General features: G+C 41.0%; 2 protein-coding genes across 2 annotated transcripts; both read right to left on the bottom strand.

Moving 5' to 3' along the window:
* Window positions 1-5,337: 5,337 nt before the first annotated feature.
* HRG (histidine rich glycoprotein) lies at window positions 5,338-18,769 on the bottom strand. The gene is made up of 7 exons (XM_008157580.3): window positions 18,578-18,769; window positions 16,334-16,450; window positions 15,421-15,511; window positions 13,397-13,563; window positions 11,578-11,658; window positions 7,897-7,998; window positions 5,338-6,159 (listed from the first exon to the last, which is right to left on the bottom strand). The coding sequence occupies exons 1-7, from the start codon at window positions 18,767-18,769 to the stop codon at window positions 5,338-5,340; spliced, it is 1,572 nt and encodes a 523-aa protein (XP_008155802.2).
* Window positions 18,770-36,442: 17,673 nt separating this feature from the next.
* Window positions 36,443-64,747, bottom strand: FETUB (fetuin B). Its single transcript, XM_054711464.1, has 8 exons — window positions 64,556-64,747; window positions 55,764-55,989; window positions 54,799-54,909; window positions 52,695-52,782; window positions 49,308-49,471; window positions 48,473-48,574; window positions 37,768-37,851; window positions 36,443-36,884 (listed from the first exon to the last, which is right to left on the bottom strand). The coding sequence occupies exons 2-8, from the start codon at window positions 55,986-55,988 to the stop codon at window positions 36,552-36,554; spliced, it is 1,107 nt and encodes a 368-aa protein (XP_054567439.1). The 5' UTR covers window position 55,989; window positions 64,556-64,747; the 3' UTR covers window positions 36,443-36,551.
* Window positions 64,748-72,089: the final 7,342 nt, after the last annotated feature.

Below are 72,089 nucleotides of genomic sequence, written 5' to 3'. Positions count from 1 at the left end.
CAGGCAAATGGAAATGAAAAAAAAGCTGGTGTAGCAATACTTATATCTGACAAATTAGATCTCAAAGTGAAGGACATAACAAGAGAAAAGGAAGGCCACTTCATAACACTAAAGAAAGCAATCCATCAAGAAGAAATATCTCTGGTGAACATATACACACCCAATACAGGAGCACCCAAATACATAAAAAAAACTCCTGGAGAATATCAAGGGAGAGATTGACAGCAATACACTCATATTAGGAGACTTTAATATCCCACTATCATCATTGGACAAATCCCCTAAACAAAAAATTAGCAAAGAAACATTAATCCTAAATGACTCACTAGACCAGATGGAATTAATTGACATCTTCAGAACATTTCACCCAAAGCCACAGAATATACATTCTTCTCAGTGCACATGGGTCATTTTCAAAGATAGACCAGATGCTGGGACATAGGCAAAGTCTTTTCAAATTCAAGAAGATAGAAATCATACCGAGTATCTTCTCAGATCACAGTAGCATAAAACTAGAAACCAACTACAACAAAAACAATCCAAAAAAATCTAAGACATGGAGACTAAATAGCATGCTATTCAACAATGACTGGGTTACCAGAGAGATCAAGGAAGAAATAAAAAACATCATGGCAACAAATGACAATGAAAACACAACAATCCAAAATCTATGGGACACAGCGAAAGCAGTCTTGAGAGGGAAGTTCATAGCTCTACAAGCCTACTGCAAAAAAACAAGAAACAATAGTAATAAATTACCTAACCCTACAACACAAAGAGTTAGAAAGAGAGCAACAAGAAAGGCCCAGTGTAAGCAGAAGGAAGGAAATAATAAATATCAGAGCAGAAATGAATGACATAGAAACCAAAGAAACAATACAAAAGATCAACAATACCAAGAGCTGGTTCTTTGAAAAGATAAACAAGATTGATGAACCTCTAGCCTGGCTCACCAAGAAGCAAAGAGAGAGGACCCAAATAAACAAAATCAGAAATGAAAGAGGTGAAATAACAACAGACCCCACAGAAATACAAAGGATTGTTACAAAATACTATGAACAATTTTATTCCAACAAACTGGACAATCTGGAGGAAATGGACATATTCCTAGAAAAATATAACCTTCCAAAACTCAATCAGAAAGAATCTAAACATCTCAATAGGCCAGTAACTATGGAAGAAATTGAAGCAGTCATCAAAAAGCTTCCAGCAAACAAAAGCCCAGGGCCAGACGGCTTCACAGGAGAGTTTTAGCAAACATTCAAGGAAGAACTAAAACCTATCCTCCTCAGACTATTCCAAAAAATTCAAGACGAAGGAACACTTCCAAACTTTTTCTATGAAGCCAGCATCACCCTAATACTAAAACCAGATAAAGACAACACAATGAAAGAGAATTACAGACCAATATCCCTCATGAACATAGATGCCAAAATCCTCAACAAAATTCTAGCAATCGGATCCAGCAGTACATCAGAAAGATCATACACCATGATCAAGTAGGATTTATCCCGGGGATGCAAGGATGGTACAATATTCGCAAATCAATAAATGTGATACATCACATAAACAAATTGAGAGATAAAAATCACATAATCCTATCAATTGATGCAGAAAAAGCATTTGACAAAATCCAACACCCTTTCTTGATAAAAATTCTCAGCAAGGTGGGAATAGAAGGATCATACCTCAACATAATAAAAGCCATATATGACAAACCTATCGCCAACATCACACTCAATGGGCAAAAACTAAAACCATTTCCCCTAAGAACATGAACAAGACAGGGATGCTCACTCTCACCACTCCCGTTTGACATAGTACTGGAAGTATTAGCCATTGCGATCAGACAAGAAGAAGAAATAAAAGGCATCCAAATTGGAAAAGAAGAAGTAAAGCTCTCCTGATTTGCAGGTGACATGATTTTGTACATAAAAAAATGCTAAAGACTCCATCAAAAAACTAACAAACTTAATAAATGAATTCAGCAATGTAAAAGGAATTAAAATTAATGCCAAGAAATCTATGGCATTTCTATACACCTATAGTGAACTTACAGAAAGAGAAACTAAAAAAGCAATCCCATTTACCATCGCACCAAAAAAAATTAAGATACCTAGGAATAAACTTAACCAAGGAGGTAAAAGATCAATACGTAGAAAACTACAGGACACTGAAAAAAGAGATAGAGGAAGACGTAAACAGATGGAAGAATATACCATGTTCATGGATTGGTAGAATCAACATCTCTAAAATGTCCACACTATCCAAAGTAATCTATAGATTCAATGCACTCCCCATCAAAATACCAATGGCATATTTCACAGACCTAGAAAGAAATCTTCAAAAATTCATCTGGAATAAAAAAAAGACCCTGAATAGCCACAGCAATCCTGAGAAAGAAGAATAAAGTAGGAGGGATCTCAATACCAGATTTTAAGCTGTATTACAAAGCCACTGTTCTCAAAACAGCATGGTACTGGCACAAGAACAGACATATAGACCAATGGAATAGAATAGAGAATCCAGATATCGACCCAAACCACTATGCTCAATTAATATTTGACATGAACATACAATGGAGTCAAGAAGGCATGAACATACAATGGAGTCAAGACACTCTCTTCAATAAATGGTGTTGGGAAAATTGGACAGGTATATGCAAAAAAATGAAACTAAATCACCAACTTACACCATACACAAAAATAAACTCAAAATGGACTTAAACATAAGAAGGGAAACCATAAAAATACTAGAGGAATCAACAGGCAGCAAAATCTCAGACATCTGCAGAAAGAACTTCTTCACTGATACTGCTCCTAGGGCAATGGAAGCTAAAGAGAAAATAAACAAATGGGACTACATCAAAATAAAAAGCTTTTTCACAGCAAAAGAAACCATCAACAAAACAACAAGAAACCCCACTGTATGGGAGAACATATTTGCAAATGTTATCACTGATAAAGGTTTAATCACCAACATATACAGGCAACTTATACAACTTAATAAAAGGAAGATAAATGATCCAATAAAAAAATGGGCAATGGACCTAAATAGAGTCTTTTTGAAAGAAGACAGAAGGAAGGCCAAGAGACACATGAAAACATGCTCAAAGTCACTAATTATTCGAGAGATGCAAATCAATACGACAATGTGGTACCGTCTCACACCTGTCAGAATGGCAATCATCAACAAATCAACAACTATAAGTGCTGGCGAGGATGCGGCGAAAAAGGAACCCTCGTGCACTGCTGGTGGGAATACAGACTGGTGCAGCCACTGTGGAGAACAGTATGGAGTTTCCTCAAAAAACTGAAAATGGAACTCCCATTTGACCCAGTAATCCCACTCCTAGGAATATATCCGAAGAAACTGGAAACACCAATCAGAAAGGATATATGCACTTCTATGTTCATAGCAGCACAATTTACAATAGCTAAGATTTGGAAACAATAGGTGCCCGACAGCAGATGCCCGACAGCAGATGAATGGATTAGAAAACTGTGGTACATCTACACAATGGAATACTATGCTGCCATAAAAAAGAAGGAATTCTTACCATTTGCAGCAACCTAGATGGAACTGGAGAACATTATGCTAAGTGAAATAAGCCAGTCAATGAAAGAAAAATACCACATGATCTCACTCATTTATGGATAATAAAGAACATTATAAACTGAAGAACAAAAAGATAGATACAGAGACAGTAAAGCATCAAACAGACTGTCAAATTACAGTGGGAAGGTTAGGGAGAGGTGGGGGAGATAAGAGATCAACTGAAGGACTTGTATGCATGCATATAAGCATAACCAATGGACGCAAAACACTGGGGGGTTCAGGGCATGTATAGGAGTGGCGTGGGGGGACAATGGTAAGATATGTACACATATAATACCTTAATAAAAAAAATGAAGAAGAAAAAAAAAGGAAACTTTCTGAGACTAGAAAAGCCCCTAACATGGGAGAAGGTATGAGAAGAACAGAGGAGTCTGGAGGTCTGGAAGCAGAGGACACCTATGCCGTGCTTTCTGGACTTACAGCCTGACAGACAGCAAGATCCCAGAGAGAGATGAATATGGTATTCTTGGCCATCATGTTAATCAGTAGTTTTGGAGAGATTCCTGCACCCCCAGTTTGATACAGAAAAAGCAGATACACTATACCCAAAGAGTGATGTGAACAGAGTAGTAAGCATCCCTTAGCAGGAAGACCTGATGAACCAGTGAGGAAGAATCAGGCCTTCTTCTCATGCCCACCATCCAAAAACCTGGGACTACGTGAGACTCTTAAACTATGGCATAACTTTGTGTGGGGAGCAGCATGGAGGGTAAACTCTAAGAAGGACCGAGGTTAAGTTTTCTATTAACCCAGCAGAATGGAAATTTGAAATATAAATTAACTAGAGGCCTGGTGCACAAAATTCATGCATAGAGATTGGGGGCCCCTCAGCCTGGCCTGCACCCTCTCCAATCCGGGACCCCTTGGGTGATGTCTGACTGCTGGTTTAAGCCCGATCCCTGCCGGGGCTCTGCGATTAATTGAAGAGCAGAGGGAGGCCCTTCCCACCTGGCCTGAGCTCCACCATTGATACCCGCCCACAGAGAGGCCCTGCACACCCTGCACACCCTGCCAGGGCCCTGTCATCAATACTGCAGAGAGGGAGGCCCTGCCCACCTGGCCGGGGCTCTGCGAAGGGCCCTCCCAGCCACGATGGCTTGCCTCAGCCCTCGCACCCATGGCTTTGTCTGGAAAGACATCCAGTCTAATTAGCATATTACCCTTTTATTAGTATAGGTGTTTTGAAAATAAAGTGATATTTCTGGTGCACTTGAATTTATGGTCATGATTCATGCCTATGAACTTCTTTGAAAATTATATCCTGAGCTTTTTTTTATATATAATTAAATTTAGAACTTATTTCTCCAAAATAAAGGGGATTTAGAGAACTAGAAATAAGAAGTAGGAGTGAATTTGGATCACTTTTACTATAAGAACAATCCTTTATATGAAAATAAATACTTCCTTGGTGTGCCCATCTACAGCATCAGTACTAAAAGAGGAATGATGTTAGAATTAAAGGAGTTGAGCCCAGGAAGTAAAGAAATTCTGAGGATCAGACATTTGTCTTGAGTGGTATAGTAGCCAGTGAGAGAATTACCTTTGGCTTGGGACACTGAGATTTTTATTTTCTCCTCTCCATTTTTCTTGTTCTTCTCACATCATTTCCTCCCCTACCCACATTTTGTCCTATTCTGAATATGAAAGTTAAGATTACAATAACTTGTAATGTTGCATTTATTATTGGTTACATTTTATTTATGGTTCTAATTCAGAACATTACTCTTTTTTCAAGGAACTCAGATTTCTTTTTGGCAATGTTCCTTCAAAAAACTTTGAAACTTGTGAAAATTCACTCTTAAACATCCCTGGACATAATTCAGAGGCTGATTGAGGGAAGGGCTGAATTTCTGGCTTTAGATGATGGTTGTGGTTTGGCAATGAGAAGCTGGGAAAATTGGCTTCAGGAAGAGGAAGAACTTCACCTTTCTTTAATGGAGGGAGTCGGTAAACAGATCCAATTCCTCTCCATCTTAAGGCAAAGTGTCCTTTCCCTGGACCTTTTTCTTCTGAGTGCCTAGGTGGTGGGCCATGGCCCCGGTGATGGCGATCTTGGGGGCCTTGCCTATGGGGTGGTGGGTCACAGGGTCCATGGTCATGTAAACCATGGCCATCAGGATGCTGTCCATGGGGGTGGTGTCCGTGGGGATGGTGTCCATGGGGATGGTTTCCATGGGGATGATGTCTGTGGGGATGGTGTCCATGAGGATGATGCTCACGAGGATGGTGTCCATGGGAATGGTGCTCACTGGAACTATGATTATGAGGGGGTGCATGTGTGCCATTGGTGCCAAAATGGAGGTGATGACATCTTGAAGGGGGCAATCGTGAAGGAGCTCCTGCTTGAAGTGGTGGTCTGTCTGAGTGATTTTTGTCGTCCAGAGGAGGTGGGCATCCAGATTCATGTGACTTGTGGGGATGTAGGTTATCTCTGGATCTACTGTGTGTAAATGGAGTCTTGCCAGCAGAGGAATGCCCATGGCCTCCAGAGTGGAGGGGATGGTCCAGATGGGGTTTTACATCACTGATGTTTCTATGTTCCTGGTGAGGGACATAGAAAAATGAATATCATCATGTAAAGAAGAAATCATATGTTTAACTTGATTTCATTCAACTAAATCCATATTTTTGGATTGCAGGAATAAATCTTAAAAGTAAGTATCAAAAAAGGGTTCTCAAATTTTTATCTCGGCAAGTTCGTATTTAAAATACAAACAAAAACCATCACCTACCACCATCATTTCACAATAGCAATAATATTTTATAACAACAGTCAGAAAGGTAATCTCAGAGTAAAGGATGGTTCTTTTATATACACAGTAAGTCCTCAGGTTATGTCGGAGATCCATTCTTAAGGCAATGTAACTTTTCGCCGTAAATTGGAACCCACCTACCTAAGCACCTACATCACTCACATGGAGCACATACACAGCAGTAGTGAAGTGAAACTAAAAAAAAATTTTAAAGAAAGATAACAATTCCTGACCTTTACTTGTGGTAAATATAGTAAATAATACAAAACATAAAGCACGTATGTACAAACATTGAAATGATGGAACTTTTTTTTTAAATAATTAAATGGGAGATGGTGACGCAACCACTAAATGACGTATGTCGAGTCGACATAACCAGAGGACTGCCTGTAATATGTTCTACCACAAAAAAAAAAAAAAATGTTTTATTATTATTATTATTATTATTTTTCTCATTTTCCATATAAAGTGATAAAATTATATTACAGAATAGTACTCATCTGTAGATCAACATTTGGAAAACTAGTGCCTTATAATTTCGGCTCTCAACAGAGTTCTGAGACTCTATGGTATAAGCATCTCTTACTTCTAAAAGATGAGCACTTCACCTCTTCATTATCCTTATTCAGGTTTTGTTTGTTTGTTTGTTTGTTTAAATATATTTTATTGATTTTTTACAGAGAGGAAGGGAGAGGGATAGAGAGTTAGAAACATCAATGAGAGAGAAACATCAATCAGCTGCCTCCTGCACACCTCCTATTGCGGATGTGCCCGCAACCAAGGTCCATGCCCTTGACCAGAATCAAACCTGGGGCCTTTCAGTCCACAGGCCGACACTCTATCCACTGAGCCAAACTGGTTAGGGCTCCTTATTCAGGTTTTAATATTTTAAAAAAATGTACAGCCATCCCCATGGTGATAAACCTGCCCCCCTTTTTGGTTTGTCACATGGATGTTTGAATTATTTTTTTCTAATATAAAAAATACTGTGAAGAATACTTGTGTGTAGAACAAAAGTTTCTACACACTGATATTCTCATAAAATATTGTTTTGTATTTTATATATGTTTATATAATAAACTTGACACTAATTTATTCCCCTTATATTCTGTGCCTAATAATAAAACTAGATTATTAAGTCAGCAATGGAGTCCTAGCTACAAGAACCATTTTCAAATTCATTAAAGGTTGGTTAAATTGGTCATGATTTTAACTTTTATGCCAAATCTTACACTTTCCCAATTCTTGAAAAAAGTGTCACACTTTTGGTGTCTTACCAACAATTGTACAACTTCCCCAGGGACTATTTTCTGTTTTTCTCCCCACTCCTCACCCCACCCCCACATTTCATCTCTCTCTCTCTCTCTCTCTCTCTCTCTCTCTCTCTCTCTCTCTCTCTCTCTTGCTCTTGCTCTCTCTCTCTCTCACACACCCACACACAGCCATAAGAACAACATACACTATGTGTGTGAAAACATTACTTGGTCTGGCACTGCTCATGACAAAGGTTGCTTAGACAACTCACCTTAAGGTTGAAGACTTCACAGTTTATATCAACCTCTATTGGCATTTCCATGTCAGAGGCCCCTACATCATAGGACAAAACTGATCTGCAGAATCCAAAGACCTATAAATAAGAGAGAAACCTGTTAGTGTATGTGTATTTGTGTGTATGTGTGCAGATGGTGTGAAGATGCCCAGCTACAGTTGTGAACTTCCAGATATTCTGGAAAGGAAGGAGAGTTCTAGAAAAATCAAGTTAATATCATTAAATATCTCCACCAGTTATTTAACAATATTTCCTAGTCAACACTTTGGGAAAAGTACAGGTTCCAAAGATTTTCATTACTGCTGTGGTTCTCTTCCATGACTGGTCACTAGCACTGGCCTTCCCCATGGGTGGTAGTTGGGAATATTATGCCACTGATGCCTTGATGCTAGACCAACTCTTCTGCACTGAAGTCCTGAGTTGCCTGTGCCTAGAGAAAAAGAAGAGTGGTGTAGATGGGAGATTTGTACAACTTTATCCAAGACCCTTGGAGGAAAGTCTTGGAAAGAAGGGAGCCATTATAAAAATGGGTTTGCACAGACACTGTCAAAGAGACTGTCTTCTGGCCCTACCCTAAGTTCAGGGACTACACCTGGCTGGCACCCCCCTGCCCCAGAGATCCCTAAACCCAGCTGTCAAAGTTACAAGTAGAAAACTCATTTTTTGAGGAGACTGTTAAGCGTAAGATTTTGAGTACACCCCTATCCAGTTTGGTTCAGTGGATAGAGTATCGGCCTGGGGACCAAAGGGTCCCAGGTTCAATTCTGGTCAAGAGTGCTATCTTGGTTGCAGACTCCTCCCTGGGCCCGTGCCCTGGTCAGGGCATGTGCAGGAGGCAACCAATTGATGTGTCTCTCTCACATCGATGTCTCTCTCTATCTTTCCCTAAAAATCAAAGGAAAAATATCCTTGGGTAAGGATTAACAAAAAACAACAACAAGAAAAGATTTTGAGTACAGTTTTGGAGTCAGACAGCCCTATGTTAATCCTGGCTTCCTCATGTACTAGTTTTATGAGATTTAGGTAAGTTGCATAAAATTTCTGAAACTCGGTCTTTATTTCTAAAATGAATACAGTACTATCTATTCACAGGTTGTGGGAGGGCTTAATTAAATGAGCTAACGCTATAGAACATTTAGCATTGAGCTCCTCTTCTCCAGCCTCCATGTTTCTGCACTGAGTTTGTATTCCCCACACCAAGATAGTTAAGGATTTGTTGGGGTCAATGGGATGGTCACAGGGATCCAACAAAGCAATAATATTTGGTAGTGGTTTGTAAACTATAAGTTGCTATACAAATGCTGCATATCATTCATAACACTTCCTGCAGGCACATGAGTATCAGTTTATACATGAGTAGGGGAAAAATCCCATTGGACTGAGCATCTTGGTTGTGAACATTAGGCAAGACCCCTACTTTACTGAGCCCATTACCTTCCCATTTGTCAAATGTGGTCACTGTGAGGAGTAAATGAGATGAAGTGAATGAAAGCACCCATGAGTATAGGTTCTTAATACATTCTAGTTATTAGTGTTAGCTAAGTCTTTAATCCTAATGAGTTAAAAAAAAAAAAAAAACCCTCATTGTTAAGTTTAGGTATATATCATGTATATTTATAAAATAACTAGTGGCCTGGTGCACAAAATTTGTGCACGGTGGGGGGAGGGGTTTCTCAGCCCGGCCTGCACCCTCTCCAATCTAGGACCCCTTGGGGATATCTGACTGATGGCCAATAAGTACAACACAGATGAGTAAGAGCCTATAATCTGATAAATAAAATTATTGGGAGGTACTGTTTTGAGGTATTATTACATATTCCCACACATTCTCCTTTGTTTTCTCTTTTTCCTCTCTCCAAGATAAGTAGCTGGTTCTGCCTTTATTGCTAATGGAGAAAGATTAAACAGAACATTCTGGATGGTGGCTACCTGGGTGTAGACATAGGTAAACATTTATTGAGCTGTACAATTGAGATTTCTGTATTTTACTTGGCATTTGGCTCTTGTGTTTGCATAAACATAAGCAGTGGCTTCTAACCCACAGGTTAGAATCATTCAGGAACACTTAAAATGTACTGTTGGCTGGATACTCTCCAAATCAGCAAAATCAGAATCTATGGAAATTGAACAGAATTGAAACACTAATTTCTGAAGGGGTAGACTTGTTTGGAATATTTTACACACACACACACACACACACACACACACACACACACACACACACACACACACACTCCTCAAGTAATTCCCATGAACATCTATCATTGAAAATCAACCCCAAGGGAATTTAGAGTCCTTGTAAGGGGGCAGAAGAATTCAGGCACAATAAATAGACAATTGTGTTGCTAGAGACAGCAGGAAATGTAGGCCTTCCCTCATGCCCTACAGCAGCCTAAAAAGCCTCGCACTGCCCACCTGGACTCCCCGGGCCCCCAACAGAATGGGACTTTTCCTGCAGGGCCTGGCGCTGCCTGTCCCGCCTCCCAGGTCCCCTATGGACCTGGACCCCTCATTTGGGGCCTGGTGCTGCCTGCCACGCCTCCCAGGTCCCCTATGGACCTGGACCCCTCATTTGGGGCCTGGTGCTGCCTGCCACGCCTCCCAGGCCCCGAGGGACCAGGACCCCATGGTTGGGGCCTGGCGCTGCCCACCCCACCTCCCCCGACCCCCGATGGACCTGGACCCCATGGTTGGGGCCTCAAGCTGCCTGCCCCGCCTCCCCAGGCCCCCTATGAAACAGGACTTTTTGGGCGGGGACTGGCGCTGCTTGCCCCGCCTCCCCCGACCCCTGATGACCCAGGATTTTGAAGGTGGGGACTGGAGCTGCTCGCCCCACCTCCCTGGGCCTCTGATGGACCTGGACCTTCAGTTGGGGCCTGGCGCTGCCCGTCCTGACTCCCCAGGCCCCTGATGCAACAGGACTTTGTGGGCGGGGCCTGGGGCTGCCCATCCCACTTCCCAGGGCACTGATGAAACAGGACTTTGCAAGGCGGGGACTGGAGCTGCCCACCCCACCTCCCCTGGCTCCCCGATGGACCAGGACACTACGGTTGGGGCCTGGCCCTGCCTGCCCCTACTCCCTAGGCCCTGATAAAACAGGACTTTGCAGGCAGGCCCTGGCGCTGCTCGCCCCACCTCCCCAGGCCCCCCTATAGAATGGGACTTTGTGGGCAGGGCCTAGGGCTGCCTACCCTGCCTCCCCTGACCCCCGATGGACCGGGACCCTGCGGTTGGGGCCTCATACTGGTTGGGTCTGCGATCGGGACTTGGGTCCTGCCGGCGGCAGCGGGTGCTGACCCACGCCGCCTGCCCCAGTCCATGATCAGGGCTTGGGTCCCAATGGCTGCGGTGGGTGCTGCCCCCTCCCCCTGCCTTCTTTGCTGGGTTAATTTGCATAGCACCCCTGATTGGCTGTGGACATAGCGAAGGTATGGTCAATTAGCATATTACTCTTTTATTAGGTAGGATATTCTCATGAGTTTTGTCACCATGCCTTAGTTTCTCCATAGGTAAATCTGGGAGAAAAATGCTATATAGTTCATAGGGTGGTGGTGGGGGTAATAGGTTAACATATGTATAAAGCCCTTACCAGGGTATCTCTCACATAGTAAGTAGTCTCCAAATGTTACTAGTATTCCACACTCATATTATACTCACATTATGATGCCTGCGAAAATGGTGACTGGAGCAGTTCCTCACAGAGAAGTCAATATAGTAATTGGTTCTTCTCCCTCCTCTCTAGAACAAATAGGATCAAAGCAGTTTCAGGAACATTTTTAAAAAGACATTAGATACCTACTATCTACTATACTGTAAAGGCACTATCAGGATTCACCAATATGTGTCATTCTTCTTATTTTATGGGTCTTTTTAAAATTTATAAAGTGATAAGATGAATATTATTTGATTGCAAAAGCTCAGATAATACAGACATAATCAAATGTAGTATGAAAAGTCATTTTTCCTATACCCCAGCCTCTTCCTCTCAGAGGTACCACCATCATCTATTTGATGTGTTTTTCCTTCTAGTCTTTTCCTAAATATGTTGTGTATATACACACATATCTCATTGTTTAATATAAAGGGGGTCATAGTCTAAGTATTGTTCTGTAACCTGCTTTTCTCCCTTGGCAATATATCTTGAAACTCTTTCCAAGGCATATAGGTCCAAAACATTCTTTTTAGTACGTAATTGCATTGTACTAATCCCATTGCTTGTATGCAACATTATCTATCTCACTTTGTGTTTTCAAAATACAAGACAACATAAACTAGCTGTTCTATAAGACTGCTATGGGTGGGAGACACTTGAGTCCCTGGATGGGGAAGGACTGCCTGGCTCTAGCCATACCACTGGGTGTGGTGAGATAGTTGCTCTGAGCCTGTTTTCCATCATAATACAAAGAGTATAGGACTAGATCAGTGATCTTCAAACTCATTAGTCAACAGAGCCAAATATCAACAATACAACAATTGAAATTTCTTTTGAGAGCCAAATTTTAAACTTAAACTATATAGTTAGGTACATTTTTATTAACTTAATTAGGGTACTCCTACGCTGGCCTTTGCTAAAAACTCAAGGAGCCAAAGAACTGCATGTGGCTCGCGAGCCACAGTTTGCCCACCACAGGACTAGATGATTTTAATGACTCATAACCCTAGTATGCTCTTCAGCATTTTGCTCTGTTTTGTTTGGATTTCCCATCTCTCTGTTGATATCACACTCTCCACATCTCCAAAAATTAAAAAAAAATTACAGGAGGGCAGTTCTGTGGTATCTGCTGCCTATCTCTTAAAACTGCAGCAGGGATCTCAACTTAAAAAGCAGCTGGTGGCTGGCACCAGCAGCACAGGGGAGGAGGCAAGAGCAGTTGGTCAAGAGGGAAGCATAACAAAGGGGTCCAAGAAATTATTGGGGGTGATGGATATGTTCACTATCTTAAGTGTGGTATTGTGTTCATTTGTATATATATATGTTAGAATTATCAAATGGTATACTCTAACTAAATATATGCTGTTTATTGAATGTCAATTACACCTCAGTAAAGTTGCTATTATATTAAAACAAACAAAGCAGCTAGTTTTTGTCTTTCTCTGGCTTATTTCACTTAGCATTGTATCCTCTACATTGTCACAAATGGTAAGATTTGATTCCTTTTTATGCTGAGTAATATTTTATAAATATATAATATATATTCTTTATCTAATCACCTATCGATAGGCACTTAGGTTGCTTCCATATCTTATCTGTTGTAAATAATGCTGCAATGAATTTAAGGATGCATGTATCTTTTTGAATTTGTATACACTTGGAACTAATATTATATTGAATGTTACCTATAAGTTAAAAATTATAATAATAAAAATCATCTAGCCCAAGGAGGCCAGTGGGGAGAGGGTCAATGCAAGTGAATTTGCGCCTGCGAGGTTGGAGCCTGGGCCCTCAGACTCCAGCTGGACATTAGTGGAAACTCACGCCTCTGCCAACTCTCTCCACTTGGTCCACTCTGAAAGAGGCAAAGTCGCCATTCTCCTTTTTGTACATCTCAAGGACTTTCTCTGCTTGTTTTCTGTAGACCTCAGTCTCCTCAAAGAAATCCAAGAGTACAGGGCTGTCTTTAGTATTGGCCAATGCAGAAAAGACTGGAGAAAGAAGATGGTAGTTTTGTGGCTAAACAGCACTGTCAATGCTGTGATTTAATACATATATGCATGGTAGAAACTATAACAATAGCTCCTGTTTTATAGATAGGTGAATTGAGGGTTGGAGAGGCTAAGAAACTTGTTCTAGCAAATCACCTAATCAGCAGCAGAGCTAAACTTAAACCCAGATCCTTCTGTAGCTCAAGTCTCAGTCATTACCCAAAACCATCATTCATAATGTGTGTGAATATTTTAATTAACTCTTCCTATCTCTGCCAAGGAGGGAGAGCATCATTAAAGTGAAGTTTTGCCCAGAGAGAGAAGGTACAGCTCAGTCTTCTTTAAGGCAAACTCCTGGAGTTGCTCAGCTGCTGAATTTTTGTATATTGAATTATGCTGAAATTTGCTATTTTTAAAGGAACTCTGATAATTCTCTTGGATAAAGTAAATAAAAAGAACATGGACTATAGAGTCAACACTGGTGGGGTAGGTTAAGGTTCACTACATTTTGGCTCTTTTATGAGGCCAAGTAATTTAATCTTTCTGAAACTCTTTTTAACTCTAAAATAAAGTTTCATAGTCTTGTTATGAGATTAAAAGAGACTGCTGTATAAAGTGTAGTATTAATACATAAATTTTAGATGTTGAAGTCAACATATTGCTAAGTACTTTGGAAGTGTACTACACAGAGCATCTTATTTAATTCTAACAAAGACCCAAAGAGCTAATACTATTATTAGCTGTATTTTACACATGAGGAATCCTTAAAGAGGTTAGGTAACTTTCCCTCAAGACCATGCAACTAATAAGTTATGAGACTGGAATTCAAATTTGCAAATCTGACCCCAGACAGAGCCCATGTTCTCTATAATGATGCTCTACTGCCTTTTATATATTTAATTTTTTGAAAAGTGTATCAATAATAGGAGGAAGCCCTCTTGTGACTCTTTTTAGGAGAGTGAGTAATAATCAAGTCCCTGAGCATAGGTAGGGACTATTTTTGATATTATATGTTAAACGAGGGGCCCAGTACAGGAAGATTCGTGCATGGGGGGTGGGTCCCTAAGCCCAACCTGCAACTTCTCCAATCTGGGAGCCCTCAGGGGAGCCCTCTCCAATCCTGAAGTTTCTGTCTGTCTTTGCAATCATATGAGCGAATTGTCTGAGACCCCAACCCAGTTTGGTTTGTTGCTCACAGAATAATAGAGGCTTTTTTTTTTCTTTGCTTCATTGGTGGAGATTTCCTGATAGTTTTAGGATATTTTCCCTTTAGTTTTTCCTAGACACTGATTTTACTTAGGTCTCACACCTTTGCTTTCCTTCCATTCCCCACCGCAACAGTAACTTGCTCCAGGCTCACTTTGCTCTAGTGTCTAGGAGATCCATCTGCCACCAGAACTACGATTTCTAGCATTCCTGGTGCTCCCTGCGCTCTGGGCTTCTGCTTCCAGTCCAGGGGCTGCTACCAGAAATACTATTCCCAGAAGTCCTGGTGCTCCCCTCGCTCTTGGTTTTCCCTTCCTGCTCTGTCTCTGTCCCAAGGCTTCCAGCTCTGCCAAGTCCTCCAAGCTGCCAGCTCTCCCTCTCTGCTCTCCTTTTGGTGGCTTGGGGGAGCCAAGTTCCCCAAGCTGCTCCACTCTCCACTGGCTCTCCCGCTCCACTCTCCGCCCAGTGCCTTTGTATGCAAATTAACCCTCCATTTGTCAGGTTAATTTGCATACTCACTCCTGATTGGCTGGTGAGCATAGCAGAGGTATGGTCAATTTACATGTTTCTCTTTTATTATATAGGATACCACTGTATGATTGAATTATATACCAATCTAGAATTAAGTAGTATTTTAACAGATTATCATACCAGAGCTTGTGGTGCAGTTGAAGTCATTCACTCTAAGATCCTGAAATTCACTCAAATGTGTGGTAGCTATTACCTTACACTGTCCAATCACCTGTAAAAAAGAGGAGTTTATCATTGTGTACTGCTTTCTTCAGGTTGAATATGAAAACACAAAAAAGTGATGCAACATACCTTATTATCCTTTAAAATTTATTTGTGGTTTCTCAACAAATCCTCTTTCAAACCTGTATTTTCTTAATCTGTTTCTGTGAGTTAGATGTCAGAGGCACCCAAAACCCTCATGAGAACTACATATAAACTGTTTAAACAGGTCATGGCCATATCTCAAACATTTTCAAGACCAAAAAATGCTATAATTTTTAGGTATGTAAGTGTCTTAGTTTCTAGAACTAAAATCTTAGATCTGTGCTTTTTCATCTTTGTGTTCTTCTCCTATGGCAGACAGCCTGGGATCTGATTACCCATGTGCAAAGCAGCACAGGATCCCATTCCTCATGATAATTGCAATTAATCCCCTTTGGTCACTCCTGCTCCTGGGACCAGTCTTCATGGGACACAATTACAAGTTCATAGGTTCTACACTCAAAGACTGTCAGGGCCAGATAGGATCTTAAAGTTTATCTACTCCAACCTCCTCCTCTTATTTTACAGCCCAGGACATGGACATCTAGCAACATTAGGCGATTTGCACAAGGTTTCTGGTCATGCTCAAACAAGCCCCACTGACATATCTTGAACTGGGTTCCTAGGTATGGCTCTCAAGAGAATATTATTCAAGGTCAACATAATCTTCATGAGTCTAAAGACAGAAACTGCTCTTCCTCTTTTGCTGTAGCATACAGCTACCCTGGGAAAACAGAGTAGACAGAAATCAAGAATAATAAAAAGAGGGAATAGTACCATGTTTACTTACTATATCAAATAGATATCTAGAAATATTTGGCTCACAGTCATCCCAGTGTTTCCTGGATTGGACTGGACAGTCAGATTCTTTCACATCTAAGACTAAATAATAGACATCTGTGGATTCCTGAAAAATTTCAAGAAAACAACAGGTGAGGAGCATGCAGGAGCCCAGTATGTTTTCATTAGAAACAATCTCTTGATTTCTTAAACAGAATTTCTGTTCCTTTCCAAATTATTGCAGATGTCTACTTTTGTGTCATTTTATCTATTTATTTGAATAAATAGCTTGAAAAAGTTACTTCCAAATGTTCTTTTTAACTGGTCATGATGTTGCTTCTGTCTATGAGCTTTAAAAAACAATCACTAAATTGCACCATTTTTGGGGGCGGAGATGTTGAAGATGTAAACCTAGAAATTATAAGTGATGACAGCCACACTATGAGCTCCAATCTGTGTGCACAATTTTGTCCTCTCACCCAACTCTTTCCTGCACTTGGACTTCTTGACTTAATTTCAACTTGCCCAAAATCAGCTCTTCTCTTACAAACTAGCTACCTCTCTCAATTTATCTTGCCTTTTGTCAATGACACTATTAATTATTTCTTGCCTTCGTCTTTGGCTTAAAAAAATGTGACATCAGCTTTGATTTCTTTCTTTGCTTTTGCTATCCAGTCACCAGGCCTTGAATGGTCTTTCTTCGAAATGTCTCATGTCTTTTCTTCATTCTCATTGCCGTAAGTCCCACCTTACACTTCCCCAGAGTCACAGATTAGCTTAGGGAGTGCTAAAAGTGAAAGAGACACATTTTGACTTTTGTTTGATATTGAGCTGTTAATATTAAAAATAATATTTTCTAGGTCTGTCTTCATTTCCTCATTCCTGAACACGTAATATAGCTTTCTAGCTCAAGCCCCTGCCATCTGCATCTATCTCCCCAGGTACACTGTGCTCCCTGCCCCCACTCAGAGGTAGCCCTGGGCCAATTCATCTTGTGTCCTATAATGCGGCAGAGATCCTGGACTGGGACTAGAGGTCACTAAGTTGCTGTTTGAATCCCGAATCCCTGCACTCATTCTCTGGAACCTGTAGAGCCTCCACATCTAATACTTTAACAAGCATCAAGTTATCTGCTTGTCCTCTGTGGTGCTCTATTGTCTGACCTCCCTGATTTTAGTAGTTCCTCCAAAGGGTATGTTATTTTGGGGAGTGGGGAAGAGAGGCCTACCTCCTTCCTCTCTATCAAGCCCTCAAATCTATTCCAAATAAGTATATAATCTATGTCAGTGATTTTCAATATGTTCATTTCATGGCACATATAAACTAATTACTAAAATTCTGCGGTGCACACACAAGTTTATTGTTTGTTTGTTTGTTTGCTGATCTGACCAAAAAAAAAGTATAATTTTGATTCATTCACATTGAACGGCTTTGGTGTGTTGGCTGTTGCCTTTTTCCATTTGACAATCTAAGGGACAAGAGGTCAGTGCCCCCGACTAAATAGTCAGGTATTTCATGTTTTAAAAATTCCTGTGGCACACCAGTTGAAAATTGCTGATCAAAGTGAAGACAGTAGGCTTGCTTTGCATCAAGATAAGTCTACATTCTTTCTTCCACCCTGCTTGCTGTGCCAAATCTCACATAGAACCTCCGGAATTGTCCTGCTTGTGTCTAATTACTCCCTAATACTCTCCTTCCTGATTTTTTACCCACAGAGAGATGGTATTCCTGGAATTTCCCTGGAATGCCTTTAACCCAGCCCAACTTCCTGTTCAAATCTTAAATGAAGCATTCTCTCATTCAGTGGTAATAGTTCTCCTTTCATTAGATTGTCCAGCATCTATAATACTCACTCGGTCACTTAAATATATCCTACCTTACACAATGTGTGTATGTGTGTGTGTGTGTGTGTGTGTGTGTGTGTGTGTGTGTGAATGTGTGAGCTGATTCTTATTTCCTTAAAGGCAAGGCTTACAGTTCATTCTAATTTTTCTCTTATAGCACTTAGCATTTAATTGGATTCAGCATCAGTGCTTATAAGTATTCATAGATTGATTCATAGTTAAGGACATACTAATAACAGATGTTAGTTTGGAAAAAAAATAAAGAACATTCTAGAGCAGCAGCAGAAACCAAACAGAAAACCCTGACCAAGGCCATTCCATTGAGCAAAGCAGTAGGCTTAGTGGCTAGAGTCACACTTGCCCCTGGTGCATGGTTTCCCAACTTAGCTCTGCCATTGGCAATTCCTTACCGCTTTGTCCAAGTGGGCATCAGCGACCCGCAGCAACTGAAAAAGGTAGCCATTTGAACGTCCTTTATTGATCAGGTCTAGTGCTTTCCCAGCCAGAGGCTCAGTAGCATTGCAGTTTATGGGACTCACAGCGTAGGAATATCTAAGTGTGATCCAAAGGATGGAAAGCAGAGCTGCAGTGAATGTCTTCATTTTGTTAAAATGAGAAAACTATCCCTTGCTATGGTATACCAGAGCAGAGAATTTTATAGAGACTTTTTAAACACACACACACACACACACACACACACACACACACACACACTACTGATTAATCAGTCTTTATACATTTTTGTTGTGTAAACTGAATGTTCACCTTGACCCCCGGGTTAAAATCTCTGTCAACATGCTGTAAATGATTAATGGGTTCTGGGGACAGAAAGTTGAGACATGCCTCTGATGAGTGGGTGAGACTGTGACCTGAACAAATCTGGATATTTCTAGTAGGTACAAGGTCCAAAGTGTTTTTGACCATAAGCACTGCCTCATTCATTGGTGTGGGGGGTAAGGTTAGCAGTAAAGTAATTTTCCTCCATCTGCAGGCCTGTCTCAGCCAGAGATTGTCACAATCGGTCTCATTGTTGGATTATAGACATAGAAGTTTTTAGCAGAAAACAACTATATTATTTAAGGGAGGACCTGAGTTCAGGTAAAATAAAATGATTAAGAGGCTGTTGCTTTGGAGTCCGATCTGAATTTCATTTCTGGGTGGTTACCCTCTTCCTGTGTGATGCTGGGTAAGCTATGAAACATCTCTGAGTCTTCGTTTCTTCATGTATAAAATAGGGATTAATACCTCCTGGCAGGATTGTATGATAATTTAATATGAAAACATAAAGTAAATAATACAATTCTTGGCACAGATTCAGGTGCTGAATAAATGATGCTATTGATTATTATTTTTGTTATTATTATTATTATTATTATTATTGTACCTGAGAAGAAGTTAAGGACACCAGCTATCATTCCAGTTCTCTATGGCTCTTGAAACATGTCAAAAATATTGTTTCCTGTGGAAGAGAACCCTGGTGAGGGTAGAAGTCCAGCCCTTTGATGCCCAGCCATCACAGAGAAGGGGTTGGAGGGTATACACAATGGGAAGAGGGGCTCTGCATTGGGGGACAGAGCTGGGATTAAGCTGACCCCTCAGCCCTATTCCTCCAAAGAAACAATATACCTACATGGATTCTTCATACCAGGATAACCCAGTAACATCAGACCAGAGGGAATCAGCCCAGATTCCCTTCCCACTTAGACAGCATCTCCCTCCCTGCTCTCTTCTCTGTAGTAAGTGTCTATAAGTGTCCACAGCATTGGTGCTCAGCCTTAGCTTGAATTGTCTGAGGAGTTTTGAAAAGTCCTTATGTCCAGGCCTCTCCTAAGAGCAATTCAACTTGGATCTCTGGTTATTAAACCCAGGCATTGGTAGTTTTGAAACTCCAAGGTGATTCAAGTGTGCAGTCAAGGTTGAGAATGATGGGGGCACCAGACAGAACCTGGAAGGAGTTCGAAGAGAGAGGGAAAGGGCAGGGTATACCATACAAAAAGCAGACCACACTTCCCCAGAGTCACAGATTGGCTTAGGGAGTGCTAAAAGTGGAAGGGACACAGTTTGACTTTTGTTTGATATTGAGCTGTTAATAGTAACAACACTAGCTTTTAAATACCCAAACAGTACCATCCCAGTGCAACTTAGAATGACTGGAATAGTATGAAATCTGGCCAACATGTTATTAAGGGGCTCTCACAAAGGTGGGTTGGGGAATGCTATTGTTTAAAGCAAAAACTGTTTTATGCTTCAATGAGTTGAGTTCCTTAATTAAGTCTTTCAATTATTGCTGTATTAGTCATGTCCAATATGGAGTGCCCTGGACAAACCAAATGCTGGTGAAGGGAAAGAGATGGGGCAGGGAAAAGTCACCAAGGATGAGAATAAGCTCTTCCTACAGTTCTGTTTTGCTAAGACTTAAGGGTACTCACGAGAGCCATGCCTTCTCTCCCCGTTGCTTTATTGAATCTTAAATACGAACACAATGCTAGTGATGCCATCCAGTTATGGAGCAGCTTCAGATGAGACAGACATCTCAGGGAGCCAGTGAAAGTGCTAGGGTGGCAATGGTCAGGAGGAGACAGAATGATGGTGAATAGGAGAGATAGTCCTAGGAATTGTCTGATCTAATGTTGTGGCAAAATGCACGGGAAAACAATCAGCCAGCACTCTGAGGGAGGAAAGTTTAACCTTTATTTCACAGAACTGCTAGTTCAGGGGAATTCCAGAGCCAAAGCCTGAACTGAACTTCTGGGGAGGCTCTGGCCTATATATCTCCTCCTGTGGTGGGTCCCTGAGGGTCCCCGCAGCTCCACTCAAGTCACTCAGAGTGGGAAAGAAAGATTAAAGTTTTAACCAGATGCTGAACTAGGTTGCAAGTCCCTCCCTCTCCTTCCCCCTACCTCCATATTCCTTTTCACTAGGAAATAACATTTAGCATTGGTAAAACTTATTACTGGCTTTGGGAAGGCTTCCTGGCAGTCCTGAGCTAGAGAATGGCCAATGATGTAGGATGGAGAGGGGACTAGTGACTTTTCACAAGATGGTTATCAGGGAAGCCAGGGGTAGATAGATCTTCACCTCCATGTGTCCTTTCTAGCATGCAGGTTCTTTCTGGGTGTCCTGGCTATAGGATCAGGAAAGTCAGGAACAGAATTTTTATTCTTTTTGTTGTTGTTAATTCTCATCCAAGGATATTTTTCCATTGATTTTTAGAGAGAGTAGAAGGGAGGGGGAGAGAGAAAAACATCGATGTCAGAAAGACACATAGATTGGTTGCCTCCCACACTCGCACATGAGCCCCAGATTGAGCCTGCAACCAAGGTACATGCCTTTGACCAGAATCAAAACTGGGACCCTTCAGTCCGTGGGCCAATGCTCTATTCACTGAGGAAAACCAGCCAGGGCCAGAATTTTTATTCTTTAAAGTTTGTTTCCCCACACTATGGTTGAGTGTTTACTTATAACCTCTATTTTTGAAGGGTTTTACTAGAAGCTACTTAAGGTTTATAATAGTGGAAAATACAAAAGTATAAAGAAAAACTCACCTCTAATTCTACTACGATAAGAAAAATTATGAACAATTATATATTTCTTTATAGACTTTTTCTATTTAAATATCTATAATACTAGAGGCCCAGTGCACAAAATCTGTGCACAGGGGGAGGGGTGTCCCTCAGTCCAGCCTGCACCCTCTCCAATCTGGGACCCCTCAGGCAATGTCTGACTGCCGGTTTAAGCCTGATCCCTATGGGCCTAAACCAGCATTCAGACATCTCTCTCACAATCCGGGACTGCTGGCTCCCAACCACTCACCTGCCTGCCTGCCTGATTTCCCCTAACTGCTTCTGCCTTCCAGTCTGATCACCCCCTAACCACTCCCCTGCCAGCCTGATGGACATCTAACTGCTCCCCTGCCAGCCCAATTGCCCCGAACTGCCCTCCCCTGCCTACCATCTTGTGGCAGCCATCTTGTGACCATATGGGGGTGGCCATCTTGTGTGAGGGTGTGATGGTCAATTTGCATATTCCCTCTTTATTATATAGGATATGTGCTTTTACATTATTGGGATTATTCTGTACATACAGGCATTGTTTTCTTCCAGTGGATTGGATGGTTACTTACAACCTTTATTTTTGAGGGGTATTACTAGAAGCCATATAAGCTTTATAGATGTTGGGGTTTATTTGGATTTTTTAATAAAGTTTTATTTTCAAATTTGAGTTATTTTAATTATACAATTTTTAGTTATAAATATAATCCCTATACCTTAAAAGAACACAGGATATTATTGAATGTGTAAAATAAAAAAATCTTTGTTATCCCTCATTCTTTTTAAATTTTTTTTATTTATTCATTTGAGAGAGAGAGAGAAACATTGATTTGTTGTTCCATTTAATTATGTATCCATTGGTTGCTTCTTGTGTGTGCCCTGACCTGGGATTGAACCCAAAACCTTGGTGTATTGGGACAATGCTCTAACCAACAGAGCTACCTGGCCATGGCTTCTCCTACCTCTCATTCTTCAAATCATTTCCCAAGGGAAACACTTTTATTTTTTAATTTAAGGAACATTTTTTAAAAGTATGTTTTTATTGATTTTAGAGAGAGAGGAAGGAGAGCGAGAGAGATAGAAACATCAACTTTAAACAATAAAGATTTTTTAAAAAAGAAAGAAAAGAAACATCAACATCGATTGACTGCAGAAATAAATAATATAAAGACTAAAAAACAATACAAAAAATCAATGAAACAAAGAGTTGGTTCTTTGAATGGATAAACAAAATTGATGAACCATTAGCTAGACTCATCAAGAAACAAAGAGAGAGGACACATACAAATAAAATCAGAAATGAAAATGGTGAAGTAACTACTGACACCACAGAAATACAAAGGATTGTAAGAAAATACTATGAAAGAAACAAGATGGCAGCATAGTTAAACACCTGAATTTGCTCTCTCGCACAACCACATCAAAACTACAATTAAAAGACAAAATGGATACCATCCAGAACCACGGGAAGGCTGGATGAGTGGAAGTTATACAACTAGAAGGAAAGAGAAAAGTGCACTGAAACTGGGAGGAGGTGCAGAAGTGCAGAGATACAAAGGCACGTGCGGAAATGGGCTGGCAACTGGGTACACGGTTGTCTTTTTCAATCAGGAGGGCAATACAAGCTCCTGACTGCTCTGAACTCCAGTTCCAGACAAGACTCTGGGGACCCAGACTCATATAGAGAGAAACTGGAATGTCTGGCACCAGGCCAGAACACGAGGGTGGCTTTCTCTCAGAGGTGCTTGTTGTGATAATTGTTCCTGCATGATTCCATGGGACACAGAGACCTGGGTACCTCTTTGGGGCAGGGCTGATGGGCATCCATTGCTGTTTGCTCCACCCTGGTGATTGCCTGAGACCCTGCCCCACCCAATTTACAACCCCACCCAAGCTGTGCGCAAGGATTTTGCATATGAATGGCCTGGCCTTTTGCAATCTAAAACCTAACAAATTGCAGATGGGTAGAGCCCCAGAACGTCCAAAAGAAGCTCCAAGGCTCTACAGCAGCTTCACTGTTTCACAGTTGGGCCTCATCTAGGCACCTCCAAACCCCAAACAAAGAGGAGGAATCTACAGATCTCTCTGTAGATCCTGCTGGGTGGCCTCAGGCAGTGGCTGACTTTGCACCTCCTTGGAGATCCAGTGTACCCAGTGGTCAGAGTGAGACCATCCAGGTAACAACTCTTCACATCCATAAGTGACACACTCAGGGGGCAGATTCAGTAAGCACCAAAGCCCCACTGAAGCAAGTCCTACCCCATAAGAGTATCTCCAGCACAGAAGTTCTCCCATTGTAGAAACAACTGGTCCTCACAGCCAATTGTCCTGGAGGTCAATTTCTCCCAGTGATACCAACAGCAATCAAGGGTTAATAACAACAAGACTGTGCACATAGCCCACAAAGGGGTGCACCAAGAGGGTCCACCTCAAGTAATTAGGGAGGCTGAGCCACTGGGCCCTACAAGATACCTAGCACACAAAGCCACTCTATCAACACAGGAAAGCAGCCAAAATGTGGAGACAAAGAAACAGGTCACAAATAAAAAAAATGGAGGAAAGTAAACTACTGGATATAGAGTTCAAAACCACGGTTATAAGGTTACTCAAGAATCTTCTAGAAACATCCGAGAAATTTAGTGAATCCCTCAAGGATATGAAAAAGGACCAATTAGATATTAAGTATATACTGACTGAAATAAAGAATAATATACAGAGATCCAACAGCAGACTAGAGGATCCCAAGAATCAAGACAAAGATTTGAAATACAAAAAAGCAAAAACACCCAACTGGAAAAGCAAAACGAAAAAAGAATCCAAAAATATGAAGATATTATAAGGAGCCTCTGGGACAACTTCAAGCGTACCACCATCCAAATTATGGGGTTGCCAGAAGAAGAGAGAGGGAAAGATACTGAAAACCTATTTGAAGAAATAATGACTGAAAACTTCCCCTACCTGGTGAAAGAAATAGACTTACAAGTCCAGGAAGCACAGAAAACCCCAAACAAAAGGAATCCAAAGAGGACCACACCAAGACACAACATAATTAAAATGCCAAGGGCAAAAGACAAAGATAGAATATTAAAAGCAGCAAGAGAAAAACAGTTAGTTACCTACAAGGGAGTACCCATATGACTGTCAACTGATTTCTCAACAGAAACTATGCAGGCCAGAAGGGAGTGGCAAGAAATATTCAAAGTGATAAATAGCAAGAACCTACAACCAAAATTACTCTACCCAGCAAAGCTATCATTTAGAATTAAAGGTCAGATAAGGAGCTTCACAGATAAGAAAAAGCTAAAGGAGTTCATCATCACCAAACCAGTATTATATGAAATGCTGAAGGGTATTCTTTAAGAAGAGGAAGAAGAAGAAAAAGATAAAGATAAAAATTATGGACAACAGAAAATTGAAAAAGATGGCGACCGGCAGGAAGGTAGGGAGAGAGAGAGTGTGAGTGAGGAACCCATAGAGGAGAGTGTAGACGTGTGTGGTGTGTGTGTGTATGAGCTAGGGTCAGTTAGATTCTGCACGTCTTCCAAGGGGCTGCCTAACCGGGCAGTCCTAGACAGCGGAGCCCAGCGCACAAAGCGGACACATCTCCGCGCCTGGTGCGGACACGGAGACCACGCCATCTTGAGAAACAGAGCTGCCTGAGACTCGGATCCTGGCTTCTGACACAAACCAGGACCCTGCAGCCACTGGGGACAGAGAACTGCTATCACAGCTTCAGACCAACAAACAACAAGAATCCAGACGTCCCGGCAGAATTCCGTGAGTCAAAGAGCCTACCCCTTCCCCGCAGGCGCGCAGACAGCGCCATTTTAACTGATAGATCCGCCTCTCGCCCAAGCCGCAGAACTTTGCGCAGGGACTCGCTCCCCCTCAGGGAATTTGGCGCGTGCGCGCGAGCGCACAGGAGAGAATCAGCTCCCTGTTGGGGAAATCTGTCAGTGCGCACAGAGGGCTCCCCTTCGGAGAATTTGGGGGAATTTGGCTTGCGGGTCACAGCTCTACCTTCAGGGAATCTTAGTGCTTGCACAGAGGGGCTTTCCCTTTGGGGAATTTGGCGCGCAGGACAGACTCCGCCCCCCTTCCAGGACTCCGGTAGAGTGCACAGAGCCAGCTCACCTTCAGGAAATCAAGAGTGTGCGCCCTAGCCGGTTTGGCTCAGTAGAGAGAGCACACACAGGTCGCAGCTCCACTTCAGGGAATTTGGCACGCCGGACACAGCTGCCTGGGATCCCTGACTCACAGCGCATTCACACTAAGAGCCAGCGACCCCAATTGTTGGTGCATGCACACATAGGGACCCTGAGTCTCAATGAGAAACCGCACAAGGCAACAGAGACTCTGACACTCTAGTCTTGGTGCAGACACAGGGAAACTCTGACTCCTGGCACATGCTAAGGATCTCATTTTCGGCACATACCAACAGTGTGGTGCAGACAGGGCCCCTGAATCTAAGTGTGCACACGAGACCACACGGAACACTGGGGACACTGACCCTGGGCAAGTCTGGTTCCCACCAACCAAAGGCAGCCACACGTCCTAGTGTCAGAGCACTTCAGTGAAACTCGGGTGGAGTGAAGTCCCCACAGCACACGGCCCAGGTCCACGCAAACGGAAGCTTGAGCTTTCTGGTGATAGCCAGAATGGGGAAACGAAATAACTCACAGAGGAAAGAAAATGTGGAGTCGCCAAGAAAGGAAATCAGTGAAACTGAAGCTTGCAACATGACCGAAAAGGAGTTTAGAGTAATGGTCGTGGAATTTATACATCGGATGGATGAGAAAATAAACAACTTATGCAAGAATCAGGAAGAAATGAAAAGTGATATAGCTACAATCAAAAACACCATGGAAAGTTTCAACAGTAGACTACAAGAAGCAGAGGACCGAATTAGTGAGTTAGAAGATCAGGTACAGAAACAAGCTCAATCTCAACAGCAATTGGAGAAAAAAATTAAAAAGCAGGAGGAAAGCCTAAGGGAGCTTCGGGACAACATGAAACGAAGTAACATGCGTATAATAGGGCTGCCAGAAGGACAAGAAGAGCAGCAGGGATTAGAAAATCTATTTGAAGAAATAATGACAGAAAACTTCCCGGATATGGGAAAGATAAAAGTTACGCAAGTACAGAGAGTCCCAAGCAGGATCAACCCCAAAAGACCCACACCAAGACATGTCATAATTTCAATGGCAAATATAAATGATAAAGAGAGAATCTTAAAGGCGGCAAGAGAGAGACAGAGAGTTACCTACAAAGGAACACCCATCAGATTGTCAAATGATTACTCAACAGAAACACAACAAGCTAGAAGTGAATGGACGGAGGTATACAAAGTGTTGCAAAGCAAAGGACTGAATCCAAGAATACTATATCCAGCAAGACTATCAATCAAAATTGAAGGGGAAATCAGGAGCTTTGCAGATAAAAAAAGGCTTAAGGAGTTTATCACCACCAAACCAGCAATGCAAGAATTGCTAAAGGGAATACTGTAAAAAGACGTAATAAACAGGTAAGAAGGAATACAGACACAAAAATAGGTATGACTACAAACAAATACCTTTCAGTAATAACTTTAAATGTAAACGGACTAAATGCTCCAATCAAAAGATATCGAGTAGCTGAATGGATAAAAAAACACGACCCATATATATGCTGTCTACAAGAGACCCACCTCAGAACAAGAGACTCACACAGATTGAAAGTGAAGGGATGGAAAAATATCTTTCAGGCAAATGGAAATGAAAAAAAAGCTGGGGTAGCAATACTTATATCTGACAAAATAGACCTCAAAGTAAATGCCATAACAAGAGATAAAGAAGGCCACTTCATAATACTAAAGGGAGAAATCCAACAAGAAGAAATAATTCTGGTAAACATATACACTCCCAATATAGGAGCACCCAAATACATAAAAAAACTCCTGGAAGATTTCAAGGGAGAGATTAATAGCAATACAATCATAGTAGGAGACTTTAATACCCCACTATCACCACTGGACAAATCCTCTAAACAAAAAATCAGCAAAGAAACAGCAATCCTAAATGAATCACTAGACCAGATGGAATTAATTGACATCTTTAGAACATTTCACCCCAAAGCCACAGAATATACATTCTTCTCAAGTGCACATGGGTCATTTTCAAAGATAGACCATATGCTGGGTCACAGGCAAAGCCTCTTCAAATTCAAGAAGATAGAAATTATATCAAGCGTCTTCTCAGATCACAGTGGCATAAAACTGGAAATCAACTACAATAAATACAATCCAAAGAAATCAAACACTTGGAGACTAAACAGCATGCTATTAAACCATGACTGGGTCACCAGAGAGATCAAGGAAGAAATAAAAAACATCATGGCAACAAATGACAATGAAAACACAACAATCCAAAATCTATGGGACACAGTGAAAGCAGTCTTGAGAGGGAAGTTCATAGCTCTACAAGCCTATTGCAAAAAACAAGAAACAATGGTAATAAATTACTTAACCCTACAACTCAAAGAGCTAGAAAAAGAGCAGCAAGAAAAGCCCAGTGTAACCAGAGGAAGGAAATAACAAAGATCAGAGCGGAGATAAATGACATAGAGACCAAAGAAACAATACAAAAGATCAACAAAACCAAGAGCTGGTTCTTTGAAAGGATAAACAAGATTGATGGACCTCTAGCCAGGCTCACCAAGAAGCAAAGAGAGAGGACCCAAATAAACAAAATCAGAAATGAAAGAGGTGAAATAACAACAGACCCCGCTGAGATACAAAGGATTGTTACAAAATACTACGAACAACTCTATTCCAACAAACTGGACAACCTGGAGGAAATGGACATATTCCTAGAAAAATATAACCTTCCAAAAATCAATCAAGAAGAATCTAAAGAGCTCAATAGGCCAATAACTATGGACGAAATTGAAGCAGTCATCAAGAAGCTTCCGGCAAACAAAAGCCCGGGGCCTGATGGCTTCACAGGAGAGTTTTACCAAACATTCAAGGAAGAACTAAAACCTATCCTCCTCAGACTATTCCAAAAAATTCAAGAGGAAGGAACACTTCCAAGCTCCTTCTATGAAGCCAGCATCACCCTAATACCAAAACCAGATAAAGACAACACAATGAAAGAGAATTACAGACCAATATCCCTCATGAACATAGATGCCAAAATCCTCAACAAAATTCTAGCAAATCGGCTCCAGCAGTACATCAGAAAGATCATACACCATGACCAAGTAGGATTTATCCCAGGAATGCAAGGATGGTATAATATCCGCAAATCAATAAACATGATACATCACATAAACAAATTGAGAGATAAAAATCACATAGTCATATCAATTGATGCAGAAAAAGCATTTGACAAAATCCAACACCCTTTCTTGATAAAAACTCTCAACAAGATGGGAATAGAAGGCTCATACCTCAACATAATAAAAGCTATATATGATAAACCAACAGCAAACATCATACTCAATGGACAAAAACTAAAAACATTTGCCCTAAGAACAGGAACAAGACAGGGATGCCCACTCTCACCACTCCTGTTTGACATAGTACTGGAAGTATTAGCCATTGCAATTAGACAAGAAGAAGAAATAAAAGGCATCCAAATTGGAAAAGAACAAGTAAAGCTGTCTTTATTTGCAGACGACATGATATTGTACATAAAAAATCCGAAAGACTCCGTCAAAAAACTAATAGACTTAATAAATGAATTTGGCAATGTAGCAGGATACAAAATTAACGCCAAGAAATCTATGGCCTTTCTATACACCAATAGTGAACTTACAGACAGAGAGACTAAAAAGGCAATTCCATTTACCATCGCTCCAAAAAAATTAAGATACCTAGGAATAAACTTAACTAAGGAGGTAAAAGACCTATACACGGAAAACTACAGGACACTGAAAAAAGAGATAGAGGAAGACGTAAACAGATGGAAGAACATACCATGTTCATGGATTGGTAGAATCAACATCATTAAAATGTCCATACTACCCAAAGCAATCTATAGATTCAATGCACTCCCCATTAAAATACCAATGGCATATTTCACCGACCTTGAAAGAACTCTCCAAAAATTCATCTGGAATAAAAAAAGACCCCAAATAGCCACAGCAATCCTGCGAAAGAAGAATAAAGTAGGAGGGATCTCAATACCAGATTTCAAGCTGTATTACAAAGCCACTGTTCTCAAAACAGCCTGGTACTGGCACAAGAACAGACATATAGATCAGTGGAACAGAATAGAGAATCCAGATATTGACCCAAACCACTATGCTCAATTAATATTTGACAAAGGAGGCATGAACATACAATAGAGTCAAGACAGTCTCTTCAATAAATGGTGTTGGGAAAATTGGACAGATACATGCAAAAAAATGAAGCTTGATCACCAACTTACGCCATACACAAAAATAAACTCAAAATGGATACAGGACTTAAACATAAGACGGGAAACCATAAAAATACTAGAGCAATCCACAGGTAGCAAAATCTCAGACATATGCCAAAAGAAATTCTTCACTGACACTGCCCCTAGGGCAATGGAAGCTAAAGAGAAAATTAACAAATGGGACTACATCAAAATAAAAAGCTTTTTCACAGCAAAAGAAACCATTAACAAAACAACAAGAAGGCCTACTGCATGGGAGAACATATTTGCAAATGGCATCACTGATAAAGGTTTGATCTCCAACATCTACATGCAGCTTATACAACTTAATAAAAGGAAGATAAATGATCCAATAAAGAAATGGGCAACAGACCTAAATAGAAGCTTTTCAAAAGAAGACAGGAGGAAGGCCAAGAGACACATGAAAACATGCTCAACGTCACTAATTATCCGAGAGATGCAAATCAAAACAACAATGCGGTACCATCTCACACCTGTCAGAATGGCTATCATCAACAAATCAACAAACGACAAGTGTTGGCGAGGATGCGGAGAAAAAGGAACCCTCGTGCACTGCTGGTGGGAATGCAGACTGGTGCAGCCACTGTGGAGAACAGTATGGAGCTTCCTCAAAAAACTGAAAATGGAACTCCCATTTGACCCAGTAATCCCACTCCTGAGAATATATCCGAAGAAACTAGAAACACCAATCAGAAAGGATATATGCACCCCTATGTTCATAGCAGCACAATTCACCATAGCTAAGATTTGGAAACAGCCTAGGTGCCCGTCAGCAGATGACTGGATCAGAAAACTGTGGTACATCTACACAATGGAATACTATGCTGCCATAAAAAGGAAGGAATTCTCATCATTTGCAGCAACCTGGATGGAATTGGAGAACATTATGTTAAGTGAAATAAGCCAGTCAATGAAAGAAAAATATCACATGATCTCACTCATTTATGGGTAATAAAGAACATTATAAACTTGAACAAAAAGATAGATACAGAGACAGTAAAGCATCAAACAGACTGTCAAATTACAGGGGGAAAGTTAGGGAGAGGTGGGGGAGATAAGAGATCAATCAAAGGACTTGTATGCATGCATATAAGCATAACCAATGGATGCAAAACTCTGGGGGGTGAGGGCATATATGGGAGTGGGGTGGGGGGAGGCAATGGTAAAATATGTACACATATAATACCTTAATAAAAAAAATTGGAAAAAAAAAAAACAAGTACAAATTGTTAGTTACAATAGTCATGGGAATATAAAGTACAGCATAGGGAATATGCTCAATAATATTGTAATTACTATATGGTGGAAAATAAACAAATGGGACTACATCAATATAAAAAGCTCCTGCACAGCAAAAGAAACCATCAACAAAACAACAGGGAAGCCCACTGCATGGGAGAACATATTTGCCAATGTTATCTCCAATAAGGGTTTAATCTCCAACATTTAAGGGAACTCATACAATTTAACAAAAAGAAGATAAACAATCCAATAAAAAAATGGACAATGGACCTAAATAGATACTTTTCGAAAGAAGACATAAGGAAGGCCAAGAGACATATGAAAACATGCTCAAAGTCACTAAACATCCGAGAGATGCAAATCAAAACGACAATAGGTACTATCTCACACCTGTCAGAATGCCTATCATCAATAAATCAACAAATGACAAATGCTGGCAAGGATTCGGAGAAAAAGGAACCCTCGTGCACTGCTGGTGGGAATGCAGACTGATGCAGCCACTGTGGAGAACAGTATGGAGTTTCCTCAAAAAACTAAAAATGGAACTTCCATTTGACCCAGTGATCCCACTTCTAGGAATATATCTCAAGAAACTAGAAACACCAATCAGAAAGGATATATGCACCCCTGTGCTCATAGCAGTACAATTTACAATAGCCAAGATTTGGAAACAGCCTAAGCACCCATCAGCAGATGAGTGGATTAAAAAACTGTGGTACATCTACACAATGGAATACTATGCTGCTGTAAAAAGGAACTCCTACCATTTGCAACAGCATGGATGGACCTGGAGAGCATTATGCTAAGCAAAATAAGTCAGTCAGAGAAAGATAAATATTACATGATCTCACTCATATAATGAACAACATAAACTGATGAACAAAAACAGATCCAGAGGCAGAAAAGTATCGATCAGACCGTCAAACCTCAGAGGGAAGGTAGGGGAAGGTGGGGGTAAGGGGAGAAGTCAATCAAAGGACTTGTATGTATGCATATAAGCATAACCAATGGACACTGACACCAGGGGGATGAGGGCATGAGTGGGGGGGGGCAAAGGGGGAATAAGGACACATATTAAAATCTTAATAAATAAATAATAAAAAAGATAAAAAAAAAAATTATGGACAACAAAGTGACAACAAATATATATCTATCAACAAGTGAATCTAAAAATCAAGCAAATAAAAAATCGGAAGACCAGGATAAACTGATGAATATAATAGAATCACGGGCATAGAAAGGGAGTGGACTGACAATTCTCGGGGGAAGGGAGTGTGGGGGGTGCGGGAAGAGACTGGACAAAAATTGTACACCTATAGACAAGGACAGTGGATGGGGTAAGGGCAGGGGGTGGGGTGGGAACCAGGTGGAGGGGAGCTATGGGGGAGAAAAAGAGGAACAGCTGTAATAATCTGAACAATAAAGATTTATTTTTAAAAAAGAAATACTATGAATAACTATATGCCAATAAGCTGGACATTGGGGACAAAATAGACAAATTCCTAGAAAAATATAATCTCCCAAAACTGAATCAGGAGGAATCAGAAAACCTAAATAGGCCAATAATAACTGATGAAATAGAAGCAGTAATAAAAAAAAAACAAAAAACTCCCATCAAAAAAAGCCCAGGTCCAGATGGCTTCACAGGGAAGTTTTACTAAACATTCAAAGAAGAACTAACACCTATACTCCTCAAACTATTTCAGAAAATCCAAGAGGAAGGAACACTTTCAAACTCTTTTTTATGAGGCCAGAATTATCCTAATTCCAAAACCAGATAAAGATACTACAAAGAAAGATAATTACAGGCCAATATCCCTAATGAACATAGATGCTAAAACCCTAAACATAATATTAGCAAATCTCATCCAGCAATGTATTAAAAAGATCATACACCATGATCAAGTGGGATTTATTCCAGGGATGCAAGGCTGGTACAATATTTGCAAATCAATAAATTGATACATCACATAAATAAATTGAAAGACAAAAATCACATGATCATATCAATACACACACACAAAAAAAGCATTTGACAAAATCCAACACCCTTTTTTGATAAAAAACTCTCAGCAAAGTGGGAATAGATGGAGCATATCTCAACATGATAAAGGCCATAAATGACAAACCTATAGCCAACATCATACTCAATGGGCAAAAACTAAAATCATTTCCCCTAAGAATAGGAACAAGACAAGGATGCCCACTTTCACCCCTCCTGTTACTGGAAGCGCTAGCCATAGCAATCAGACAAAAAGAAGAAATAAAAGGCATCCAAATTGGAAAAGAAGACGTAAAACTGTCATTGTTCGCAGATGACATGATATTGTATGTAGAAAAACCTAAAGACTCCATCAAAACACTACTAGACTTAATAAATGAATTCGGCAATGTAGCAGGACATATAATTAACACCCAGAAATCTGTGGCTTTTTTATACACCAATAATGAACTCACAGAAAGAGAAAGGAACAAAACAATCCCATTTACCATTGCAACAAAAAAATAACTAAGATACCTAGGAATAAACTTAACTAAGGAGATAAAAGACCTGTACAAGGAAAACTACAGGACATTGAAAAAAGAGATAGAGGAAGACATAAACAAATTGAAGAATATACCGTGTTCTTGGATTGGTAGAATCAAAATCATTAAGATGTCCATACTACCCAAAACAATCTACAAATTCAATGCAATCCCCATTATACCAGCGGCATATTTCACAGACCTAGAACAAACTCTCCAAAAATTCATCTGGAATAATAAAAGATCCAGAATAGCCACAGCAAACCTGAGAAAGAAGAACAAAGTTGGAGGGATCACAATGCCAGATATCAAGTTATATTACAAAGCCACTGTTCTCAAAACTGCCCGGTACTGGCTTAAGAACAGACAAATAGACAAATGGAACAGAACAGAGAACCCAGAAATTGACCCACGCCATTACCTAGTATGCTCAATTAATATTTGGCAAAGGAGGTAATAGCATTAAATGGAATCAAGACAGTCTCTTCAATAAATGGTGTTGGGAAAATTGGACAGATACATGCAAAAAAAAAAATGAAACTAGACCACCAACTTATACCATACACAAAAATAAACTCAAAATGGATAAAGGATTTAAACATAAGATGGGAAGCCATAAAAATCTTAGAAGAATCCATAAGCAGAAAAATAGCAGATATATGTCATAGCAATATCTTTACCGATACAGCTCCTACAATAATGGAAACTAAGGAGAAAATAAGCAAATGGGACTACATCAACATAAAAAGCTTCTGCACAGAAAAAAAAGAATCAACAAAATAACAAGAAAGCCCACTGCATGGAAGAACATATTTGCTAATGATGTCTCTGAAAAGGGTTTAATAGCCAAATTTACAGGAAACTCATACAACTTAACAAAAGGAAGATAAACAATCCAATCAAAAAATTGGTAAAGGACCTAAATAGACACTTTTTGAAAGAGGACATACAGAAGGCCAAGAGACATATGAAAACATGGTCAAAGTCACTAATCATTGAGAGATACAAATCAAAACAACAATGAGGTACCATCTCACACCTGTCAGAATGGCTATCATCAACAAATCAACAAATGAAAAGTGCTGGAGAGGATGCGGAGAAAAGGAACCCTTGTGCACTGCTTGTGGGAATGCAGACTGGTGCAGCCTCTGTGGAGAACAGTATGGAGTTTCCTCAAAAAATAAAAAATGGAACTCCCATTTGACCCAGTGATCCCACTTCTAGGAATATATCCCAAGGAATCAGAAAGGATATATGCACTCCGATGTTCATAGCAGCACAATTTACAATAGCTAAGATTTGGAAACAGACTAAGTGCCCATGATCAGATGAGTGGATTAAAAATGTGGTACATCTACACAAATGGAATACTACGCTGTGGTAAAAAAGAAGGGACTCTTACAATTTGAAATAGCATGGATGGACCTAGAGAGCATTATGCTGAGCTAAATAAGCCAGTTGGAGATAAATATCACATGATCTCAGTCATTTGTGGAATATAATGAACAACATAAACTAATGAACAAAAATAGAGCCAGAAACATAGATGAATCAAACAGATCGTCCAACCTCAGAGGGAAGGCTGGAGAATGGGAGGAGAGGAAGGGGGTTAGAGATCAACCAAAGGACTTGTATATATACATATAAGCATAACTAATGGACACAGACAGTAGGGGGATGAGGGCATGTGCTGGGGGTGGGAGTGGCCAGGAAGAAGACAATTGGGTGAAAAGGAGACATATCTAATATTTTAAACAATAAAGAATTAAAATAAAAAAAAGATATGTGTGTGCATATCTGTATGTATTATATATTTTATGTTTACTAGTATATATATGTATATATATATGTATGTATGTATATACACAATATAATATATATACATGTACATAATATTATATGTTGTCTACATCTCCCTATATATTTTTAAGGGGAAAAATCAGGGTTGAATGTTATCTGAGCTCTTAATTTATTCTCTGAGCAAAACTATTAAATAAGCCAGAAAACTCCCAAACTTGGGAACACTCCCGATTCTCTCCAGGCTTAACCAACTTACAAGCAACTGTCTCTTCCTTCTACCCTCATTGCAGAGTGACTTTATCAAGTTCTGGTCTCAGAGACTATTCAAACAGGTAAGAAAAGGAAATTCCACCTTCAGGTTGAAGGCTGTGCCGACAACATCTGACCAATACTTAGTGTTGAAATAATTACAGAGTAGAAGGAGCATGAAACTCTGTGATGACTCTCAGTCTCTTGGTGTCCTTCCATTTTTATCTCACTTTAATCAAAAGAATCACAATATGTTCTTGCTCAGATAGAGGAGGGTATTCCTAAGTATGGCAGGTCCTACATCAGAGACATTTGGCTGAAAGTCAGTAATCATTACAAAGGGAAAGGTGTAAGACATAAGGCAAGTATTCATGCAATGATATCTTGGATGGTTTAGAAGGCATGCAGCTCAGTGTACAAGTGGAGTCTCATTCCCACTTCCAGCCAAAATGATGAGACCAAGAGGAGTCAAAAGGACACACTTTATTAGCTATTCTCTGTGTTCACAAACCCTCTGTCTCTCTGTCTCCCTTCCCCACTACCTCTCATCTCCTGCAGGGCACCACATCCCCATGGAATCCTCTATGTGGTTCTCATGGTGGGAGAATAATAGGGTTGCTAAAATAGGCTTGTCCAGGACACTCAGCAGAGCGTTGTTCTTCTTTGGGGAAAGGTAGGACAATCAGCTTCTTAATCATCAAAGGTGACCGGAAGAGAAAGTCAGCATTGAGGGGTTCTCCCTGAGGATTTGTGGTTAGATCCAAGTGCACAGGGAAGGCCTCCGCAGGATCCAGTTCCTGAGATTCTTCATCATCCAGCTCAGGAAGGTACTGGACAGATCCACTTAGCACAGCTTTGGAGGGTGACTGTGCGGGTTTTTTGTTTCTCTGGTAAACAGGAAATTTCCGCTTTCCAGGTGTGAGAGCCTGAAATAAAAAATGGTTTCAATAAGGGAATGTTCCCTAGGGAAATCTCTGCTGTGGCTGGTGCCAGGCTAAGCTGTTCTATGCCTTTCTGATGGAATGTTTCAAGGGGAGCCAGCTAGAGGAATGGGCCTCTGGTTAAAGGGTTATAAAGCAAAACAGATAAGGGCCAGGGGGAACAAAGAATGGTAGAAGCTTGATTGCTAGCTTGATCCAGAGAACTTAAATGGCATACTCAAAGTCCCTAGTGAGCTGTCTCCCTGCGCCTAGTGTGACAGCAATAGCACCTTTACTAATTGTTTATTCTCTGCCAATATAGTACCCTTTATCCAAGTCTTCTCACTTATTTCTCACAAGGAACTGAATGAGGTAAGCATTGCAAGCCCATTCACAGATGAAGCAACCATGACTCAGAGAGGTAAGAATTTGCCCATGGTCACACAGCTCATAGGTAGCAGAGCAGGACTGGAACCCAGGTGGCCTCTCTCAACCACGCTTTTAACTACATCAGGCTGTATCATATTAAGTGCTCAATAAATACTTCTGGAAAGGGACCAAATATTTCCATGGAAACAACTTCTCCTGTCAGTTCAGGGTAAGGGTCTTTGGGATACTGAATTTAATGTCTCAGGGTCTGAGCCATCCCAGCTCAGAGGTCCTTATTTCTGAAAGTCGTAATTATTCTGCAGGAACTCAATGGGACTAAAACAAAGAGTGACAGGTCTTTAACTAGCTATCCTATGGGTGTGACCTCAGGGCAGCCTAAATAAAATAGTGATCATGGATCTTAGGAAAATAAAATGAAAGGATAAGTAGGGAGAGCTAAAACATAGATGTTCTGCTTTTTTTCTTCACAGAAAGACAAACAATTAGAATAAAAACATACCTGTGATTTAAAGAAGTCACAATTCATACTGACAAGCTTTACTTCAAATCTTCGACCCAGAGAACCTCTGCAAATACCAACAGGCTAAAAAGAAGAGAGAGAGAGAAGATTCAAAGTTGTTTGAGTTTTACAATTATCAATGATCATAAACAGAAATCAACTTGCTTTCTGCTTGTGTGGACAAACAGCAAATCAACATTATATGCTACTACCATGCAAAAGGTAAGCTCTGAGCCGTTTATCACTAGACTAGTGACCCGGTGCACGGATTCGTGCACATTGAAAGGACTGGGCAAGATGGGCTGGACATGCCCTAGAGCCAACCTCCCATGGTTCCTCCCTGGCCAGTGGCACCTGGGGTGGCACTGTGGTTTGAAAGTCTGCGGAATGAGCAGGGTCCCTCTGGCAGGTGTGGTTCCTTGGCATGGCCTGCGGGGATCAGGCCAAAACTGGCTCTCTGACTTCCCCTGAGGGGTTCCAGAGTGCAAGAGGGCACTCTGCAAAGTTGCTGTTGTACAGGATATTGAATGCAAATGCAAGTGTGCAGTAAACCAGATTCGGGCCAACAGTTCCCAAGCAACAACATAACCATGGCCGAAGGTAGAATCATGTGGCCCCACTAGGAATCGGGTTCCCTCCTCTCTGGTTTCAGGGTGCATCACCCAAGAACCACTGCTGCCAAGTCACTGCAGCTTGGCAGCTCCTACGTTGAGCATCTGCCCCCTGGTGGTCAGTGCACATCATAATGTCCAGTTGGGTGGAAGGAGGGACACTTAACACATTAGCCTTTTATATATGTGCTAGTAGATTATCCCTCCAGGTAACCACCCAAACAAGTCTAAATTGCCTCCAATGATGGAAAATTTAAAACTTCTTAAGGAACAAACTTTATTAGAAAATTCTTTATATGGAGGGGAAATCTGTGTCTATAGACTGTGTGCCTCTTAGCCCTATTTGTACCCTTGGGTCAATTAAATAACTTGTTCTCAACTCTCATGGTGCAGCCCTTTATGTATGTTCCATCTGAGTTAACTCTTGTGGATGAAAGGGGCCACATGCTAACCTGACAAGCTCAGGGAAGGCCTGCATGGCAGTCTTGCAAACTCAAAGACCTGAAGTAACCACAAAGGATGGTCTGAAATTAAAACTTTAACTAAAGGCAGTTTATAGTGGGTAGTCATGTCCTAGGCCCGTGGTCGGCAAACTGCGGCTCTCGAGCCACATGCGGCTCTTTGGCCCCTTGAGTATGGCTCTTCCACAAAATACCACGGCCTGGGCGAGTCCATTTTGAAGAAGTGGCATTAGAAGAAGTTTAAGTTTAAAAAAATTTGGCTCTCAAAAGAAATTTCAATAGTTGTACTGTTATATTTGGCTCTGTTGACTAATGAGTTTGCTGACCACTGGCCTAGGCCAATATCTTCCCTGACAAAGGTCAGTCTTTACCTTAACTGAGCCTATTGTCTTTTTGCATTTCAGATAATATACCTAAAATGTCAGGGTAACTTGTATCTTCCCCTTTTCTGGACCCCTCAGGGCACAACCAAATGTTTACAATTATCAGTGGGATAATTGTAAGGACAGAGACCATAAATGCTTTCATTGTTATTGTTATCATGTTAATTGTTAACTGTTAACTATCCTGTACCCACCTAAGTAAAAAAAGTATAATTGTTGACATTAACTATCCTGCACCCAACTAAGTAAAAGAAGTATGTGTCTATCATTTTACTTTTACTTTTTATTCAATCCCAGAGGTTCCTTCCTCCACAGCTTTGCTTTCTCCCGCCTCCCTAATCTATCACCAATGGATTTTATGTAACCCATTTACATCTCCTCCTTTGATTGTAATGTATAAAACAAAGTGAAAAAACTGCCATTCTCCTGAGCATTATCCAAATCCGTTGAGACTCTGCTTCTCAGGAATTGTGGACCGTTTGGCTTAAATAAACTCACAAAAATTCTTTACAGGTTTGAATGCTTTCATGTTAACACTCTTCTCAGACAAAACCACTATGGGTTCCTTCAACTTTTCTTTATTTAAAAATAAAATAATTTTGTTTTCTTATTATACATGTAATAGTTATTTAGAATATGGATAAACAGAAAGAAAAAAAAAAGACCTATAATTGCATGGAAGGTACCTGTTTCCTACAATGATTTCATTTCTTTTCTTCTAATATTTTTTTTCCTATGCATATATAGTTTTTCTTCTAAAAAATAGGATTATACTATATATATTATTTATAACCCTCTTTTGTCAGTTAATAATATGTTGTGAAAATCCTTTTATGGCATTGAATAGTCTTCTATGATATTTTTTAAAATATATTTTATTGATTTTAGAGAGAGAGGAAGGGAGAGGAAGAGATAGAAACATCAATGAGAGAGAAACTTCATCATCATTTGGCTGTCTCCTACATGCCCCCTACTGAGGTTTGAGCCTGCAATTGGGCATGTACCCAGATCAGGAATCAAACCCACCATCTTCTGGTTCACGGATTGACGCTCAATCCCTGAGCCACACCAGCCAGGCTTCTATGACCTTTATAATGATTACCTAATATTCCTCTGTGTTATTTACCAAGTTCTCTTTTGTTAGACACTAAATTGTATCTCATTTGTTTTGTTTAAACATTGAAGCTCTATCTTTTCTTATATACCTAGTTAACTTCTTAGGGTAAATTACTGGAAGAGAAATTTTAGAGTCACAGAGGATATATATTTTCAAGTGTAAATAGAATCCTATCTAATAAACCTATCTAATAATAGACAAATATGCAAATTGACCATACCTCCGACACACCCACAAGCCATGCCCACCATCCAATCAGAGTGAGTATGCAAATTAACCCAAACCAAGATGGCTACAGCCACAGAGAGCAAGGTTTCCTTGGTAACAGAGGAAGCCAAGCTTTCCACCTGACCTTGCCAGGCCTAAGCCTCCACTCAAGCTACAAAGTTTCAATTATAGAAGGTAAACAAATTCAAACAAATGGCGGCAGAATGGAGCTTGAGAGAGCAGGCCAGGGTTGCCACCGGCAACAGGGGAAGCAAAGCTTTCTGCACACCCTGGCCGGGCCCAGGCCTCCGCTTAAGGCTACAAAGTTTCAACTATAACCCCAACACAAATGGCTGCAGGCCTTGGAGGGAGCCCCAGGCTTGGCTCCTCTCCAGGCTACAAAGTTTCAATTGTAGAAGGAAAATAAATTCCAGATACCAGGGCCTCCGCTTGGGTTGCCAGGGGGCATGGCCGGCCTGCAAACTACCACAGGCCCCTCGCTCAGGCAGCCCCACACCCCAAGGGAACCCCCACCTGATCTGGGATGCCCTTCAGGGCAAACCAGCTGGCCCCCATCCCTGTACCAGGCTTCTATCCTATCTAATAAAAGAGTAATATGCAGATTGATTATCACTGCAACACACAATATAGCTGCCCCCATGTGGTCAAAGATCCTGCCCCCATGTGGACATAAGATGGCCACCACAAGATGGCCAGCAGGAGAGGGCAGTTGGGAGGCACCCAGCCTGCAAGGGAAGGCAGTTGAGAGGGACCAAGCCTGCAAGGGAGGGCAGTTGGAGGTGATCAACCCTGCAGGAGGGGGCAGTTAGGGGTGACCAGGCTGGCAGAGGAGGGAAGTTGGGGGCAAACAGGCTGGCATGCAGAGTGGTTAGGGGGTGATCAGGCTGGCAGGCAGAAGCAGTTAGGGGCAATCAGGAAGACAGGCAGGCAAGCATTTGGGAGCCAGCAGTCCTGGATTGTGAAAGGGATGTCTGACTGCCCGTTTAGGCCTGGATCGGGCAGTTGGACATCCCTTGAGGGGTCCCATATTGGAGAGGGTACAGGCTGGGCTGAGGGACAACCCCCCTCCGTGCACCGGGCCTCTAGTATTATAATAAAACTAGAGGCCCAGTGCATGAAATTCATGCATGGGAAAGAGAGATTTCACAAAATAGGGTGAAGATGTTTTCCCAATTATTCCCGGACAAAATTGAGAATATTCAATTGACTCATTGCAAAAGGCTTTTGAGAAACACACATAAGTTGAAAGTAAAAAGATGGAAAAAAACTTACACTGTAAACAGTAACCAAAAAAGAGCTGGAATGGCTATACAAATATTAGGCAAAATTGACTTTAAGACAAAAATTGTTACTAGAGAGAAGGAAAATATTTTATAATGATAAAAAGTCAATTTATTAGAAAAACACAACAACTATACATATCTATGACCTGCAACAGAGCTCCAAAATACATTAGCTAAAACTGACAGAATTCAAGGGAGATGTAGAAAATTCAACAACAGTTTAAAACCTCACTTTCAATAATGTATAGAACAACTATGCAAAACATTAACAAGAAACAGAAGTCTTATACCACACTATAAATCAACTAATCCTGACAATTACCAAATGCTTCACCTAACAACAGCAAAATATACATTCTTCTCAAGTGTACATAGAACATTCTCAAGGATATTCCTTATTATAAACCATAAAATAAACTTTAGTAAATTTAAGAATTGAGATCATTCAAAGTACATTCTCCAACCACAATGAAATGATTTTAGAAACAGAATAACAGAAGAAAATTGGGAATTTCATATATATATATATATATATGAAAATTAAATAGCATACTTCTAAATACTCAATTTGTCAAAGAAGCTATCATAACGAAAATTGGAAAATACTTTTAGATGGCTGAAAAAAACACACAATGTACATAACTTGTTGAGATACAGCTAAAGAATTCCTTCAAAAATAATTCCATGTATCCAAAGGTCGCTGGTTCGATTCCCACTCAGAGAACATACCCAGGTTGTGGTTTTGATCCCCAGTAGGGATGTTTCTCTCTCTTTCTTCTCTCTTTCCCTTCCTCTCAAAAATAAACAAAAATATATATTTTAAAAAAGATTACAAATCAATAACCTAACCTCTACCTTAGAAAACTAGAAAAAGAAGAGTAAAATAAGCCCAATGCAAGCACAAAAAAGGCAAAAATAAATAATAGAGAGGAAATAAACTAGGTGATAAAAATAACACAAAGAAAATAAACAAAATTGGAAGTTGATTCCTTGAAAAGATCAATAAAATTGACAAAGCTCTAGTTAAACTGATCCCCAAAAAAAGACTCAAAATACTAAAATTAGAATTAAAGAGAACATTACTTCTGATCTTTCAAAAATAAAAAGGGAATACTGTAAACAACTATACTGGCAAATTAGATAACTTAGACAAACTAGACAAATTCTTAGGAAGATACAAGCTACCAAAATCCACTAAAGAAGAAATAAAAAATCTGAAGAGACTTATAACAAGAGATCGAATTATTAGTCAAAAAAATTTCCCACAAAGAATAGCCCAGGCCCAGATGGCTTTTTGGTGAATTCTACCAAACAGTTGAAAAAGAATGAACACCAAAACTCTTCCAAAATAAAATAGGAGAAAATTTTCAACTCATTCTATGAGGCCAATATTAAACTCATATTAAAATAGGGCAGAGACAACACACACACACAAAAAAAAAAACTATGGATCAATATCTCTTATGAATATAGATAAAAAATCTTTTTTAAAATACTGACAAATAGAATTCAGCAACATGTAAAAAGTATTATACACCATGATCATCTGGGATTCATTCCCAAAGTGCAAGACTGTATTAATATACAAAAATCAATCATTGCTATATATAATACTAATAGATTAAAAGAGGGGGGAAATCAAATGATTATCTCATTAACACAGAAAAAGCACTTGACAAACTCTAACACTCTTTCTTGATAAAAACATTCAACAAACTAACAATAGAAGGAAAATTTCTCAACTTAATAAAGGGTATCTATAAAAAACCTACAGTTAACATCACATTAAATGATGAAATACTGAATCCTTCCCTCCCTAAAAACAGGAATAAGATAAGGATATCTGTTCTCCCCACCTCTACTTAACATTGAACTGGAAGTTCTAGCCAGGAATATTAGTCAAATAAATGAATAAAGGCATGCAGATTGGAAAGGAAGAAGTAAACTATCTCTATTTGCAGATTACATGATCTTGTACATATATAGAAAATCTTAAGGAATCTACTGGAAAACTATTAGAATTAATAAATGAGTTTGGCAAGGTTACAAGATACAGATCAATATATAAAAATCAATTGTATTTCTATAATCTTGCTATGAATAATCTAAAAATAAAATTAAGACAAATACATGATGGTGGCATCAAAGAGAATAAAATATTTAGGTATACAAATAAATAAAAGTCTTGTATACTGAAAACTACAAAACATTGTTGAAAGAAATTAAGTTCTGAAAAAATGGAAAGACGTTCCATATTCACGGATTGGAAGACTTAATATTGTTAAGATGACAATACTTCCCACATTGATCTACAGAGTCAATGCAATCAATCCCTCTTAAATAACCAACTGCCTTTTCTTTTAATCCTCACCCAAGGACATATTTTTATTGATTTGAGAGAGAGAGAGAGAGAGAGAGAGAGAGAAGCATTGACGTGAGAGAGAAACATTGATCAATTGCCTCCTGTACACACTCTAACTGGGGATCAAACTCACAACATACTAGTAGTTATGTGCCCTGACAAGGAATCAAACCTGCAACCTTTTGGTGTATGTGATGATGCTCCAGCCAACTGAGCTACACAGTCCAGGGCTCCAATTGCCTTTTTAAAAATAGGAACTAATAAGCTGATCATAAAATTGTTGTGAAAATTCAAAGAATCTAGAATACCCAAAACAATCTTGAATGAGAGCAGAGAGGACTCACACTTCCCAATTTTAAAATTTACTACAAAGCTATAATATTCAAGAGAGAGTGGTAATGGTGTAAGAATAAATATATAGATCAGTGGAATAAAATTGAGAGTATAGAAATAAACCCTTATACTTATGGTCAATTGATCTTCTTGAAGTATGCAAGACAATTAAATGGGGGAAGAAATGGTCTTTTCAACAAATAGTGCTGGGACACTTGGATATCCACATGCAAAAGAATTACGTTGAATCTCCTACCTCTCATCATATACAAAAATTAACTCAAAATGGGTCATAGATAGAGCTAAAACTATAAAACTCTTAGCTAAATCCATAGGAGTAAATCTTCCTGATCTTGGATTAGGCAATGGTGTTTTAGGTATGACATCAAAAGCACACTCAACAAAAGAAAAAATATACAACTACGACTTCATCAAAATTAAAGACTTCGTACTTCAAAAAACATCATTAAGGAAATGAAAAGACAATCCAGACAATGGAAAAAATATTTGAGAACCACATATCTGATGGGGGGATTGTATCCAGAATATGTATAGAACTTTTACAAGTTAACTATAAAAAAATAAGTAGGCCAATTTTAAAATGGACAAAGGATTTAAATAGATTTCTCCAAAGAATATATACAATTGTCCAGTAAGCACATTGAAAGATGCTCAACATCATTAGCCACGAGGAAAATGCAAATAACAACCAAAAAGAGGTATTACCTCATACCCAGTAAGATGGCTATAATAAAAAAGACAGATAATAATAATAAGTATTGGCATGTGTATAGAGAAATTAAAACCCTCCTATATTGCTGATGCGTTTATAAAACTGATGCAATCACTTTTCACAGTTAGTCAAAAGGTTAAACATAGAGTTCTCATATGACCCAGCAATCCCAGTCCAAGGTATATACCCAAGAGAAATGAAAATATATGTATCCATAAAAACTTGTACACAAATGTTCATAGCAACATTATTCATAATAGCTCAAATGAGAAAACCCAAATATCCATCAACTAATGAATTAATAATATATTGCATATCCATACAACTAAATATTATTTGATAATTAAAAGAAATGAAGCACTGATACATTCAACAAAATGGATACAACTTAAAAACATTATGTTAAGTGAAAGAAGATAGATTCAAAAGGCCATAAAATATGATTCCATTATATAAAATGTTCAGATAAAGGTAAAGTCACAGAGATAGCAAATAAATTAGTGGCTTCCATGGGCTTGGGTAAGGAACCAAGGAGAGTGATTGCTAATGGGTATGGGGTTTCTTTGGAAACTGATGAAAATATTCTAAAATTAGATACAGATGGTGGTTGCACAACTCTGAAAACATACTAAAAAATCACTAAATTGTATAGGTTAAAAGGTTGAATTTAATGGTGTGTGAATTATGTCTTAATAAAGCTGATATTAAAAATCTATACTAATAAAAGGGTAATATGCTGATTAGACTGGGAGACCAGGAGACCCGGATGTCCTTTCAGACAAAGCCATGGTGGCAGGGCCAAGGCAGAGGCGGTTAGGGGCGAGCAGGTCAGCAGGGGGGAGCAGTTGGGGTCAGGCAGGGGGGGCAGTTAGGGGTGACCAGGCTGGCAGGGGGGCCAGACCAGCAGGGGGCAGTTGGAGGGAGACCAGGCTGGCAGGGGGGCGCAGTTAGGGGTAATCAGGCTGGCAGGGGGGGAAAGTTAGGGGTGATCAAGCAGGCAGGCAGGTAAGCAGTTAGGAGCCAGCCGTCCCAGATTATGAGAGGATGTCCAACTGCCGGTTTAGACCCGATCCTAGAGATCGGGTCTAAACCGGCAGTCGGATGTCCCCCAAGGGGTCCTGGATTGGAGAGGGTGCAGGCTGGGTTGAGGGGACCCCCCCATGCATGAATTTTGTGCACCGGGCCTCTAGTCTATATATATTTAATTTACAATTAAATAAGTTCCATATACTTTGACATTTTACAGCCCTGGAAAGTTACATATAACGATCAGCAAAGTGAGAAGATGAAAATAATTTTTACGCTTTTAAAGATGTAACTAATTTCTGTCTAGAAGACAAACCAATTCAAAAAGTGATGGTTTTATTGTCCTATAGGACATTAGCCAGATTTTATCTAATTTAGCAGTTTTACTTCAGCCTTTCATCTTTGGCAATCTCCTTTGAACAGCATTATCATCCTGCCAGTCCCTTCACTGAGTTAAATAGAACTTTTGCATCTGCTATTATGTATTTGAATAAGAATTATGTACTTAACATGTGCAAAATTTTGTTTTGACACAATAAAACAAAAGATCATTTGATTCTTCCCTGGAACACAGAAAAGCACAAACTTGAATCACTGGTGTGGCTTAGGCTAATTTTCCAAATATTGTTAATAAAATTCATGTAGGGATCTTCACAGAGCCAAGAATTCTCTCTCTCAGGCCTACATATTCAGCATCTCCAAGGAGGAGGCCTGTTATTCTGTGTTTCATTTTGTTTTGTTTTTTAATACTCACCATAGGATATTTTTTCACTGCTTTTTAGAGAGAGTGGACCGGAGGGAGAGGGAGAGGAAGGGAGAGAAGAAAAGAGAGGGAGAGGGAGAGGGCACACTTGCAGCTGAGGGCAGGCCCTTGCCAGCAGTCCCGCCTCTGCGTGTGAGCTGCAGAGGAAACACCTTTTCTGACCGTTCATTGGCTAAGCTCCCTGTAAGCCACTAGCAGTGCTCTTGGTAACTTGCTTAATAAGAATCCAGGAAGGTGATCTAAGTTTTTTCCACCTCACTCCTGGAGGAAAAAATGAAGGTCTGCTGCTGGAGGGGCTAAGAAATGTCATATCCTGCCCTAGCTGGTTTGCTCAGTGGATAGAGCCTCAGCCTGCCAACCGCAGGGTCCAGGTTTGATTCTGGTCAAGGGCATGTTCCTAGGTTGCAGGCTCCTCCCTGGATGGGGCCCAGGTCAGGGCTCATGCAGGAGGCAACCAATTGAAGTGTCCCTCTCACATTGATGTTTCTCTCTGTCTTTCTCTCTCTCTTCCACACTCTCTAAAAAATCAATGGAAAAATATCCTCAGGTGAGGATAAAAAAAAAAAGGAAGAAAGAAAGAAATGTCATATCCTATGAAAGAAACATCTTGAAAATGCCTATAGAAAGTTGTCATTTTTTCATGGTGAAGGGACTGGAGTCTGTGTTGATGAAAACACCTTGGCAGCTGCAGCAGCCAGCAGTGGCAGCAGCAGCGGGATGATGGGGGTGGCATCTTCTCTGATCAGCCAGGTTGCTTCCTGGAGAGGGAGGCCTACTTACGGCTTAGGCCCATGGGGAGCAGGCCTAAGCCATCAGTAGGACATCCCCTGAGGGCTCCCAGACTGTGAGAGGGGGCAGGATGGGCTGAGGGACCCCCACGACCCCCCCCCCACGCCCCAGTGCATGAATTTCGTGTAAGTAAATAAATGGAGAAAAGACTTTGATGCACTTTGTCCAATTGTGTTACAAAACATTGTGCCAACTGACATTCCCACCAGGTATGTCAGATGGCTTCAAGGCACCCTCTCCATCTTAGATGCATTCTTTCAAAGATGTCCTGTTTGACTTTGTCCTTCTTAAAGAGTAGCCCAAGGAATAAAACCGTATTCCAAATGTAACTGTATTTGTTCAGATATAATTAGGACCACAGTCAACCACTGAGAAAGTTTCTCTATATTTTACAGTCTCTATGATCTTTTTCTGCAAATGCCTAACATTGCTGATGAAAATTGTATTTACAATAAAATATTATTGCATCTGAGCCACCGCAACCTCTAAGTAGTCAGTTACCTTGAGGAGAAGAAAAGTATCTTTGACAGCTCATATATAACTTATGCTCAATACATACTTATAGATGATCTGGGAACACAAATCTTAAATTATGAAGACATTCAGGAATACTCACCCCAGAGTCAGTGGGTTGATATCCACAACTACTGGCTTCGGTTTCAATACATGGTGACTCTTTGATTAAATATTCCACAAAGTAGGAGAGGCCAAACATCCACTGGTATGAGACAAAAGTTGAGAAATAAAAATCAAACCTCTCTATGTAGAGAAACAACTAAGGTTTGGCAGCATTATATTTACAGAAACCATACATTCCCTGAGTCATTGTCAACACAGGTCTCCTGTTGTCCCTGTAATTCCCAACATGATTAAACCCCATATTATGATTTCGTTATTTAGAAAACATAATCAGCATTCCTTTCTTCCCTTTTAGGGATTTGAATGGGTTCTAAAAACCTTCCCTTGGGTGAGCTTAATTTTCTTCAAGTAGTTTTGTTTTTAGATTAGTTCTTCTTTATATGATAGATATCAACATAATTCAAATACAGATGAGCCTCCATTTCTCCTAATCCACAAAACTCAGCATCCACTCCAGGCCTTAACATGGAGCAGAAGCTGACCTGCTAAATGAGATCCATGGTCAATCAGATATGAGAATGTAGCAGTAAATAGTGAACCTAGGTAGAATAAACCAAGGAGACTCTGAGTCCATTTCTATTCATGCCTTAAAGGCAATGAGGTAAAATCAAATCCCACAAGTCTTGTGGAAATTTCATGGAATAACTTAGAAACTGAAACATAATTGATTGAATGTGCATCAGGTCTACCAAAGCAGGGAGTAAAGATTGGATTATAACCAAAAGAAGTGCCTTAATATTCTCCTCTCAGTTTAGAAATCGATAGCAACAGTCATGAGACATTGTTAGTGTAACTGGGCATTTCCACCTTACCTGGCTAGAAGCCTGGGTGACTTTGACAAGAGAATACTGCCCCGATTCGCTGTCCCTGTTGTATCTTTCAAGAGTCTCAATGGCAGTTTCCAGAACTTTGGGATCTGACAAGTTAGCGGGGATGGGGCAGTCGGGACACATATTCTGAATCTTTCTTCGAGAAACTGTTGATGCCAAAGAGAGTAGTTTAAAAATAAAGTTCCTTAATATTTTTTAATCCTATAAATCATATGACCACAACAGAAGCAGAGATTAAATAAAAAAGATATTCAGTTTTGGCAAGGATGGCGTGTAAATGGCATTATCTGGAATGAAACTTCGTTATCATCAGTGAGTTTTCTGCAATGAGCATGTATTCCTTCAATCATGTATTAAAGAAATCAAAGCAAGATTTTTTTTACCTTACACAAATGTATTTATGCTAGGATTTTTGTTCAAAAACACATATGTGTTTATATTGATATAAAAAACTTCCCCCCTATTTGTAGCTCAATACCTTCTATCATTATTGCCTCTGTAAACCAGCTGAGTATCTTAAAATGTTGGGATGTTATTATTGGTATGTCTTATTCATTTCTTAGTCTCCAACACCTAAGATAAGGTAAGTGCTTTGCAAATGCTTGTTGAGTGAATGAATGAGTGACATATGAAAGGTGAAAGCACTCTCTCTCTCTCTGATTCAAAAATGCAAATCAGCCAGAAATTGGCCAACTCATTGTATGATTGGCTAGAATAATCATTCTAATGGTACAGCCAGAATTTCTGACTGAGAGAAACTGGGGGTTACAAAACTAGAGTGAAAGTCAGGCTAGAAACTTTTCTGCAAGTTGTTTTTACAGAGCAAAACAGTTGATCAATTGTGCATTTATTTGAGTGTATTTGGGTATTCTTTGGGGGAGTTACATCCAGTTTGTCACTCGTGGCACCATCCCCATGTGTCACTTTCTGACCTCCCATACCTCTGGTACCTGTGACTTTTGAGTCCTGATCTGTTTTATTAGTTGTTGTTCTCTAATTTAAGTAAGTCTCATCTTCTCAACCAGGAAGCTTCAACTGTGGCTAATACAACATTTGTTCTGTTGCCTTGTCTCTCAAAAGGAACTAGCAGCAGTGTTATAACAGGAGCTTGTTAGGAATGTAGACTCTCAGGCCCCACCATAGACCTGTGGAATGAGAGTCTGTACTTGAACAAGATCCACCAGGGGAATCACATGCACATAATAGTTTGGCAAGTAGCCATATCCAATTTTCCCATGCCTTGGATGCTTGCTTTCCAAAGAAGGATCCAGAATGAATACATGTGCATATTTCATCCTCATTCTTAGTTCATTTGCTCAACAATATTATGGACTCCTTACACTTGCTAGTAACTTGGGAGAGGCTGTAGCAGGAAGAAAGAAGTTATAAAATATTCTGCATGAAATAAGATAGAAGACTTCAAATCAAGGCATTGCATGGTCTGGGCTCCATGAGTGGTTAGGTTAAAGTTTCATAGGAATGAGAACAGGAGAGTTTGTTCCTTTCTTGAATAGAGAACATTATAGAAGAACATTATAGAGAATATTGGCGGTGGTCCTTAAAGAATAAATATGAGTTACAAGGGTGGGGGTATCAGGGGAGGGCATCCTCAGCAGAGGGAAAGGTACAAGCAAGATGCAGAGATTGGAAAGTGCAATGTATATTCAGAAAAGAGTAGGATTTTCAGTTGAATGAAATACAGAGGTGATGTAGTCAGAGAAGTAATGGCAGAGATAGCTAGAAAGGGAGCCTGTGGACCAGTGTAGAGATGATCCCATTTATGTCAGACTAAAAATTTAGGATTTAATTCAATATTCATGAATAAACTATTGCAGGTAATTTAGGAAGACTAATTATGGGAAGAAGAGCAGTGCAAGTTGAATTTCACAGGCGAGGCAAATATCGGATATATTAAGAACCTGGCCTTGCACCTAGGCCCGGGTGAGCCCAAGTGGCCCTGGGTCTGGGAGAGGCCAAGCGTCCCTGGGTCCGGGTGAGACCATGTGTCCCTGGATCCGGGTGAGGCCTCGTGCACCTAGGCCCGGGTGAGCCCAAGTGGCCCTGGGTCTGGGAGAGGCCAAGCGTCCCTGGGTCCGGGTGAGACCATGTGTCCCTGGATCCGGGTGAGGCCTCGTGCACCTAGGCCCGGGTGAGCCCAAGTGGCCCTGGGTCTGGGAGAGGCCAAGCGTCCCTGGGTCCGGGTGAGACCATGTGTCCCTGGATCCGGGTGAGGCCTCGTGCACCTAGGCCCGGGTGAGCCCAAGTGGCCCTGGGTCTGGGAGAGGCCAAGCGTCCCTGGGTCCGGGTGAGACCATGTGTCCCTGGATCCGGGTGAGGCCTCGTGCACCTAGGCCCGGGTGAGCCCAAGTGGCCCTGGGTCTGGGAGAGGCCAAGCGTCCCTGGGTCCGGGTGCGACCATGTGTCCCTGGATCCGGATGAGGCCTCGTGCACCTAGGCCCGGGTGAGCCCAAGTGGCCCTGCGTCTGGGAGAGGCCAAGCGTCCCTGGGTACGGGTGAAGCCAGATTCTGGGTCCGGGTGAGGCCGTTCGCCCCTGGATCCATCCGGGTGAGGCTGGGTCCCAGGCCCGGGTGAGACCACGCGCCCCTTGGGTATGGGTGAGGCCACGTGCCCCTTAGTCCGGGTGACGCCGTGCCCCTGGGTTCGGCCGAGACCAAACCAGAGGGAGTCGGACCTCCATTACCACCATTTGTCCACCATCCAGAGCTGAGGGGTCAGTGCTGACATGTACACATAAGGAACTACTGGACATTGAAATTGGGTCTCAAAAGAACTGTTGGTCCAGGGGGAAGCTCGCTACAGATTGATTCATTTGCCTGTCAGCATAACTATTATTGCTCGTCTCACATTCAGTTCTTATTAGTATATATCTAGTGACATATGATCTCGCTCATCTAGGGGAAATGATGAACAACATAGACTGAGGAACAAGAACAGAACCAGAAGCGAGGAGTCATCGATCGGACTATCGGGCCTCAGAGGGAGGATAGGGGGGGGTGGGGGGGGGGTGGGGGGGAAAGGGGAGAGTTCAACCAAAGGACCTGTATGCATGCATATAAGCCTATCCAACGGTTAAGTTCAACAGGGGATTGGGGCATGCGTGGGGAGAGGGGTGGGATGGGAATGGGGGGATGAGGACAAATATGTGACACCTTAATCAATAAAGAAATTAAAAAAAAAAAAAAAAAAAAAGAAAAAAAAAAAAAAAAAAAAAAAAAAAAAAAAAAAAAAAAAAAAAAAAAAAGAACCTGGCCTTGGTATGAATCGGAAATAAGAACAGGGGCATAGCCCTGCTTAATTCACTTTTTCCATCTTTCATTAAAATAAACAAAATCAGAGCGCTCTCTTACCTGGACGAAGAGTACAGTTATAAGCAGGTAAATAAAGAATTCTTAGTGGCATGTTCACATAATATAATGCTTTGCATTGGCCATAAACCTGAAACCAACAAACATATTTTATGACATCATGGTACAAACTCTGACTTTTTAAAATACTACCCAAAATGAAATTGAATGTTTTATTTTTATTTTTAAATATATTTTTATTTATTTCAGAGAGGAAGGGAGAGGGAGGGAGAGATCGAAACATTGATTGGCTGCCTCCTGCATGCCCCCTACTGGGGATAGAGCCTGCAACCCTTGGCATGTGCCCTGATCAGGAGTCAAACTATGACCTCCTGGTTCATAAGTTGATGCTCAAGCACTGAGCCATACCAGCCAGGCTGGACATTTTATTTATAAATAATGAAAAATTTAAGGTCAATTTTGGTGGCTTTGAGAGTGATCATCAAACAATTTAACCTTCTCCTGGGACACAGCTATACTACATTTCCCAGCTTCCCTCCCAATTAGGTGTGACTGTGTATAACTGAGCTCTAACCACAAAAAGGTGAGCAGAAGTGGCTGTAATCACTTCCAGGTCTGGCTCATGAAGATCTCCCATGTGCCATATGCCCTCCATGCTTTTTCTATTTCTATAGCTTGATGTAGATGAGCATGGTGACCACAGAAGCCATTAGTTGAAGATGGCAGAGACTAGAGCCAAATGTGGAAGGAACCTGGGTCTCCAAGTCATTCTTGGAGGAAAGCCTTCTCTTGAATAAGAATTTATGTTTTGAATTTATATAAATAAGAAATAAACTTCTATCATGTTGGAATCAGTATACACTTTTTGGGTATGTGTTTTAGCAGCTAGTGTCACCTTAACAAATATAATTTATAACATGGTAAATGGAACTCTCAGAAACACCCCTTTAAAATCAGAGAGGTGCAGTTTGACAAATCTGGTTACATGATTAGAAAAGATATCTTGATCAAATAGTTTACTTCTAAACATAATCATGCACTCAAAAATGTCATATCAATTAATGAAAATAACTCAGGATAATTGAGAACAAATAAAAATTATTATTTTCAAGCCTCTTCAATGGTCATCTTTAAAAGGATAAATTCTCAGGCCCTTTAGGTCCTATGATTACAGAAAATTCTTCCTCAGCACCTCTGAGAACTTCATACTGTAAGTCCTTCCATTTTCCAGCCTCAATACTAATACTTCATATTAGTATTCATTAAAACAAACAAAAAAAAAAACCAAACAAATAAAAATATTTCCCTTTACTACTTCCACAGTCTTCCTTAAGCATGCATCTGAAGCACTACAGCTCAGATCTTTTTCTCACAATTTAAACACAGGCTTGGAGCCTACAGAAGGGTCTTGGAAGTAGGAAACAATTTGGGGGTCATAACCCCAATGGGACTCTCAGAAATTCCCCAATTAAACTCTGTTTTGTCTAATAGAATTGGAATAACCACAGGGACACCATTGTCAAGAGATTATAAAGAAGGATATTTAAAAGATGGTCAGGGCCTGGCCCACATGGCTCAGTGGTTGAGCGTTGACTTATGAACCAGGAGGTCCCGGTTCAATTCCCAGACAGGGCATATGCCCAGGTTTTGGGCTCTATCCCCAGTGTGGGATATGCAGGAGGAACCCAGTGTCAGATGTGCAGGAGGCAGCCAATCAATGATTCTCTCTAATCACTGATGTCCCTATCTCTCTTTCCCTCTCCTTTCCTTTCTGAAATCAATAAAAATATATTTTAAAAAAAATAAAAGATGGCCAGAGACATAGAAACATGGAACAGACTGATGAATCTCAGAGGGAAGGTGGGAGTAGGTAGGTAGGTGGTGGGAAGAGATTAACCAAAGAACTTATATGCATATATGCATAACCCATGGACACAGACAATAGTGTGGTAAAGGCCTGGGGTGGGGGGCAGGGACAGACTAGAGGGGGTAAATGAGGAGGGGGAGGGAAACAAGACATCTGTAATACTTTCAACATTGAAGATAAATTTTAAAAATAAAAGATGGCACACAATGAGCAATCTTCACCCTGTAGTCAGAGGACATGCTGTTTCTACCCTAGAGTTCCTGGGACAAAAACACTTACCTGTTCATGCAGGAGCCTCTCCTTACATTCCCTCCACGGCTTCTTGCTGAGCACATGGCAAGTAGTGCTTAGTACGTCCAGTGTGAAATAGAACAGAGATCCCAGATCATCCTGTGGGAAGGGGTGAAAAAATGTACCACAGCCCACATGAAGCAGAAACCCCTAAAGGCAGGTAAATGTTTCTGATTTATGGCAGTGGCGTTCATGTTTGTAATTATGTCTTAGAGATTGTGGGACACTGGACAAGTGTCAGAGTAAGATACTATTAGCACTTGTTTCTGTTAACAGTAAAAGCATGTAGTACAACCCAGCTGAGGGGAGCAGAGACTTCTCAGCAGGTTTCCAATTTGGAAAGCACCTGCCAATGCCAAGAACCAATTCCAGCATGTAATAATTACAAGAGTTTTACCAAAAGGTTGGTGAAGCTTGGGGAGCTCAACAGGGTTGAGTCACATGTAATTTACCTGTTGGAAACGGCTAAAAGGCACTCCCCCCAAACCTGAATAGGATTGTTAACTGCCAGACAGCTCAGGGCATTTTATTGCCTCCTGTTGGCCAAACACCTGAACAGCTGTAGGCTATTCCCGAAACTGACAATCTCTGTAAACCCTTTGATACCTTACCCTTTGAAGTGTATATTTCCACCTTGCCTTGGGACAAATTGTGTTTAATAAAAGCATGGGTCCTTGGTCAAGGGTAGAGTCTTCTAGCTCCATCAGCTGGGAGTTCCTCTGACCCCTAATGCCTATCAAAAATATCTTTTGTCCATGGACTCTTTAATAATCTACACGCAGCCCTTTCTCCAGAATGCTGAACCCTTTGTAAGGCTGGGGAAAAAGAACCCCGGTAATTGACACCCGAACGAGGGGCTCCAACATGCCAACATAAGTCCCTGGATATCTACCCCCTGGCTGGCCTATGCAGCTTGTGCAAACACCTGCCCCAGATAGGGGATTGTCACTTACCTGTCTGTGTTCTTGGATAGCACTCACTCGGTTGAGGCTCAGCACATAGCCTTCCTTTAGGTCGTTATTGATGTCCTGCAGGACAAATGCCGCCATAGCCAGCATATCTGCATCATTGCAGCCACGAAGAAAGAAAGGCGAGTGGCTGGGAACCTTCTGGGGCACAGATGTAGTGGTGCAGCACACGGCCAAGATGCTGAGCACCAAGAGCAGGAATAGACCCATTCTGTGAGGAACAAGACCCAGGATGGTTCAGTATGTGGAGCTGCAAGGATGGGATACTTATAGGACTCTGTAAGGCCAATTTGAGTAGTTTTATAATCACAATCTGAACCTTGGACCAGAATTTAAAACACAATGTCCCATTTTATCTCCTTGAACTCTAAATGTGGATTTCCATGAGTCAGCACTTTGGATGGGATTTGCCAATGTCTTAAACAGCTGAGCAAACTTATATTCATGTGTACATGCAGGCAAACTTACGTATCCTAACCCTTTCCCTAGAAATCATAATAAACACTTGGGTCAAGGCTCCTAGGAGGTCATGATTGAATTCTGGTTTGCTTCCTTGGCTCCAAATGAATCAGAATATACAAACTGTCCTATTCTCCCATTTCCCCTAGCACCTTCCCTCCAACTGATGTCCTTGGCCACACCAAATTACCCCAGGCTTGGAGCCTGGGGTCACAGTCCATGGTGCCAATTGTATTAGTTGAATTCACACTTCCTGCCTAGCCTTCCAGGTTCACCATTCTTGGTACATCAGGAAAAAAGGTTCTAACACCACATCACCTACATGAAAAACCGGCAAGATTCCTAAAGCCCTTTGGGGATCTGGCTAGGAAGTGGTCTATGTAGGTTTTTTAAAATAAAGACTTCATTTAAGTAAAATAAAAGGGGGGGGGAGGTGGTATATTAATAGTTCGTGCATCATATGCCAATTTTTTTTCTTCCTTTTATGGAGCTGTGTGGAAGCAAATTCATAAAGAAACTGAAACCTAGTGTATTGTTAAGAGATAGACCAGTGATGGCGAACCTATGACACACGTGTCAGCACTGACACGCGTAGCCATTTCTGATGACACACGGCCGCATGCCGAGGATGAAACATTTGCTGCTCCTAAGGATGAAACATTTGCGACTAGAGTTTTGGAGTTAGTTTTTCCTCAAAGTGACACACTACCCGAGTTATGCTCAGTTTTTTTGGCAAAGTTTGACACACCAAGCTCAAAAGGTTGCCCATCACTGAGATAGACAATGATTGACAGGTAGACTGGAATGTAAATCCCACAAGGTTGGGACTCTTGCTTTTCTCTTTCAGCTTCTGCTTGGGGTTCAGGAAGTTTCTACTGATTGGAACTGTACAAAACAAAAATATCTTTTAAAACTCTATTTAAAAAAAAAAAACCCACAGGGAGCCATTGAGAACTCTGGGATCTAATCCTGAAGCTGGGCTCCCCAGCAGAGAGCACCAACTGAGGAGGGTACTCACATAACATATAGCTGTGAAAAGCAATGGGGTGCTTTCTGTCAGGGAGTGGCAACTGAAAGTTTGGACACCCTCTTAAAGGGCCAATGCACAAAAATTCCCTGTGGAGCCACCCACCTGGTGCTCTGGCAGAGGGAGGGTGAAGCAGACAGGAGCTGTGAGAGCAGAACCCAGGACTTGGGTCTCAGGGGATAGAGCTCAGAATGAAGACACCCCAAGTTTCTTGGGCTGAGTCATTCCCTCACATAGCGGAGGACATCTTTCCCACATAGACATCTGCCTTGCCTGGGGGGAAGACAGTCAACACACCCTATTGGAAAACACCTTGCCCTGAGGCCAGTTAAGAGATTAAAAGTAACAATTAGTCTCCAGGCAGAAGCAACTGCCCCACCTTGTTGAAAAAACTCTCACCACACCTGAGGACAATTGTCTGGGGGTAATTCACTTCAGAATCCTATTAGTTTGTAGACTCTGGAGGCTTTGAGTCTTTGCCTGATCCAATTAGTTCAAAACAACCTTTAACACTGTCCTGCACTAGAGATTGAGAGGTGTAGAGGATCTACCTAATACATAGTCACAAACCCAAACAGATAACCAAAATGAGGAAACAAAGAAACAACCCCCTAATGAAAGAACTAGTGAATTCTCCAGAAGAAGAGATAAATGAAGCAGAGATAAGAAATTTATCTGAAACAGAATTCAGAGTAATGATGTTAAAAATGCTCAACAGTATGAAAAGAAAGATATAGTAACTATGAAAAAAGAACAGTCTGAGATAAAGAATGACATAACACAAATAAAGAACACATTGGAAGGAATAAACAGCAGATTAGGGGAAGCTGAGGATCGAATCAGTGAATTAGAAGACAGAGTTGGAAATATCACTCAATTAGAAAACCAAAAACAAAACAACAACAACAAAAAGAAAAAACAGGAGGACAGCTTAAGGGAGCTGTGGGACAATGTGAACCATAACAATATTAGAATAGTAGATATGCCAGAAGAGGCAGAAAGGGAGAAAGGAATAGAAAAGGTGTTTGAATAAATAATGGTAGAAAACTTCCCTAACCTGGTAAAGGAAAAGTCACACAAGTTCAGGAGGCACAGAGAATCCCAAACAAGAAGAACCCAAACAGACCCATGCCTAGACACATCATAATTAAAATGCCAAAAATTAAAGACAAAGAGAGAATCTTAAAGGCAGCAAGAAAAAAGAAAACTGTTACCTACAAAGGAGTTCCATAAGGCTGACACCTGATTTCTCATCAGAAACTCTACAGGCCAGAGGGAATGGCATAAAGTAATAGAAAGCAAAGATCTGAGACCAAGATTACTATATCCAGCAAGTCTGTCATTCAAAATAGACGGTCAAATAAAGAGCTTCCCAGACCAAAAAAAAAAAAGGCTAAAGGAGTTCATCACCACCAAGCCAGCATTGCAAGATACACTAAAGGGATTGCTGTAAGGGATTGCTGAGAAGAAACAAAGAGAGAAACCTAGCCATATAGAATTTAAATGGCTATACTGGTAAACAAGTACCTCTCAATAATAAGCCTAAGTGTGAGTGGATTAAATGCTCCAATCAAAAGGTGTAGGGTAGCTGAATGAATACAAAAACATGAACCATCTATTTGCTGTCTATAAGAGACCCACCTCAAAACAAAAGACACACACAGGATGAAAGTTAAGGGATGGAAAAAAATTTCCATGCAAATGGAAAAGAAAAAAAAAAACTGGAGTAGCAATACTCATATCCAACAAAATCGGCTTTAAAAGCATCATGCTAAGCAAAATAAGCCAGTTGGAAAAAGATAAATATCATATGATCTCTCTCATTTGTGGAATATAATGAACAACATAAACTGATGAACAAAAATAGACCCAGAGGGGGGGAAATAGTCTAGAATACAATAGAAGTAATCTTGTTATTTGCAGATTTTTAATATTTCCTACAATTTTTGTGATATCATACTATGTTAGTACAGTTTGGGTAATATTATACTTAAAATCCTTTTATTCTTGAAACATAAAGTTTATTGCAGATAATATTATATTTAAGATCATTTTTCTTGAATAATTGCTATTTATTGCATGTAACATTATCATATTTAAAATCACTTTTCTTGAGATATTGTTTATTGCATGTAACATTATTATATTTAAGATCATTTTTCTTGAAATATTAAGGTTTATTGCATGTAAAAAAAAAAAACACACAAAAAAACCCACACACACATCAGAGATATTTTGTCATAAGAGAAAGCCAAAACTGGATGAAGCTTCTAGATTAAAATATCACAGAAGTTATTTTATAAAACCCTAGTCTATGAGATGTGGTCCCCACTCCACTCTCGTCCCAGCCTCACCCCCACTTCCCACCCCATCCTCAGTGTTCTGTGCTCAAATAAGTTTGGGACTGGTGCATTCACAGGTGTACAGTCTTACAGCATCTCAACACGTATTATATGTTAACAGCTCTCCAAAGCTTTGAGGTGAAGAAATCTATTTATACCTCAATGTCCTACATTATCCTACCTAATAAAAGAGTAATATGCAAATTAACCATCACTCCACTACATTCACAAGCCACGCCCACAGCCACACCCACAAGCCAATCAGAGTGAGTGTGCAAATAAACCCAACCAAGATGGCTACAGCCACAGAGAGCAGGAGGGAGGCTTGGGTTTCCCCAGTAACAAAGGAAGCCAAGCTTTCCGCCTGACCTTGCAGGCCTAAGCCTCCACTCAAGGCTACAAAGTTTCAATTATAGAAGGTAAACAAATCCAAACAGAAATGGCGGCAGCCATGGAGCTGGAAAGAGCAGGAGGCTAGGGTTGCCCCCTGCTTTCTGCACACCCTGGCCGGCCCAGGCATCTGTGTAAGGCTACAAAGTTTCAATTATAGAAGATATACACAAACCCCCAAAGAAACGGCTGCCTGCCACGGAGCGAGCAGGAGGCTTGGCTCCACTCCAGGCTACAAAGTTTCAATTGTAGAAGGTAAATAAATTCCATATACCAGGGCTTCTGCTTGGGTTGCCAGGTGGCGTGGCTGGCCTGCAAACCACCACAGGCCCCTTGCTCAGGCCGCCCCACACCCCAAGGGAACCCCCATCCTGATCCAGGACACCCTTCAGGGCAAACCAGCTGGCCCCCACCCATGCACCAGGCCTCTATCCTATCTAATAAAAGAGTAATGTGCAGATTGACCATCACTCCAACACACAATATGGATGCCCCCATGTGGACACAAGATGGCCACCACAAGATGGCCAATAGGGGAGGGCAGTTGGGAGGCACCAGGCCTGCAAGGGAGGGCAGTTGGAGGCGATCAAGCCTGCAGGGGAGGGCAGTTAGGGGTGACCAGGCCGGCAGAGGAGGGAAGTTGGGGGCAAACAGGCTTGCAGGGGAGCAGTTAGACATCAATCAGGCTGGCATTGGAGTGGTTAGGGGGTTATCAGGCTGTCAGGCAGAAGCAGTTAGGGGAAATCAGGAAGGCAGGAAGGCAAGCAGTTGGGAGCCAGCATTCCTGGATTGTGAGAGGGATGTCCCACTGGGATCGGGCCTAAACAGGCAGTCTGACATCCCTCGAGGGGTCCCAGATTGGAGAGGGTGTAGGCTGGCTGAGGGACACACTCCCCCAGCCCACGTGCACGAAGTTCGTGCACCGGGCCTCTAGTTTGACTATAAGAGATGTCTTTGCAATACTTATTACTAACCCATAGTATACAATTTGGGAATTATTGCACTAGTTGATAAGGATTGCTATCTGTGACGTGTTTTGTTTGTTGTTGTTGTTGTTGTTGTTTTCTTATAAGAAACTATCCAATGGTATGAAGATTTTAACTGGAAGTGAAGATATTTCAAATGGATTGAGGAAAAAAAAGTGACTGGCCTAAACCAAAATTCAGGGTATGGTAAGCCATGGCTGATAACAATGAACTAAACATAAGCAAGGCATTTAATGTTATCCATGTTTATTTAAAACTTTAATTTCAGCTGAGGCCAGTTTGGCTCAGTGGATAGAGCCTGGGGACTGAGGGGTCCCAGGTTCGATTCCGGTCAAGGGCATGTACATTGGTTGCGGGCACGTCTCCAGTGGGGGGGGGGGGGTTGCAGGAGGCAGCTGGTCGATGTTTCTCTCTCATCGATGTTTCTAGCTCTCTATCCCTCTCCCTTCCTCTCTGTAAAAAATCAATAAAATATATTTAAAAAATAAATAAATAAAACTTTAATTTCACACTAAACTTAAATGTTATGATTTGTGTCACTAGTTAGGATTACTGTACTGTAATTAGCTACTATTATACAATTTAAATTTTTATTAAAAAGTTGAGTGGAAAATAGTTTTTTCTTATTTGATAACCAAGTCATGGCATTGTAGGTCATTTGGTGGCAGTATATAAATAGACTCACTAAAAGTACCCTTAGTGGGAATTTAGTGAATCTAACTAGCACATATGTCTTCCAAGAAAGCTGAAGTGTAGGAAGGTGGAGTGCATAAACAAAAATTATAATTGAATTAGTGGCAGAACCAGTTAGAAACCTTCTAGTTTAGAATTCTTTTTATCAAACCAAGCATTATAGCAGTAGCCTAATTGTAACTCTTTTAATTACCAACTGAATAAACTTGGAAAGTCACTTAAACACTATAAGCCTCAGTAGCCAGATCTGTAAAATGGGCTTATCATAGAACCCACCTCAAAGGATATTATGTACATGGAGGACTAGACACACACTTGGCACACTTTGTTATAAGTATAGTTATGGTAGTTACTTAAAATTCCACAGGCACTTATTGAACACCTCCACAATGCCAGAAACTGTGTCAGGCCTCTGTAATCAAGGGTTAACAAGACTAATTAGATTAATAAGATAAAGTCCCTAACTAATTTCTGCAAGCCAATAAACAATTTTAGAGTCTTGATTTAAAAACCCAAATCTAATTAGCACAGGTCCTTAGAGATGGGCATTAGGCAGTGTTTTCAAATAGGAGCAACACTACGAAAATGGGTATGAAAACCAGAAATGGGCATGGAAACTATGCCCATTAGATGTTAAAATTCTGGAATATACAGGGGGTAGGGAAGGCCGGGGGAAGGTCAATGGGGTGGGGGGAGAAAGGAGACATATGTACTACTATTTGTAATACTTAAAACAATAAAAAAATCTGGAGTACAACAAAGATTTGCAGTCAGTGAGTGAACAAACATTCACAGGGCTGAAATGATGTGTGAATAAAGGTTGGGAAGCACTGGATACAAGATTGGAGAGGGGCCCAAATGGGAGAAGACAGTTTGAAGCCTGAGGAAATGCATCAAATGTGCATTGTGCATCAGTGAAGGCCATTACCGCGACTAAAATGAAAAGCAGGACTGAGGGGAAGGCAGGTAGGGGGGAGGTGGAAGAGGATAAAGGGGGGATAAATGGAGATGGAAGGAGAGCTGACTTAGGGTCGTGAACACACAATGCAATATGCAGATGATGTTTTATAGAATGGTACACCTGAAACCTGTATAATTTTATTAACCAACTAGAGGCCCAGTGCATGAATTCATGCACCAGTGGGGTCCCTTGGCCTGGCCTGTGGGATCGGGCTGAAACTGGCTCTCTGACATCCCCCAAGGGGTTCTGGATTGCGAGAGGGCACAGGCCAGGCCGAGGGACCCCCACCAGTGCACAATCAGGGCTGGGGAGGGATGCAGGAAGGCTCCAGGGCATGTCTGGCCCATCTCGCTCAGTCCTGACCGGCAGCAAGCTAACCTACCTGTCGGAGCATCTGCTCCCTGGTGGTCAGTGCACGTCATAGTGACTGGTCAGTCAACTGTCTGCCCCCCACCACCCGTGGTCAGTGCACATCATAGCAAGTGGTTGAGAGGCCTTAGCATATCCTTAGCATATTACACTTTGATTGGTTGAACAGCCGATGGGTTGACTGGACACTTAGCATATTAGGCTTTTACTATATAGGACGTCACCCCAATAAATTATATTTAAAATTTTTAAAAATTTTAAAGGGGGATTAAACACTTATAGGAGAATAAAACAGACTTTAACTCAATATCCTGATTCGACCCTTAACTCTGACCAAGGGCAAGTGGTATAAGCTTTTTGAAACCCAGTTTCCTCACCTGTGAAGTCAGCTGTAGAACCACACAACTGCTGAGAGCCCTTTCAATTCTGACAGGAGGGCATTCTTGCCTTTCTCTTTACCTGTCCATTTCTAGGAGATATCACTCCTCAAATCCAATACAATGGAATTTGTTCAGCACTACCCAGGGATCAGGGTTTCAGCCCAGTCTCAAATAACTTGACCCCAGCCTCCCTCTAGGTTGTGAAGCATGGGAGCCTTGGGTGCAGTGGCAGGGGGAACAGGCCAGCTTTGGAGTCAGACAGACTTGGTTTAAATTTCATCTCTGCCATTTGCTTAGTAGGGGGCCTGAAACACTGGGTATGCCATAACATTTAGCTTCCTATCCATAAAACAGCAGTACTCCCAGTACACACATACACACACACACACACACACACACACACACACACACACACAGAGTTGCACTCAGTTGTATAAAGGGGACATATTTCTTCTTTCCCTGTGGTTTCCAGCCACATTTAAAAAGTGAAAAGCAACAGATGAAATTACTTGTAATATTTTGCTTAACCTGATGTATTGAAAACATTATCATTTCAATCTGTAAATTAATATAAAATTATGGATGAGCCTTAGCTGGGTTGACACAGTGGATAGAGCATTGGCCTGCAGACTGAAGGGTCCCAGGTTTAATTCCAGTCAAGGGCACGTACCTCGTTTGCAGGCTCAATTCCCAGCCCCCGTTGGGGCACCTAGGGGAGGCAACCAATCAATGTGTCTCTCTCACATTGATGTTTCCCTTTCTCTGTCTCTCCCCCTTCCTTCCACTGTCTCCAAACATTAATGAGAAAATATCCTCAGGTGAGGATTAACAAAGAAAAAAAATAAACAAATAAATAAATAAATAAATAAATAAATAAATAAATAAAAATATAAATGAGAGAGTTTACATTCTTTGTTTCACACTACCACATACCTCAATTTGTTCTAGTCTCATTTATGGTGGTCCATAGTCACAGGTGGCCAACCGATGAGACTGCACAGGCTCCTCCCTGTCAAAGGAGGTGTCCCATTCTATAAGCCTTCTCCTGAGGCTGCTATAAGGACTGGCCACGGAAAAAAACAATGTCAGGTGCTTGGCACAGCCCTGGCACACAGGACACCTGGGGACGACGTCTGCCGTCAGTGCTATGACTGCTCCTGTGGTCCTTACCTTGTCTCCCACGGTGCAGACCCCAAGTGACTCTGCTGGCTGCCTTTCCCCAGTCTGCCTGAATGAAGCCTCCACCAGGTGAGCCAGGTTAGGAGAAACTGGGATTTGATTTTTCCTCCTGGCAGGTGTGATTCAGGGCAGCAATCTAGGATTGGTTTCAGAACAGCATAGGTCAGCCAGGTGAGGCATTGTTTGCTGCAGAGCTGGGTGAGGTGTGGTGCTTGGGATTAGGTCTCTGGGCAGATAGAAATACAGGTACGAAGTCTTGACCTGAGACAGTGAGGTGTATACTTAGAAAAATTGTGCAGCAGCCACAGCTCCAAAATATCAGGCTGCCTCTGACCTGGTTAGAAATTATCTCTGCAGCTGGTTGGTTGGTTTTTCTCTTTTTCCTTTCTCTTTTATCTTTTCTTCCTTCCACATCCCGAATGAACATCTACTCGCTATGCTGCCAAGGCCCAGTGTTACAAATATAATAAATAACACTGATGAATTCTCAGTATGTGCCCAGCCTTGTGTTAAACCCTGTCTTCCTTCTCTCATTTAAGGTCCACAACCAACCCAGGGCTGTAGGTACCACTGTTATTCCCATTTTATAGATGAGGAAAACTGAGGAACGGTGAGGTTAAGTAGCTTGCCCAAGGTCTTGTAGCCAGGGTTTGTGTCTAGCCTATATGGCTTCTGAGAGGAAGGCATAGTTCTTGCCTTCAATGAGTGAGTACCAAGAGAGCAACAGGGGGAGAAACTAGCTCTACTGGGGAAGTCACTTCTCAGAAGAGCTTACATTCTGTCTGGGGCTTGAAGGATGACTAGGAGTATGCCTGATGGGCAAGGCAGGGAGGGTGACCAGGGAAGTGGAGCAGGAGAAATAAAAGCAATAAATGTGAATTACATAGTTTACCTTCCGTCCTACCAACCCTTTTCACTGTCTCCTATATAAACTGGATGGTATTCGTCACTGCCAATCCACCCAGTAGCCTCAGGCCTCTTTTGGCAGCCTGTCTCCTAAAGTATCCTACATCTGGACACTCTTACTTTCATCAATCATAGTTAGGTAATATATGAAAAAAAACTCAGAATGTTTAGAGCGAATTTTTTAGTATCAAAAATATTCTTGGGATGCCATGGATGCATGGCTCAGTTGGTTGGAGCTTTGTCCTGTACATCAAAGGGTTGCAGGTTCGATTCCCAGTCAGGGCACGTGCAGTAGGCAACCCATGGATGTTGTTTCTTTCTCTCTCTTTCTCTCTCAAAATCAATAAAAACATATTCTTTTTCCTTGGGGAAAATCTGCCTTATAACATCAAAAGTGGGATTTCCTCTAAGAATCCCTGTGGTGTTGTGGTCTAAAGCACAGACTATGGGCTCAAACAAACCTGGGTTAGAATCCCAGCTCTACCACTCATCAGCAGTGTGACAAAAAGGCTTCTCACTCTCTCTGAATCTCAGATTCCTCATTGATAAATTGAGGCCACAGTGAATCCATAGGATGGATGTGAGGGTAAGATGGGATCCCACACAAAAAAACCTGAGACACGGTTCGCCTTCAGCATCTCACCAAAGAGAATCTATAAGATAAGAGGGGATGGGAAGGCAGGTAGGATCTCCACACGTACGTCTCATACTCACAGTCGTGAAGGAGGGTGGAGGCAGCAGTGCCGGTTTATGAAGAGATGTCAAGGATGTCAGGCTTTCCTGAGAATGCAGGGTCACTCGGGCCTGGGGGCTGACTCAGACCAACCCTATGCACAAGCAACTTATGTATAAACCAGAAGCCTGGTGGCTAATTTATACTGGGGAGGGAATGCCTCTCCAGCATCTCCAGAGCCAGGCTGGACAAGTTCTTCCTCTCAGATCACCCTTTTATATCCGGCAATCAGGCTTCATGGTCACTTCAGAACACCAGGAAACAATGCACTTGGCTGAGCCACAGCCTTCATTAGTGGCTTCCACTGCCAGGCATACACCCTAGTTCCTGCATGACTCGACTGCATGCCAGCACTGCTGAGTCCAAGTACTTACATTTAATCCTCATGACGTCTTGTTGGGAGGTATCTTCATTCCCATTTGATGACTTGGTCACACAAAGCATGTGTGCTTTCTAATACCCCCAGTGTGGCAACATCTGCTAAACTGACAATATCTGCTAAACTTGATGGCATGACCTGTTCTCATGGAGGGCTGCAGCCCTGGCACATTATCTTTCAGGGGAATCTCAGCTAAGAGCACAGAGACACAATTATCCATTAAGCCTGTCTGCAGTGCATTAGAGGCAGGAATGAGGGTTCTGTCCTCGAAGATGTAACACCTCAATTATGCCCGTTGCTGGTAATTACCACTTATCAGCTGAACTGAGCAATTCCTGTTGGTACTATTAGAGTAAGAATGAATGGGCAGAAAAGAGGGGGGGCTGGGGATAAGAATAGAAGGATGGGTTAGCAGAGAAAGAGTGAGTTGAATTTAACATTTTCTGCCCCTTCCACACTACACTAGTATCTTCTGGTTAGTAGAAAATGAACAGAGAACAACATGTCTGAAGTTATTTTCTTTGTTTATGATCATGACCTTGCACTTTTCAATGTTCACAAAGTTTGATTATTATTATTATTATTATTATTATTTACTTTCAAAACACAGTTGAGAAGTTCTGGGTGACTCTAAGCAGTACCTTGGCAGTACTGGGTGTAAGTTTCACACAGGAAGCTGCTCAAAAGCTTGAGAAATTGTCCCTGTAACTTTTCTAAGAACCAGTTTCCTCATCTTGAAAATAAGAATAAGAAAATCTCTCTCTCTTAAAAAAAAAAAAAACCTCTTTGTTGTTGAAAATATTACATATGTCCCCTTTTTTCCTACCATTGACCCCTTTTTGCCTGCCCCCCTCAGGCCTGTGTCACCTCTGTGTCCATGGGTTATGCGTATATGCATGCAAGTTCTTTGGTTGCAAAAAAAAGCTCTCTCTGAGGGTTAGTGAAACTGAAGTCTTTGTGGCACTGGAAACGTGTTTCTCTCCCATTCTTGTAAGAAGATGCCCTTTCTGCATGCTGTGGGATGTATATCTTATCACAGATATAAAGAGCATTGCAGATTGAAGTGTCCTGAGAGATGGGCAGGCCAATACCCGCTGTCTTTAAGTGAAATAACCACAGTTTTGAGAAATTAGATGGCCTGCCCAAGACAATACATCCAACTAAGGGTTGACCCAGCACTGGGTTACAGTGCTCTTCTCAGTGAGTATGTGGTATTTTTTGTCCTTTTTCATTGTGGATCTTGAGTCAATATTTAAATAGACTACTATTCATTAACCACAGTGCAAAACCAATATACACCCCCAAAACTTTGACCCAGTTTCTGCTAATACAAGAGTTCTTGGCTTCTGGTGGCCTTTCATCAGAGGGCAATAACATCAGAGATTAATTTCTTTTTATCCTTCTCAGTGTAGGCACTGGCCTTAGAGGTTGGCACTCCAAAGAGGACCTCTGCTATGTGGTGTAGTGGAAAGTTTGGTAGACCTGTTGGATGGGTTCTGTTAGAGCTGTGTGACATCAATCACAGGTGCAATTTATTTTTTCTGACAGTTTTTTCATCAATAAAAAATGGAGACAACATGCATATTTCACAGGACTAACTGCAACTCTGCATGTGATACATGCCCACACAATCATAAGTCTTAATACTTGGGTATTTTTTTCTTCTTCCTTTTGATACAAAAGCATTTATGCCTATTATTGAGCTGAGTGGAGAGCTTAGAGAACTAAATATAAGTTGCTTAAACATTTTTCTCATTAAAACAACATTATCAAAGCAATTTATGTATATTTAGAATAATTAAAAAAAACAGAAGGAAAATGTGTATTCTATTAAACTGTTAATAGTTGATGGATATACTTCTAGATTTTCTCCTATGAATATATCATGCATGCTTTTATATAAAACTAGTAGCCCTGCACATGAATCTGTGAGCCAGTAGCTCTCTGCGGGGCCTGGCCGCTCCACGCCCACTGCCCAGAGGCTCTCCACGGCCCAGAGGCCCATCCGCGGCTGGGCGGGGAACACTTGCCTCAATGCCACAGTGATGAAGCCAGCATTCTGTCAGGCTGCTCATGCTGCCCGCTCTCAGTAGCTGCCCACTGGGACTGGGGGACTCTGGCAGGGCTGAGAGGACTGGGTGCCGCCATCTTGTGGCTATGGGCTCCACCATCTTTGTGATGGAGTGGGTTAATTTGCATATTACCCTTTTATTAGATAGGATAATATAGTACTGCTATACCTACTATATTGTAACTTGCTTTTTAAAAAATATTTTTTTATTTCAGCGAGGAAAGGAGAGGAAGAGAGAGAAACATCAATAATGAGAATCATTGATTAGGTGCCTCCTGCACATCCCCACTGGGGATCAAGCCCGCAACCCAGGCATGTCCCCTTGACTGGAATCAAACTTGGGACCCTACAGCCCACAGGCTGAACTCTGTCCACTGAGCCAAACCAGCTAGGGCTAACTTGTTTTTTAAAATCCCACAACAGATCATGAACATCTTAACATATAAATCCACTTGTACAAATTAATTTTTAATTACTACATAATTGTCCATTGACGGTTCAATTATTCAAAGCAATTCTCTTTGAGAGATGTATAGATTATTTCCAAATATATGCTGTTATAAATAATGCTACCATTAACATTCTTATGAGTAAATCTTTGTTCACACCGTTAATTACTTCCTTAGTACAAATGCCTGAAAATGGGATTCCTGGGTTAAAGACAATTCCTAATGTTCAGGTTTTTAAATATTTTGCCACATTGCCCTCCAAAAAAATTATAACAAATAGTGTTCACAACAGTGTATAAAACACTAGCAAATGATCTTCATTTGAATGTCCCAAGCTTGGTTTCTCAGCTCTTCAGTGGACAGATAGATCAGGACTTTGGAGGGTGAGAAGGAGGTTCCTCCATTCAACTAATATGGTAACTTTTTTCTCCAGTGAGTAAAGTCATTATTCTGTGACTGGCACAATGCTAGACTCTGGAAATACTGAATTAAGAAAACATATTCCTTACTCTGAGGAGCAGGTTACAATACAGTGTGATAAGTTTAACCACAAGAAAGTCTAGCGGTTAACACTTACTCTCGGCCCGGGCAGACAGAGGGGGCAATAGGAAGTAGTAAAGATTTCCTGGAGCAGGTAACATCTTAGATAAGCTTTAAAGAGTGAATAAGAGTTAGTTCCAAGAAGTGTGGAAGGTTAGAGGGATCACAGTTTAAGACCTGGAAGTAGGAGCAGGCAGATTCAGGGGAATTATACCAGGAATCTAAGCACCAATGAATACAAACCCAGAAATGTTCTAAAAAAGGCTTGCGGACTGAAGGGTCCCAGGTCCGATTCCGGTCAAGGGCATGTACCTTGGTTGCAGGCATATCTCCAGTAGGGGGTGTGCAAGAGGCAGCTGATCAATATTTCTCTCTCATCGATGTTTCTAACTCTCTATCCCTCTCCCTTCCTCTCTGTAAAAAATCAATAAAATATATTTTAAAAAATAAAAAAGGCTTTTTAAGTGAGTGCCTATTTTCCAATCCTTTTTATTGTACCAACTGGATAATCATTTGCTTCAGTGTCATGTGGCAGTTAACAGACACCATATGGTTGCAAATGACCAATGACAACAGGGAGAGCCCTGTATAGGAGCACAGGGCCATGTTCCTTATATTGAAATCTCCCTGTGATATGGGGGATGCTTGGCTTGTGACTCATAATTTGTGACAATGCTCAGCCTTTTCTATAGTTTAGCAGGTAGTGATATAATTTTTCAACTGTTTTCTCTTTTGGAACTAACTATCTAAACTTTAGAAATACTGTTAATTTTAAATAAACCAGGTCCCAAATAGTATGGTTAATTTTTTTCTACTGTAGTTTTATGCAACTTGTGTGTGTGTGTGTGTGTGTGTGTGTGTGTGTGTGTGTGTGTGTAGATTAGAAGACAGAAAGGGAAGGAAGAGGTAATGACAAGATACCAAGCCAGAGAAGTAGGCCGTCGGGGACCTGGGGGCCCTCCCTGCTATAAGGATTTGCATAGCATTCTTAAAGCACTGGGAAATCACAGAAGGGTTTTAAAGACTTGGTTCTCAGAAAGATCTCTCCAAGTAGCAGTGATGAATGATGCCAACTTCTGCAGGACACCCTCATCACCAGGGTCAGAGGCAAAAGAACAAACATAGTGTCGGTCTGTCCTCGTGGAGTTCTAGTTCATACTTGTGGGGTCAGCCTGCTCTCGATCCCCCCACTTCACATTGATCTTCTCTTCCTGAGCACCTGCCCTGTGGACTTCAGGCTATAGGATCAGATAGAGACAGTCTTACAGAATCCTGTTTATCCAGCTGCCACAATAAGGGGTGTATCATTGCCTAAGCCAATCCCGTGTAATACCTCCTCTGGTTGACTCCTGATACAGTCCTGAGGGAGGGAGACCTGTTGGAGATGGTTCAGCTGCAGAGATAGAAGTGACAGAGAGGAAGGGGTGGATCTGAGATGTAGAAAAGAAAGACCTGATGACCCATCAGGAACGCAGTGAGGAGGAGGGCCAGATCCAGAAGTTTTAGGCTCTATGACTGGGCTGCAGAGTTGTGCTGCTATCAAAGGAATAGAGCCAATTTGGGAAGGGAGGAGATGGAGAACCGAGTTTGGGACTGTTAAATTTGAAAGGTTGATGGATCTCTAAGTGGAGATTTATAATAGGTGCTGGAATTATGGACCTGAAGCTTAAAGGGGATGAGTAGATCATCATCAATACCATATGGAGGCTAAGACCATGACAGTGATGAGCTCACTCTGGGAGGCAGGTAAGGTAATAAGATAACTATCAAGGTGAGACTCTGAAAAAATTAATATTTAAGGGACAAGCAGAGGAAAAATGAGCTAAAAAAATAACAGAAAAAGTAAGAGATTGAAAGGCTACACAGGAGAAAGCCAGGCTTCATGGACAAGAAAGAATTGAATTCAAAAAGGAAAGGAGTATCAGATGACCCCAGAACTTGAACAAAGATAAAAAGCTAGACATGTGTCCATTAGCTTCAGCACCCAGGAGGTCCCAGGTGGCCTTTGTTAAAAATAGTTTCAGTGGAGCAGTGGAGATAAAAACCAAATTGCAGTTAAAAGAAAAAGGAGACCACTTAGGTTAAGGCCAGGTTTGAAAGAGTGCAAAATTTATAGTTTTGAAATTAGAATGAAACAAACATAATACCTCACCAAATGACACGATGTAATGAATCCTAGTATGAATTAAGCCTGATAGTATTTTCCATCCTCATTTCTGAACATGGTAAGGACTGTGGCTAGTGAACCCATTCAACACAAAAACAAATTTAACTCCATTGATATAGTTTGTTACTAACCTCAAACTCATCCCAACTTCTGTAATCTTAGCTGTGTACATATAAGGAAATAACAAAATAATAAATATATTTTTATTGATTTCAGAGAGAAAGGGAGAGGGAGAGAGATAAAAACATCTATAATAATAAAAGTATAATATGCTAATTAG

The sequence above is a fragment of the Eptesicus fuscus genome, chromosome 3 (assembly GCF_027574615.1).
Source record: "Eptesicus fuscus isolate TK198812 chromosome 3, DD_ASM_mEF_20220401, whole genome shotgun sequence".
In the NCBI taxonomy this organism is placed as follows: Eukaryota; Metazoa; Chordata; class Mammalia; order Chiroptera; family Vespertilionidae; genus Eptesicus; species Eptesicus fuscus.
The sequence above is the reverse complement of the archived record's forward strand: the minus strand, read 5'-3'. Positions and strand labels throughout refer to the sequence as shown.

Bases quoted from the DNA above. Each gene is read 5' to 3' on its own strand.
- FETUB (XM_054711464.1), bottom strand. From the start codon at position 55,988: ATGGGTCTATTCCTGCTCTTGGTGCTCAGCATCTTGGCCGTGTGCTGC. The intron at 54,910-55,763 runs GTAAGTGACAAT...CCCTTCCCACAG, and splicing joins CTATCCAAGAACACAGACAG to GATGATCTGGGATCTCTGTT. The intron at 48,575-49,307 runs GTAAGGTGGAAA...GTCTCATACCAG, and splicing joins TCACCCAGGCTTCTAGCCAG to TGGATGTTTGGCCTCTCCTA.
- HRG (XM_008157580.3), bottom strand. From the start codon at position 18,769: ATGAAGACATTCACTGCAGCTCTGCTTTCCATCCTTTGGATCACACTT. The intron at 16,451-18,577 runs GTAAGGAATTGC...GAAATTTTTCAG, and splicing joins ATGCCCACTTGGACAAAGCG to GAATCCACAGATGTCTATTA. The intron at 11,659-13,396 runs GTGAGTTTCCAC...TATTTGTTCTAG, and splicing joins TGGAGAGAGTTGGCAGAGGC to AGAGGAGGGAGAAGAACCAA.